The sequence below is a fragment of the Dendrobates tinctorius genome, unplaced genomic scaffold (assembly GCF_039654945.1).
Source record: "Dendrobates tinctorius isolate UK_male_01 unplaced genomic scaffold, ASM3965494v1 ptg000004l, whole genome shotgun sequence".
Lineage (NCBI taxonomy): Eukaryota > Metazoa > Chordata > Amphibia > Anura > Dendrobatidae > Dendrobates > Dendrobates tinctorius.
The window spans coordinates 2295337-2367425 of NW_027361672.1; positions in this window are offsets into that span (position 1 = coordinate 2295337).

Here is a 72089-nt window from a genome sequence, read left to right on the forward strand (position 1 = left end):
TGCATCCTATCCCTACACTAATGAGTGTAGAATGGTGGCGGCAATCATGACCCGGCCTTTATACAGGCTGGGTCACGTGCTGCATCGGTCAATTATAGCCATGCCAATACTTGACATGGCTGTGATGGCTCTGGTGCCCACAGTCTAAAAGCTTGTTGATTGGCTGCGTTGTAGCCTTTCAACAAGCTTTAATAGACTGGCGAATCAAAACAAGAAACTGGATGTACATTAAAAAGTCCATGTTCGGCGGTTCGGTAATGAACACTAGGTGTCCGGTACGGACCCTGAACTTTATCGGTTCGCTCATCCCTATTTGTGAGTTTTTGATGCTGCAGATTTTCTACAGCATTTCTGCACCTGTTAAGTGAAACAGATTGCTTGCATTTTTTCATTGCGTTTGAGGGTTTTTTGTCTTAACGTGTTTTCATTGCATTTTTGATGCTGCAGTTTTTGTGTCTTTTTTCTGTTGTTTTTTATAAAGCAGCTTTGCTTATGATACTTCTTGATATTTAGCTTTTAAAAAACTCTACTGGTGCAGTCATGTACGGATTACATGCGTTTTTCACCTGCGGTATTTCTGCATCTAAAGAAATTCTATGGGAAAAATATCAGTGTACCTGCAAGAAAAATGTACATGTTGCGTATTTGAAACACACTCCATGGGACAGTTTATGAAAAAAAACAAAGCACTGCAGGCATCATCTTTCTATAAATCCCACCTGCTGTGCTGGAGCTATAAGACGCTGCCTTATTTGCACAGCGAAAATATGCACCATCAAATACTCGCTATTAACTCATAACCTAATATAGGTCAAACATCTATTTTCTCTCATCTGAAGGGCTCACTCACACTGCCGTGTTCATCAGACAAGTGCTATTCAGTTTTTTATCAGATAGCTCTCGGACCAATGTTATTCATAAGGCTGTGCTGATGACCGATTTTTTTCACTGATAGAATATGTCAGTGAAAAATATTGCAGCATGCTGCAATTTCACTCTGAAATCGGATGCCACTCACCCATGGAAGTCTATGAGTGCATGGAAAACATTGGACTGCACTCGGGTGGCATCCGAGTGTAGTCTGATTTCAGCAGACTTACACAATGGAAAAGATGTAGAAATTTTGTTCTCCATCTTCTCACAGTGTGCCCCGATTCTCTCATCCAATGAATCTGATCACACACTCAGATTTGCTCAGAGTGTCATTAGCATAATCGACCAGATTTTCTTGAAAGAGAGAATCTACTGTTATGTGAACCTGCCCTTAAAGTGGCTGCAAAAATGGTTGAAATATAGGAATATGGTTTTCTATGCTATACTGGTTGTATAAGCTATCCCTCCAAAACAGCACACCACGGCATTTAGATGATCTGATATGTATAAATCATGACTACCACCATGATCAGCTATAAGGCTAAAACACCCTTTAATTATATGGGCCACAATCATGAATGTCATTATCCAAGGCCATTTTCACGTAGAATTTTATTCCTTTGCCCATTTAATAGACTGGCAAATGTGGCTGCTAATTGCTTATTGCATTTCATTACACTGATGAGCATGGTTTAACTTTTAAAATAATTATTGATTTCCTTCCAGAATTCTTGAATTTTTTAAATGTTATACAATTTTTTAAGTCGAATGATACATTTATTTTTTTTAGTCGAATGGCCAGATTGCAAAAATAAATATTTTTATGCTGAAATAAAGAATTAATATGCAGTGTGTATTTTTTTTTCTATAAATTTTAGTTTAAATCTAATTTTGAGAGATGTCGGCATAGGATGTCAAAGATGCCATCATCAATGTGACTCTATGGAACAGCAAGGTTCCTTCCTTCCTATCAATAATCGGTGCCATTATTTGCATAAAGCATCTTCAGGTCATTTAGGTTTTCATTTGATCTGCATGCTTATAGTTGTCTTTTATTTGGGCAAAAAGGAAGACAAAGCGCCGAGTGTATTAAGATAGGCAGGGATAATTACAAGGTAAGTGCACACAGGCTATAAAGAATGGGTTCATTTTAACAAGAGGTTGCAGGACTGCGTTCTGCCTGGGGCAGCACTAAAACATTCTGTGATAAGTTGCATTGGCTTCTCATGCCATTAGCTCTGCTATTCATGAAAAATAGGTTGTTTCCTTAGCAACCCAGTTACATATTACACATTATCTTAGCTGTAAGAGTTTGTACAGATTTCAAAAGGAAAAAAAAACTACTTGCTAATTTTTTTCAAAATGTGTTTTTCTATTAACAGCCTGCTTAAGAACACTAATGTGCTATGGAAATCATAGCTTCTTTGTGTTCTTTATGAATTTGGACAAAACATTATGAGCAATTGGTTTTTGTCTCATCTGCGTTGGAGTTTGATCCAGAGCACAATAAAAAAAAGGAGAAATTACGTGACAAATCATTTTCCAAGCACGTATTATTAGATTCTAATCAGAAATGAAGGTGTTAAAACATGAAATGAAAAAGAGTTTTTCATAAAAGGTGATAAAGATTAAAAATTATAGTTATTATATCGATGGAAAAGGGAGGTTTTCAGAGTAGACTGTGCTGCTGTATAAAGGAAGCAGTTCCAGAGTGGAATAGCAATTTTGCAGTTTTATATAAAAAAAATTGATTTGTGAGAACCTCACTGGCTGAGGTATGTTGGTACGACTTCTTACTACACAAGTAAAAGAAAAGTCAAAGATGCTATTGGATTTTTACAGGATGAAAATGATGAAATGGTAAGACAGGATGTTGAGAAGGCCGAACTTTTAAATTCCTATTTTGCATCTGTTTTCTCTCAGAAAGGAAATGTAACATCAACTGTTCTTCACTGTCCTATTAAGGGAATAGAAGAATCCAGGATATCTATAAACAGAAAGATAGTGAGGAAACACTTAGCTAACCTAAATGAATTCAAGTCTCCAGGTCCAGATGAATTACACCCCAGAGTACTGAAGGAGATAGCAGAAGAAATTTTTGAACCCCTCTCCATAATCTTTGAAAATTCTTGGAGAACAAGAGAAGTGCCAGAAGACTGGAGAAGAGCAAATGTTGTTCCTATCTTCAAAAAGGGGAAGAAGGTGGACCCAGGCAACTATAGGCCGGTGAGTCTGACTTCTATACCAGGAAAGATCTTTGAACAAATTATTAAACAACATGTATGTCAGTACCTGGATAAGAATGAAGTGATTAAACAGAGTCAGCATGGGTTTGTAACTAATAAGTCATGTCAGACTAGCTTTATTTCCTTCTATGATGGAATCACTGATTGGGTGGATCAAGGAAATGCTGTAGATATAGTATATCTTGACTTCAGCAAAGCATTTGACAAAGTATCTCATACAATCTTTATTGAAAAAATGACTAAGTATGGAATGGACAAGGCAACTGTTAGGTGGATTCATAACTGTCTTAGTGATCGGACCCAAAGAGTTGTCGTAAATGGCTGCACATCCAGTTGGAAGAATGTCTCAAGTGGGGTACCACAGGGCTCTGTCCTGGGCCCTGTATTGTTCAACATCTTTATCAACGATTTAGATGAAGGAATTGAGGGTAAACTGATTAAATTTGCTGATGACACAAAGCTAGGAGGGATAGCTAATACTAGAGAAGGGAGAGAGAGGATTCAAAAAGATATAAATAAACTGGAGAAGTGGGCAGCAACTAACAGAATGGTTTTTAACAGGGAAAAATACAAAGTACTACATCTGGGCAATAAAAATGAAGAAAGCATATACAGAATGGGAGGAATAGGCCTAAGCAACAGCACATGTGAAAAAGACTTGGGTATACTAATAGATCACAGACTGAATATGAGACAACAGTGTGATGCAGCAGCAAAAAAGGCAAATGCAATTCTAGGATGTATTAACAGAAGCATACAGTCTAGATCACGTGAAGTCATTATTTCCCTCTACTCCGCTTTGGTCAGACCTCATCTGGAATATTGTGTCCAGTTTTGGGCACCACATTTTAAAAAAGACATCAACAAACTGGAGCAAGTTCAGAAAAGAGCAACCAGAATGGTGACCGGTCTGCAAACCCTGTCTTATGAGGAAAGGTTGCAGGATTTGGGATTGTTTAGTTTGCAAAAGAGAAGACTGAGAGGAGACTTAATAGCTGTCTACAAATATCTAAAGGGCTGTCACATTGTAGAAGGATCAACTTTATTCTCATTTGCACAAGGAAAGACTAGAAGCAATGGGATGAAACTGAATGGGAGGAGACACAGATTAGATATTAGAAAAAACTTTTTGACAGTTAGAGTGATCAATGAGTGGAACAAGCTGCCACGAGAAGTGGTGAGTTCTCCTTCAATGGAAGTCTTCAAACAGAGGCTGGACAGACATCTGACTGGGATGATTTAGCGAATCCTGCTTTGAGCAGGGGGTTGGACCAGATGGCCCAGGAGGTCCCTTCCAACTCTACGATTCTATGATTCTATGATTCTATGATACTACTCTCAAATTCCAAGAAAAAACAACAAAGATTGAGCTTGGTTTGTGTTGGTACACATGCAGCATATAAATGCATGCCCACATGGCCAAAAAGCATACAAAACCTACAAAAGACAAAATGAAAAAACTCTGCTATAATTAGATAAGTAAAAAGCAAAAGTGCATTTAAATCATACAGAGTTCTTAGTAATACTGTATTTGATCAAACATAGCATAAAAGCCGTCCCACCATCGACAAGGTGACTCTGTGGTCGGGGCGGTCCTACACTGTCTAGTATTAATAACCTTATGATGTGTCAAAGTTGACGTCTGTGTGAATAAGGGCAGACAAGGACCGAGTCCCAACCTACTGGACACCAGTCAGGGGAAGCCTTTAAGGCCGGAGTCACACTACAGCGAGATACGGCCGAGTCTCGCAGGTTAAAACCAAGCTCTGGCACCGGCACTCCGGAGCACAGCGTGCAGCTCCATGTATTGCTGTGCGGCTGCACACTCCGCTCCGGAGTGCCGGCGCCAGAGCTTGGTTTTAACCTGCGAGACTCGGCCGTATCTCGCTGTGTGTGATCCCAGCCTAAATACAATTTCCAGCTCAGGAGAGGGAGGCCACACCCCAGCTTGCACAGAATGCAAAAATACAAAGAAAAAACACAAAGATTGAGCTTGGTTTGATTTGGTACATATGCAGCATATAAATGCATGTTCACATGGCCAAAAAGCATACAAAACCTACAAAAGACAAAATGTAAAAAACCCTGCTATAATTAAATAAGTAAAAAGCAAAAGTGCATTTAAATCATACAGGGTTTTTTTCATTTTACTCTCAAATTCCATTCAATGAGGGACACATGCTCCTTGCTGTGCCACTGCATCTTATCAATAGGAAAACGTGTCCCTTTATGGCTACATTCTAGCTTCTTCTCTAGGATAGATAATTGTTTGCTTAAGACCTGCTTGCCTGAGTTGAGGAATCCTTTCTTCAGCTTTGTCCTTGCTATAGGCCTCCTGGTCTGAGATAATGAACCCATCCTCCTCTTTGTCTTTGCTAGGCTCCCTGCCTGAGATCCAGATTTTGCTTCCTCTTAATCATTGCTTTCCTTCAGAACATACTATCTGTTACATGGTAGTCCCCCTCTTCGCACACAAACACCAGTAACTATGCAGGTCTGCAAGCAACTATATCATAGGTCTATTCACTTCAACAGGAAACTACAACTGCTTGTGCCTAAGTAACTACTCCCATCCTGGATTGGTCCCCAACTATTAACCCTGTCTGCTGCTAACGGACTGTTGCTGGGCATAAAATAGATAACCCATTTTGAACATGGCAATGTCTTATATAATCATAAGGTCTTCAAGGGAGTGAGGGCGGCATTTCCACTTCATTACATTAGCACACCCAACCACTTTGATTGACAGTCAGCTCTGAAGTACATACTGTATATGCAGAGCCAGCTGTCAATCATAGTGCTGGGGCATGCTTACAGCTGCCATTCATATTATAGAGAGCAGTACTGTGAATACTGACTATAGCTGCTGCATACACTGTCCGATGACTACAAGATGATTGCTCAAGGAATCCTGACATCATCATCTCCTCTAGGTCTGTATTTGTGTGGGCTTCTGTGCCGGACTTGAGCAGGACTTAAAGGCCAAAATGTACACATAATGGCCTTTTCTTGTTAATGCTACTCCTGTATAAAGCTGGACTTCCACGCTTAAGTGCCGAGTACATTCCCACCTTTATGATTGCTGGACTTCTACACTTTAGTGCTGTGTGCTCGCTCATTCTTAATATCACCAGACTGCCTCATTAAATGGACTGTCAGAAAGTGGAACACCATCCTCATCACTCTCACAGATAGATGACAAATCATTAATTTTAAGACAAGGGGCATTATCATTGGTTTATATTGTGCAATAGTTGCCTTGCTCAGTGTGATGGCTATAAAAGATATGCAAATCGATCATATTTGTCAAATATTGCAAAGAGTCTTTTGACATTATACATGAAAGCTAACCTGTCACCTGGTAACACTATTTATATGTAGATATAGCATTAATTTAGTTGTTAATTTACAATGCTGCTTGGTCACCTTACTGAAAGTGCAGATACTTGGAGAAAATTATCTTATTTCCTTCTTTACAGGCCACAGCAGTTCTAGGGGCGAATAGCTCCAACTAGAAGTCCAGACAGTAGTTAAGCACAGACAGCATCAGGGAGAGGTATATCACAGTAACGAGCAGCAGCAGCAGGGAGTCCACCAGCAGAACAGCAGGAGCTCAGGAGCCAACAGCAACAAAATACTCAGGCAAAGAGGAGCACATGACCTGGACTTAAATAATCAGGACAGATAGGAAGTTCCATGGCAGGGCGAAATACAAGTCTCCATCTTGGATCAGGGCAAACAGGCACAAAGTAAAGTCTGGAATCCTTACATTACTCCCTCCTCAGAAGCAGCCTCAGGATGATCCAGGGCCAGGCTTTTCAGGATATTTCTGATGGAATAGTGTAATCTTTTGAGGAGCACAGATATTGCTCACCGGCTCCCAAGAGTTTTCCTCAGACGGATATCCATGCCACTTCATGAGGTACTGCAGTTGATTCCTGCAGTTCCTAGAGTCCAGAATCTTCTCCACAACAAACTGTTCTTGTCCGTCCACCAACACAGGCTGAGAAGGAGGCGTAATATGACCCTAAAAAATATTTGGAGACACTGGTTTTAATAGAGAGACATGAAACACAGGATGTACTTTCAAGGTCGTTGGTAACATCAGACCACAGGCAACGGAATTCATGATCCAAGAAATCTTGAACGGGCCAATGAATTTTTGTCCCAGTTTCTGTGACGGAACGTTCAATCTCAAGTTTTTTGTGGATAACCACACAGAGTCCCCTACCTTGAACATAGGTGCAGGCCTCCGAAACCTTTCGGCATATTTTTTATATCTCTCCTGTGCAGTAGATAGTGATTCCTTCAAGGTTTCCAGATTCTGTCTCATTGCCGCCAACCTCTAATGAACTGCAGGCACGGTGCATCAATCGGCGATCTGGGAAGAATACTGGGATGATAACCCAGGTTGGCAAATAAGGGTGTTACCTTAGTAGATGAACTTTGAGAGTTGTTGTAACAAAATTATGCTAGCAGAAGCAAATCCAACTCATCCTGTGAATGGCTGATATAGCATCGAAGACACTGTTCCAGAGTCTGATTAGTCCGCTCCATCTGTCCATTAGTCTGAGCATGATATACAGATGACAGACAAACATTAACATCAAGCGCAGAACAGAATCCCTTCCAGAACCTGGACGTAAGCTGCACTCCCCGATCGGAGATGATTTCGTCTGGAACTCCATGCAGCCAGAACACATTCTGGATGACCAGATTTACTGTCTCCTTGGCAGAGGGAAGACAAGTACAAGGGACGAAGTGGGCAGCTTTAGTAAGGCGATCTATAACCACCAGAATAGGATTATTTCGCCCCAGAGGTGGGAAATTCTACTGTAAAGTCAATTGAAATAGACCCCCAAGGGAGAAAGGGGATGGGTAGTGGTTGTAGCAATACATTAGGTGATATGTGGTGCCCCCAGGAGTATGGTCGCCACAGTGGCATTGCCTTCCTCCTAGAGTGTGATGTCATGCTTGGAAGCAATACAGGATCTCTCTAGCAGTTAACCACAACACACAACACAGTTTCCATTCCAGGTCAGCAGAGGGAGCTCTGAACCAAAACTGGGGGAGGAGCTACTCTCTGGGGGGCCAGGAGGGAAAATTGGAGGGAGTTCGTGTGAGGAGGGCAATGTGTGTGGACGTGGAGGAGTAGAGCTGGGAGATTGAGCAGAGAGTTCAGGCTCATTCCCAGCTATAGCGCATGATCTGGAGCCCAGTCTCCAAGGCTGTACGGACACTGATGGTCCTGCAACAGGAACCGGAGGAATAGGAAGCTGTAAATGCTCTATTCCCACATAACACGGAGGCACAACAGCGACGTGTGAGCCAGAAGAGGAAGGCTACAGCTGTCTGCCATACGAGGGAGTTCTAAAGAGAATAAGCAATTGGAACTTCAGTGAAACACAGTACTGCAAGTACCTAAAAATAAGTGCTAGGAAGAAGACTACACAACCCATTTGCATAGAGAGATTCCCAAGTTGCTTCCAGGCTAGCCAGCTCCTGTGCAATCTGTAATCTGGACCTTGGACTGCATTTGCCAAGCAAAGTAAAGGTAAAGAAAATGCACCCTGTTGTGTCCTTGCCTTCTTCCTGCAACCCCATCAGCACTGCTTCATCCCTGTGCCAGACACTGCACCCTCTTCCTCAACACCTATCCTCACTGCCCTGGGATTACAGCTCTACCTGTGGGGAGCTAATACACCTTGCTACCTTACACCATCTGTCCCAGAGGATCTGCCGACAGCGTCGGCTTAACCCCCTATTTGCTGAGCACCACAGGTGGCGTCACGAATAATTCACGTATAAACTTTATTCCATCGCTTAACCCCTTTTACATGGGCACCCAGGGCCATGGACCGGGTCACCGCTGCTGTGACATTCCCCTTTTAGAGACCGGCCCGGTTCCGAGTACCCCACAGCCCTGGGAGGGCGACCCATTTTCGCATCACAAACAGGATAAACGGAGCCCGGTGTCCCCGGGTCCTGTGTGCCAGAGACTGTGTTGAGTGCTACAGACTGTCGGCGCCATCGACACCATTACCCCGCTGCTTGGCGCATGAGGGAAACCAAAGGGGCAGGCCATCGTGGGCAGAGCCAGCCGAGGAGCACGAAAAAGTGAAGCGCCGTGCGGGAAGAGGCCAGCGTGTGAGAAGTGAGAAGCCAAGGCCTGCAGCCCTGGCGTCCCTCGATCGTCCAGCCGGTGGAGCGGTAACCGGTAAGCCAGCGCAACCCAGGGCCTGGCCAACGTTAACTGGGGGGGAAGAGAATGTCTGAAGCAAGAGCAGACGCAGAGGTGGACGCCACTGCAAACCCCACAGCGCCACAAGATGCAGGGCCCAGCGCAGCTGCGGCTCCCATAACGCCACTTCATCCAGCAGCCAGCGCTGCCTCCACAGCGCCACAAGAATCAACGCCCACCGCAGCAGTCCCCATAATGCCGCTGTCCATGCCCTATGTAGCGGGAGCGGCCTGGCTACCGCAGTACTCAGGTAAGTCACATACCCTGAGTGAATTCAAAGAGAGACTCTGCAGTTTGTTTGAGGTGCATCCTCTGTCTGAAACCAAAAAGTGAACATCCTTATTGGGCAGCTAACTGTTGCAGTGCAGAGGGAGGTAAAAGCCTGGCAGGACAGTGATAAAGAGACTTAAAAAGATTCTGGCCAAGCTAAAAAGCACCTTTGACACCCGCTCTGCAGCTGAAATAAAGATGAGATTCTTTGGGTATAAGCAGAGAGTGCAGGACATTATACGGAACTATGCAGTTAACATGCAGGGGGCGCTGCAAGCCATAAAGCAGATTGACCCAGACAGTGTGAAAGATGGAGACAGACTGTTAAAGGAGCAATTTATTGAGGGACTCCTATCCAGTACCCACAGAGCACAGCTGCGCATCATAGTCCTACAAAACCCTGACCTAGGCTTTGAAGACTTCAAGGACAGGGCTATTCAGGTGCTGCATGAACCAACTGTCAGCCACCCAGCGCCCGCTAGGCGCCCAGTGATCACATACCATCAAGAATCAGCATCTTTCCCTCTCAGCCCTGTGGAGGCTGATGCACAGACTCTGGACAAAGACCCATCTGCCAAACTGCGTCTTCAAGTCCAGGAGCTGACCAAAAATATGGCTGCACTTGCCAAAACTGTGCAGTCACTGCAGGTGTCATCAAAGGAGAAGATCCAGCTGGCCTCCAGTCCAGAGGATGTCCCGTGGCTACGGAAGAAGAGGATCCCGCCACACCGAGGGAGAGACAACGATCGCTATGACCAGAACGGACGTCCCATCTGTCGTCACTGCCACAAGGCAGGCCACATTGCAAGGTTCTGTTATTTAAACAAGCAACCCCTGGGGCAGAGGGCCAACCCCCAGGAGTAGGACCACAAGGCCCAAAGAACTGGCGAGCCAAGTATGTTGGAGAGCGACCGATCCCCATGAACGCTTTGCTGGACACTGGCTCTCAGGTGACAACTATGCCATATATCCTTTACAAGCGGTATTGGGCTGACTCTGAACTTACCCTTGGCGCAAGTGATGAACTGACAGTAGTTGAATAATAGAGAAATAAGATAATAATTGTCATCTGTATTATCTGTTAAACTGTTCTGGCAATATACTAATATACTAACTGGTTGTGTACTGTGTAGCACAGAGTCTGGGATAGACTCTGTGCAGTTGTTGTTGTTTTGGATTGGCAGTTTTGTATGAGGCTGTGGTTTTTGGTTGCTCTGGTTTTCAATGTTTCTTGTTGTTTAAGAAGTTGGCTTTGGTGTTCTCGGAGTGTCAGTGGACACTGCTGTAGGTTAAAGCGTCAATCAAATCCAAAGTGCAAGATAGGCAGGCTGTGTGAATCCTTGTATATATGTCTATGAGAACCTCTGAATAAGATGAGAGATGAGTAATTGAGTATAAAAAAAAATCCGTGAATGAGCACGTATGAATGAATCATCACACATCATTTTTGTGTCAAGAGATTTGTGACCTTTCTAGTTGTGGTGGAATCCCGGACAGATGCGTTATAGATATTTCAAATCTACATCTGAGACTGAATGAATTGAGTAATGATATAGCTCGTGTTATATGTGGCATTACATTGTAAAGTTTCCTGAATGCATTTGGCCAGAAAAAGGGCAAGGCATGGTTAATCTCATTATACAGTTATCTGCCCTTACAGTGAAATCCCGTGATTTCGAGTTTTCTTTGTAGAAATTGATTTTGATAAGTCTAAAGAACTACGGAACTCTGTGAAGGACGCTCTGATGGGAGGGGGTAATGATACCGCTGCGCAGTTTTTCTTCTCCCTTCGCTCTTATCTCTGCTGAGTGTGAGCTGTGCTCAAAATTCTCTGTAATTCTATCCATAAAGTACGCGCTGAAAGATTTGTGCATTTTAAAGCAACAGTACTTAATTGAAGTTGGAAGTTAAAAGTAAAATATGGTGCCTAATTTAGAAGGAAATTGCAAGTGATTGATGGTCATTGTAAGTGATTGTTCGGTCATTAATGTGTTTGAACCTGCTTCTAGTTGTGTGATTGATTTGTATAGCAAATTGTGTATCAACAGAGGAGGTAGCCGACTGTACGGCTGATAAAGTGGGTTAGAGTCCTATCACACCTGGGACTTCTTACTTTAGTCAGCAGGTTTTATTGTTGTGGGTGAGAGGCGAGGGTGAGGGGCCCTCTGGATATACCTTGGCAGGCTCACTCTGACTTGCTAAGTGTGGCCTGTAAGACAGAGGTCCAGGCACACTGGGAGGGCATTTCAGAAGAAAGGTGAGCTGTCTAAGGTTGAAATAGCCTTCCCACAACAATCCATGGAGCTGGGCTGGAAGGATGCAGGCCTGATCCTATTCTAGCCAGCTGATCTAGCGGGTGAGAGGCAGAGAGCCTTCCCGCTACATCCTGTAGGTCTACCGGGTGAGAGGCAAGGAGCCTTCCCGCTACACCTTGGCAGGCTCTCTCTGACTTGCTAAGTGTGGCCTGTAAGACAGAAGTCCAGGCACACTGGGAGGGCATTTCAGAAGAAAAGTGAGCTGTCGGCAGAAAAAGGTTGAAGCCATGGCAACTTTTTCTGTGTACCGTCGGTGCCCCCAATGAGATCCAAGAGAGCTATGCAAATTGAAAAAGACAGAGAAGAAAGGAAGCAGTAATACAGGTTGGACCAATTTAAAAAAAAAAAAAAAAAAAAAGGCAAAAATACCACAGTGTGAATGTTTGGATGTACAAAAAAGCACAGACAAGGGAAGAAAATAGCAAGGGAATAAATGATGCTTGAGAATGAATGTGCAGCAGTGTGGAAGGTGTATTATGAATGTTTTGATTGACAAAGAGTAACCAGAGACTCAGACAAAACAGATGGACTTGTAAACACTGTGATCAAACTCAGACAAACCCAGACTGAATAGCTACTTGTGTGACCTGTGCTACTGACCTAAGCGAGTTGCACTAAATCCTGTCCAGACAAGATCATATGTAGTGACATAAGAAGCTGACATAATAGAGTGGGTAGTGGGGACATTGACCTTTGAGGAGTAAGCTGACAGTAGACATCAGACGACCAACCCCATCAGTGCGACTAGAATAAGAAAGATGCAGGTGTATTATCCCTGGAGCCCCTCTGACCAGCTAGCTTTGTTGAAACAGTTGCCTGACCCTGAAGACCAACCATTCCCATTTTACAGACACATACAGGAAATACAGCAGACATATAAGTGTACCTGGGCAGACCTAGAGAGGTTGGTGAGTTTAAAGGCAGGTGACGCACTAGGACATATAATTAAGACACACACAGATGTGACAAAGAATCAGGCTTGGGGCATGGATGATAAATCTGCACTGTCTGGGGAGACATACTGTGAGTCACTAAGACAATGGGCTACAGTGGAACAATCAGAGCAGTCCATACTCCTGATTAACGTGACACAGCAAAGAGGAGAGAGAGTAGAGATGTACTTTGGACGGTTACAGCTGAAATGGGCAGACATGGGGTACATTTGCATAAACCCACTTGATGTTAGAATACTGGTGAATGCATTCATTGACGGTATGAACAAAGACTTGCGAGACGCAGTACAGACAGCCAGACCTGAATGGAGACATGTAGATCCGAAAGACCTCCTTAAGGTAGCTAAAGAAATTGAGCAAACAAGGACAATAAGACGACCTGTCATGTATGCTGGAGCACAAGGAAAACAGTGGAGACGTAGTAAGGTACCAAGGGACCTAGAAACAGTGAGGTGCTGGAATTGTGGTACTTACAAAAGTTATTGTTAGTGACAATACCCCTATGAATTTACTGGGAGCAGATGTGCTGAGTGCGATCCAGGCCACCATACAGTACTCTCCTGAGGGTATTACAGTCACAAGTCCCCTCTCAGATAAACATTTGTGTAAGATTGCGGCAATGGTGTATATGACAAAAGCGGTGAAACTAACACCTGACACCAAAATGCCTGAGGATGAGGAAATGGGACAGGTGCCAGACACTGTTTGGGCAAGGGGAAAAACGGATGTGGGTCAGTTGCCCATTCCCCCTGTCATGATTAAAATGAAAGAAGGAACCACTCCCCCTTGTTTAAAGCAATACCCCTTGAGCCTAGCAATATCAATAGCCAAATCAATTGCCCCGAGCAGAGATATTAGAGAGTATGTTAAGGCAGGGGTTCTGGTGCAAAGAAACCCCCCCTTTGGACTGCAAAGATCTTCCCCCTGTGACACCACTTTGTATCCCATTAGGAAAAAAGAGGAAAAAAAAAAAAAGGAACTCCAGGGTTTGCTGACACTTACAGAAAGGTTCATGACTTAAGGGCTATTAATGATGATACAGTGAGTGTGACCTCAATCGTCCCTAACACACACACACAATATTGTCACAGATCCCAGTAATGTCAGAATGTTTCACAGTCATTGATTTAGCAGGTGCATTTTTCTCTGTACCCCTGCACACAGACTGTCAGTATCTTTCTCCTTTACTCATAGAGGTGAACAATATTGTTGGACAGTCCTCCCACAAGGGGGGAAAGAAACCCCCTGCCATCTATTCAGCAGCGATGGCAGGGATCCTTGAGTAGTGGCCATCACCTCATCCGCTGATTGTACTATTACAGTACGTTGATGACCCTAAGGGTTGCAAGGTCTCACGTGACAAATTACAGTATTACAAACAAAAGGTGACATTTGTTGGGACATTATATTGCCGAAGGTACCAGACACCTGACAGGAAACAGGCAATTCAAGATCTCCCTCTACCCAGGTCACCTAAGCATCTATGCATCTTCCTAGGTTTAGTGACCCGGGACCTCACACAAAATTGATTGTGTCTGTGCGGTAGGAGCAGCCGCACTACTAGGAAAGGCATGTGAGATGACACTGACGTTTCTTTTGACAATCTATTCCCCACATGACATCCATGCCATACTCCTACAAGTTCAACCAAAACATCTGTCTATGGCCAGACAGCTCCGACTTGAGTGTGCTCTACTAATTCCTGAGTATGTCACCCTCAAAAGATGTAACGTTCTGAATCCAGCCACCCTCCTGCCTGTGGATTCAGAAAAGGGGGAATTGGTGACCGTATTAGTGAGTGAGGAAGGATACTTTGACATGACGCATGAACATGTCTGCATAGAACTGATGAGTCAGGAAACAGTTGGGTTTGCACACGTTCATGAAAAACCTGTTCCTAATGCAGACTTTGAGTTTCTTTTTTGTAGATGGCCCCAGATACCACCAGGATGGACGATTCTACACTGGATATGCAGTAGTATCCTCACATGAGGTAATCCGAGCGGAACCACTCTCTCCTCACATGTCGGCGCAGGAGGCAGAGTTGAAGGCACTCACTGAGGCGTGTAGAGCCGCTGCAGGTAAAGTCGCTAATATTTTCACAGATTCGAAGCCCATTAAAAATGCAGAGCTGGTGAAACAATTGATGGAGGCATTGATGTTACCAGTCCAGGTTGGCATTGTCAAGGTAAAAGCACACACAAAGGTGACTCCGTGGAGGTAGAGGGCAATAGAAGGGCGAACAAGGCTGCTAAAATAGCACAAGGTGGCCTAGAGAGAGCAGTGGATGGTGGCGGGGAGTCAGCGTATTCCAGCCACATTGGGTCTAGATGTCCTGAAATCCCTCCGGCAAAAGGCTGCCCAAACAGAGAAGGTACACCGGGGGAGACTGGGAGCTGAGCTGAACTCAAATGGAGTATGGGAGAATAAGGATAAATTGTGCCCACCAAAGTCCCTGTTCCCAATCATGGCGCAAGCAGCTCATGGCCCCACTCACATCTCAAAAAGTCACATGTGTGCCATGGTAGATGCCTTCTGGATAGCTCCTGGTTTCAGTTACGCAGCGAAACTTGTACAATCATGCCTCATCTGTGCACAGCACAACCCAGGTAAAACAGTAAAAGTTTCCTAAGAAAGCGACACCTAGGCCTCTCTACCCGTTTCAGAGACGGCAGATTGACGACATACAGCTACCAAGGTAGGAGTGTATGCAAATATCCCAGTATGTGTAGATCTCTTCTCTGGTTGGCCGGAAGCCTATCCGGTAGAACGTGCAAATGCTAAAATGACTACAGACAAACTGATGAAAGAACTGATCTGCAGGTATGGTGTCCCAGAAACCACAGAAACAGATAGGGGTGCACACTTCACGTGAGAAAAAATGAGGGAAGTCATGCAGGCCCTAGGTGTACAGCAAGCATTTCATACACCATATAGGCCACAAGGTAGTGGGAAAGTGGAAAGACTAAATGGGACACAAACTGAAAATTCAAAAGGCCATGGCAGACACAGGAAAGAGCTGGGTGGAGTGCTTGCCTCTTGCACTCTTTTCAGTCAGACACACTCCAAATAGAAACACAGGCTTGTCTCCTTCTGAAGTCCTGTTGGTAGTGCACCAAAGACTGGTCTGTACTTCCCACAGGTGCTACAAATGCAACACGGTGCTATGACAGCCTACGTCCAGGCCTTGCAGGAAAGACTTAATGTGGTGCATAAACATGTGTTCTCATACATTCCAGATCCTAATGCCAGTGCAGATGTGCATCAGCTGAATCCAGGTGATTGGGTGGTTATACGAGAGACACGTGAGAAGGATCCGGGACCCACGATTTGACGGCCCCTTCCAAGTCCAGCTGACCACATCCACTTCAGTAAAACTTGAGGGAAAGTCCACCTGGATCCACGCCTTTCACTGCAAGAAGGTCCTGTCAACAGCAGAATGACTGTACTCCTCATCACCTTGCTGGCAGTGACAGGGTTACTGCACTCTACAGAGACACAGGACAAACTCTTAAATGCTGATTGGGACAACAAACTTGTTCGGCATCATGCTCTTCTTATAAAGGACATGGAAGGACAGAAACCGAAAGACTGTTGGATCTGTACACACAGCCCTGTATCCGTGAGGACTATGCCGTTCTTAGCCTTACCTCTGGAGACATGGGAGGTATTAACCCCACACTGCATACACAATGAGACTTGGACTCAACCTAGGTGTGCCCCGTGATATATCTGCCTCATTGGCTATAATCGGATGGGCAGCTAATCCCTGGTTTCAGTTTAATATAACGCGGCCTAAAGGTACAAATGTGGTGGCGGGAATATGATTCAGATGTCGGAAATATGGTCGCCAGGAGGAGGACTGAAATCCCTCACTCAGACCCCATTCCCAATGATGGACGGTGGTTCAGTCTTCAACACACTGGAGCAGACACCTGTGGTGAGGACAATAATTGCTTCCGCATATACACTCATGATCAAACACAGGTTAATAAGACGATGTACCAGGATGGTATTGAAGGCTGTAGAGCTTCTATGGGTAAAATAATAAGGAAAGAAAGGGGTAAATGTACATCTGGTATAAGGGGAAAACCAATGAATAATACTTGGTGTGCCCATAAGCCTGCAGTAGGTCAGGACTTTTGAGTTTATACCAATGTATACAGACCCCTGGTCACGTTTGTGTTCTCCCTGAAGGAGTATTCTTGGTTTGCGGACATCGTGCCTACAGGTGGGTGAGCCCAGACATAAGAGGGGTCTGCACTCTTGCTAAACTGACACCAGCCACTTTCATAGTTCCTCATAGTAAAATAGACACAGCAGCAGTCCCAATTCACACTTTATATAGAAGGGCTGCAGACAATAAGCCCCAGCCAAATGGTAGGCCGCATCTAGTAGAGATGGGGATAACAAAATATTCAGTAGTATGCTAATATACCCCTTCATAACACAACTGTGGGATAAATTAGTGGAAGGTACCGACTACCTGGACGATCAGATTTTCCAGATTCTTGAAGTTCTAAATGAGACTAATACAATACAGAGACAATTAATGACAGTTACTAACCAGCATTCTATAGTACTAGATTACCTGACAGCAAAAGGAGGAGGAATGTGTCAAATAATTGGTCCCACCTGTTGTGACTATATTGACCCTGCTGGCAATCTCCAGATCGGGGCCAGTATAGACAGAATAGGTGAACTTAGAGACCAATGGTTAAAACAACACAGCGCAAAGAGAGACTCCTGGTGGGGTAACACATTCTCTTTCCTAAATCCAGCAAATTGGTTTAATGGCTTAGTAGGATGGATTTTTGGCATTATATAGACTTGTATGCAAATTTTGTTGGTTTGCTTATTGCTTTATGTAGCCGTAAAAGCGCTAATATATGTATTACTTAAGCTACTGAATAATGTATGCATAAAAAAAGAATCTAAGGCTGAACCTTCTGTAGTGTACCATAGACCCCAGGTGGCCATTGCTGATGGGGAAAGTGAGTGTCCACACTGAGGGTGGATGGGCGAAGCAGGTAGGAAGCCCCCTTATGGGTACTAGACCCCTGAGAGAGTAGCTCCTTTGTGGACATCACCTGACCCTGTGGCAAAGGTTATACCATTTACAAAAGGGGGAAATTGATATAGAAGAGTTAATGGTTTGCTTTTATATCCCTTTAAATGCCTTTAAGACTTCAATTGCCTTTTGCCTTATTATTGCTAGAATTATTCTTATGTAGACTAGTAGTCTCTGTCTTCAAGGAAACTATACTTGTTATCATATTTGTTCTCAACAACATGTTCTGGGTATATTGTAAACAAGGTACGTACGACCCTGAGGTGATGGTGGGGGCCAAATGAGCTCCAGAGTCACATATTGTTGTAAATGGTATAAAAACATGTCTTATATTTCATTACGTCAGATAAAGTGATTTGACCACGACCCGTGTGTGTTGAGTCCTTTGTCTCCAAGCGCTTGTCATCAGAAGGGCGACAAAACCTCTCAATCTGGCCTCACTGGTGATCTGGAAAGATCTGACGCTTGGTCAGAACAAAAACAGCTACGACACCAGCAATGGTCAGTCCTTGCCGCAAGTAGGATGTAAAGAGATTACTATTAAAGTGGGGCGAGTAGAGTTAAAATCTCAAGGCCTGATAGTTGTAGACATTGATCGACGAGAATGTAACCCAATGATGACCCTAGGTACTAATGTGATTGAAAATTGTCTTGCCGAGGTTATTGTTTTGTTGCAATAGGTGGCTGAGACTGCTGGTTCCAGTGAACAACGAGTCCTGCAGAAGGAGATCAAGGCCCTGATGCAAAGACAGCAGGTAGAACTCTCTGGAGGAGAAATTGGCAGCATCAAAGTGAGTTATTCTTTCCCCATTGCGATACCCCCCAGATGTGAAATGTTGATTTGGTGTCGAGCAGCCATAGGCCTCAGAGGAAAAGATTACCAAGCATTGGTAGAGCCAGTGTACTCTGATAGCAGGCTCACTGTGCTGACAGCCAGAGGGGTAGTTGATGTTCGCAAAGAGAGAGTACCTGCACGCCTCTTGAATTGTGGGGAGGAGGAGGCCACAATACCTCGGTATGCCACAGTTGCTAAGCTGCTTACTGTCAGTAACAATGCAATACGGGCAGCAGAGCCCTTGGTCTCATCCAACCAGGTGGAGGACAATGGCTCTGTAAAGCAGCTGGAGGAGTGGTGTCAGCAGCTGCATGTGGGAACTGACTCCACCCCTACATACCAAAAGAGTGGGGTTTACCGAGTGACACAGGAGTATGAGCGGGTATTCAGTAAACACCCTCTAGACTTTGGGAAGGCAAAAGGGTTCAACACCATATCCCCACTGGAGATCATCCCCCTATTAAAGAAAGGTACCGGCCTATACCCCCAACACAATACCAATGTGCCAAAAGTATGTTGCGGGAAATGAAGGAGGCTGGGGTGATCAGAGACAGTTGTAGCCCCTGGGCAGCCCCAATAGTCTTTGTGAAAAAGAAAGATGGTACCATGAGAATGTGTGTTGATTACAGAAAAATTAACAGCATTACACATAAGGATGCCTACCCATTACCCAGAATTAAGGAGTCATTAGCCGCACTTAAAACTGCTAACTATTTTTCCACCTTAGATCTCACTAGTGGGTATTGGCAGGTTCCCGTGGCAGAGGCAGACAAGGAGAAAACAGCGTTTACCACCCCAATGGGTCACTGTGAGTTCAACTACATGCCGTTCGGGCTCTGCACCGCCCCAGGGACATTTCAATGGCTAATGGAGTGCTGTCTTGGACACAAGAACTTCGAGACAGTTCTGTTATACTTTGACAATGTCATTGTTTTCTCCAAGACTTATGAAGACCATCTGGAGCACCTGGCTGAGGTGTTAGAAGCCTTGTCTAACTTTGGCCTGAAAGTGAAGCCTTCCAAATGCCACCTCCTGAAGCCCAAGATACAGTACCTCGGTCATGTAGTGAGTGCAGAGGTGTGGCACCGGATTTTGACAAAGTCACTGTCATCCGGGACTATCAAAAACCCAGCAACCTCCATGAGGTACGTCAATTCCTCGGGTAGGTAGGCTACTACCGAAGGTTTATCAAAGGCTTCACTGAGATAGCCACCCCTATGCAAAATCTTCTGGTGGGCCAGCCCAAGAAAGCCAGGAAGAAGAGTCCTACATTTGAATGGAATGAGGAACTGGAGAGGTCCTTCACTCAACTGAAGATGGCTCTCACAGGAGATGAAGTTCTGGCCTACCCAGATTATGACTAACCATTTGTGTTGCATACTGATGCCAGCAACGTGGAACTGGCAGCAGTACTGTCACAGGTACAGAATGGCAAAGAAAGAGTGATCTCCTACGCCAGCAGGAAGCTTCGTCCCACTGAAAGGAACCCTGACAACTACAGTTCCTTCAAACTGGAGTTCCTCGCCATAGTCTGGGCTGTGACTGAACGATTCAAGCATTACCTAGCTTCAGCCAAGTTTACCATCTTCACGGACAACAACCCGTTGACTCACTTGGAAACTGCCAAACTAGGTGCACTGGAGCAGCGATGGATGGGCCGGCTGCCTAACTACGAATTCACAATCAAGTACCGAGCAGGGAACAAGAATGCCAATGCTGATGCACTGTCCAGAATGCCTAATCTGCCAGATGCAGGAGAAGACCCTGAGGCACTCGAAGAAATAGAGTTACCTGCCTGCCCAACGTGCCCAAGGAGTGAGAAACAGATGGTCTATCATGAAAGAGGCCACCCTAAATCCATTGCCTCATCATGACTGGGCTGAAACGCAGGATAGCGATCCCGCAGTCCGCCTGGTAAAGGAGCTACTGTCACAAGCTGACTCATGCCCAGATCCAGATGCTCCTGAAGAAACCCAGCAGTTGTGGAAGGAAAGAGGTCAGCTGTTCATCTATGAGGGAAAGCTGTGTTGGAGCAGTATCAATTCCCACACTCATGAGTTGGTCTGGCAGGTGGTAGTCCCAAAGAGGGAGGCATCAATGGTCGTAGAAGCCTATCACAATGGAGCTGGACACTTTGGATGGAAGAAGTTGGAAGCCTTGCTCTGGGAGAGATTCTACTGGGCTGGATTGAGGAAGGCCATTGAAATTTGGTGCCGGGAGTGTGGACAATGCAACCTGTGCAGAAAGGACCATAACAGCCAGCGAGCTCCTTTGCAGCCAATAATAACCAAACAGCCACTCGAGTTGGTCGCCCTGGACCATGTGAAGCTGGTCCCAAGCCGTTCAGGCTACATTCATGCTCTTACCATTGTTGACCACTACTCGAGATTCCTGGTAGTCGTGCCTGTCAAGGATCAAACAGCCAGGACAGCAGCCAGAGCATTCCAACAGCACTTTTGTCGACCACACGGATATCCCGAGCGAGTGCTTACAGATCAAGGTCCAGCCTTTGAGGCAGAAGTGTTCCAGGAATTCTGTAACTTGTATGGTTGCAAGAAGATCAGGACAACACCGTACCATCCACAGACCAATGGCATGTGTGAAACGATTAATCAGGTGGTGATCGATCTACTGAAGACCTTGCCTTTAGAAGAGAGGAATCTGTGGCCAGAGAAGTTGCCAGATCTGGTCGACCTCTACAATCACATTCCTGTGAATTCCACCAACTGCACTCCAGCCTACCTAATGAGAGCGAGGCCTGGCAAGTTGCCTATTGATTTGGATATGGGAGTCATTACACCTGAGGTAACATCACCAGATGCTGACTGGGATACAGAGCGGCAGCAGCAATACCGAAGAGTACAAGAGTGCGTAGAAAAGAGTCTAGCTCAGGCGAGACAAAAGCAGGAGAAGAACTACAATCAACATGCACCAGCAGTTCCCTTGTCACCAGGAGAACAAGTCCTAAAGAGGAAAAGGAGGATGCATAAATTGAATGACCAATGGGAAGCTGAACCCTACACCGTCTTACCATCAAACTTCGACAACACCAAAGTGTGCCTTATCAGTAAGGATGGAGGAGAAACATCATTAGCAGTATCGAGGGATCATCTGAAACTGTGCCCTGACCAGCTAAAGGAAAGGATGGGAGAACAAAACAACCTTCAACCCCTAGAAGAAGAAGAAAAGGTCAGCACTGTACTCGGAGAATTTCCTGCAAACTGGACAAGAATGGATCAAGCCATCATAGTTCCTGTCCTAATCTTTCCACAGCCTACTGCAACAGAAGTAGCAGAGACTCAAGAGAACTCTGAAAATCAGGAAGTTCAGGCAGTGGATGCTACACAAGCAGTGGAGTCAGAGAATCGTCGCCCTGCCAGTGGTGAATTTGTCATGCCCACAGTGAGTCTAGGAGTTTGCAGATGGCTACTACCCAGTTTACCCATACCAGTGCTACGTAGGTCTGTACGTAGTACCCAAGGTATTCCACCGCTAAGGTTCCGCATATAGATAAGTTTTGTAAATGTTAATCTGTAAATATGCAACGTTTCAAGTTTTGTGCCTACAGAGACTCTGTAAGACTTTTTGGATATTTTATTTTGTTTCAATGGACAATTGGACCACAGGACTATGTGTGGTCAAAACTCTACTTGTAAATAGTTTACCAACTTGCTCAGGAATTGGACCATGGACATTGACGCTTGGACTGATCGTCATCAGGACTATTTTTGAGCTTTGGATTTTTCTTCTTGTGTTTTTTTTGTATTTTTCACTTTTGGAAATCTTGTTATATTTATAATTGTTTATAAGTTTACATGTTTTCTCTTCAGTCCGGGAGTACTGAATTGCACTAGGGGGAATGTGGTGCCCCCAGGAGTATGGTCGCCACAGTGGCATTGCCTTCCCCCTAGGGAGTGTGATGTCATGCTTGGAAGCAATACAGGATCTCTCTAGCAGTTAACCACAATACGCAACACAGTTTCCATTCCAGGTCAGCAGTGGGAGCTCTGAACCAAAACTGGGGGAGGAGCTACTCCCTGGGGGCCAGGAGGGAAAATTGGAGGGAGTTTGTCTGAGGAGGGCAACGTGTGTGGACATGGAGGAGAAGAGCTGGGAGATTGAGCAGAGAGTTCAGGCTCATTCCCAGCTATAGCGCATGATCTGGAGCCCAGTCTCCAAGGCTGTACGGACACTGATGGTCCTGCAACAGAAACCGGAGGAATAGGAAGCTGTAAATGCTCTATTCCCACATAACATGGAGGCACAACAGCGACATGTGAGCCAGAAGAGGAAGGCTACAGCTGTCTGCCATACGAGGGAGTTCTAAAGAGAATAAGCAAGTGGAACTTTAGTGTAACACAGTGCTGCAAGTACCTAAAAATAAGTGCTAGGAAGGAGACTACACAACCCATCTGCATAGAGAGATTCCTAAGTTGCTTCCAGGCTAGCCAGCTCCTGTGCCATCTGTAATCTGGACCCTGGACTGCATTTGCCAAGCAAAGTAAAGGTATATAAACTGCACCCTGTTGTGTCCTTGCCTTCTTCCTGCAACCCCATCAGCACTGTTTCATCCCTGTGCCAGACACTGCACCCTCTTCCTCAACACCTATCCTCACTGCCCTGGAATTACAGCTCTACCTGTGGGGAGCTAATACACCTTGCTGCCTTACACCATCTGTCCCAGAGGATCTGCCGACAGCGTCGGCTTAACGCCCTATTTGCCGAGCACCACAGGTGGTGTCACGAATCATTCACCCATAAACTTTATTCCATCGCTTAACCCCTTTTACATGGGCACCCAGGGCCATGGACCGGGTCACCACTGCTGTCACATTCCCCTATGAGAGACCGGCCCGGTACCGAGTACCCCACAGCCCTGGGAGGGCGACCCAGATACAGGAGGTGTCTTAAAGCGTGTACATACCTCACAAGAGAGAACGTAGCTCTTCATGTCTTTCAAACAGGTAGGCCACAAAAAAAATGGCTGAGGAACTCCTGTGTCTTCTGTACCACATGATGACCAGCCAATTTGGAGTCATGGACAAACTTGAGGACCTGCAGCTTTACAGCCTCTGGAACGTATAAATGTTGATCCCGGACCCACATACCGTTTTTGAGAACTAAGTTCACATCAGCAGTCAGGTTGGCGAGAAATCGGTCTGTGTCATAGGCCTCCTTAATGGTCTTCCATAAGTCTTTATTCTGAATGACTCTAGCAAAGTTGGCATCAGACAAGATGGTCTTGGACGGGGTCCCAGGCACGGAATCCGTGGCATAGATTCGGGGCAAAGCATCTGCTTTCCCATTACGTGATCCTGGGTGGCATGAAATGACAAAATTAAATTAGTTCAAAAATTGACTCCAACGAGCCTGCCATGGAGAAAGACTTCTAGCAGATCTAAGAAATTCCAGATTGCGATGAACCGTGTTGTGCTGCCCCCTGCAGATGGTGCTTCCATTCCTTAAATGCAGCGATAATGGCTAGAAGCTCTTTATCTCCCACATCATAGTTCTTCTCTGCAGTGGATATTCTGCAAGAAAGAAAAGCCCATGTAACAGACCCTTGTCTCCTGTTCTTTGTGAGAGGCTGGCCCCCAAAGCACAGACCGAAGCGTCCACTTCCAGGATGAAAGGATGTGCTGGGTAAGGGTGAATCAGTACAGGTGGAGAAGTAACTGGGACTTAAGACAATTAAAGGCTTCTTGAGCCTGTGAAGACCACAAGAAAGTCTTTTCCTTCTTGGTTAGCTGTGTAATGAGTCAAATAATTTCAGAGAAATTATGAATAAATCGTCTATAACAATTTGCGAATCCAACGAAACGCTGTACCTCCTTGACATTTTTAGGTGCGGGCCAATCAAGAATAGTCGGGATCTTACTTGCCTCCATGCTAAGCCCATGTGGCGAGATGACATACCCCAGAAATTGAATCTCTATGTTTTGGAATTCACATTTCTTAGGCTTAATGTAGAGATGATTCTCTTTCAGACGTCTTAGGACGATTTTAACATGCTCCTGAGGTTCCTGCAATGAATCAGAAAAAATCAAAATATCGTCCAGATAGATCATGACAAAATAGTCAAACAGATCTCTAAAAATATAATTAGCCAGATGTTGGAAGGTTGCTGGTGCATTGCAGAGACTGAAAAGCATCACCAGATATTTGAAATGCCCATACCAACATCTAAATGCGGTCTTCCATTCATCTCTAGAGCAGATCCTAATCAAATTATATGCTCCCGAAGATCCAACTTAAAGAAGACGTTAGCATGTCGTACTCTTTCCAGCAGTTCAGGAATCAACAGTAAAGGGTAGCGATTCCGGATGGTTACCTTATTGAGCTCCCGATTATCAATATAAGGTCTAAGAGTTCCATCCTTCTTTTTAACAAAAAAGATGGGAGGGTGCTCCTGCCGGTGATGAGGAGGGGCGAATGAAACCCTTAGCCAAATTCTCATCAATGTATTCCTTCAAAGCCTGCAGCTCTGGAGCTGCTAGTGGGTAGACATTCTTGAATGGAATAACTGCCCTTGGAAGCAGTTCAATGGGACAATCATAAGGTATGTGAGGAAGAAGCTAATCTGCCATTTTCTTCTCACAAATATCCGAAAATTCATTATAAATAGATGGTAATAAAGATACCTCAGTGGTACTTTCCGTGTCCCGAGGAGTTGCCTGGCTTGTTACTGGTGTTTCTCTTGATGGGAAAGTGATCTCCTTGGTCTCCCAGTTGATGATAGGATTTTGTGACTGCAGCCATGGAATTCCTAAAATTAAAGGGAAATGTGGTGAGGAGATCAACAAAAAGGATAGCATTTCCTGATGATCGGGTTCAATGGAGACTTCCAGAGGTACAGTTTGCTGATCTACTGGTCCAGAAACTAGAGGGGAACTATCCACCGCTTCCAAAGTTACCGGGGTAGCTTTCTGCTGAGTCTGAATGCCATGTTCCTTGGCAAAGGTTAAATCCATAAAATTACCTCCTGCCCCTGAATCCACTATAGCTGCACAGGGAATCTATTGTCCCAAAAACAATCTTAATGGGAAGGGAGCAATGTGCTTCTTTATCCCTCTGTGTTTTAGGAGAGGTGGTCACAGGCAGAGAATGAAAGATGGCATTCACAGAAAAACTAGACTCCGACATAACAGATTCGGCATCCTGACTCTCAAATTCCCCTTCTGTGGCCAATACCTTGCGAGACTGCTTGGGACAGTTGACAAAGAAGTGATCTGACTGACTGCAGTAAAAACACAGACTTTCCCGAAAGTGATGATCTCTGCGCTCATTACTCTCATGCTGCTGTAAAGCATCCACCTGCATGGGAACTGGTACAGCCTCCCAAGAGGATTTGCCTGTACGTTCTTAAGGAGAAAAGGAAGAGTTAGAGACTCGATTGGAGGCTGCAAATCTCTCCTCTCTACACTCAGTAATTCGTATATCAGTGCATACACTGTAACACGTAAAAAAGCATCTTCCTCTTGCGGAGCATCTGCATGAGCTAACTCGTTTTTCATCGCACTAGACAATCCCCTCTTAAAAATGGGTAATTGAGCGTAACAGTCCCCACTGCCAGCCGCCTAAACTCATTAGCATATTCAAAGACAGAATGTTATCCCTGACGTAAAGATAACAAGGCGGTCTCAGCTGTAGCGCAAAGATTAGGGTCATCAAACGTCATAGACATTGCAGGAAGAAAATTGTCAAGGTTATTCAAACGAAGGTCATGAGTCTCCATAAGCGGATTTGCCCACGCGAGAGGTTGGGAAGTAAGTAACATGAATATACATAAAACCTTGGATTGATCAGTAAGGAAGTGGGTGGCATGCACATCAAAATACAAAAGGCATTGATTCACAAACCCATGAAACTTGTAGCGGTCTCCACTGAACCTAAATGGTGGTAACTTGGAAGTACTAGTTGGCAGTAGCTGCCCCGGGGTGGAGGCGCCTGTGCTGTTATGTGATTACTTAAATCCTGAAGCACTTGTCCAAAATGGGCCTCCCAGTTAGCATCCTTGTTTTACAGAGCCTTTATATCTCCCTGTAAAGGGTGTATCATAGAGAACAACTGATCCAACTTTGTCTCAATCGACATTATCCCAGCAGATTCCTTATTTGGCCTGAGTATCCTGTAGCAATTATATCGGTACTACAGAATCTGATTGCATGGAATAATGTGACACTGAGACCAAAGTTGATGCAGATAAGTATATTTAACAAGTGTAACAAAACTAACAGGGTACTTCCTGCAAAAGTAACGAAAACACAGCACAATATGGAATGATGCAAGTAAAGCAAAACTAATAGAGCACTTCCTGCAGTTTTAACCAAAAAAAACACAGAACAATTTGGAATGATGCAAGTAAAGCAAAAGCTAACAGAGCACTTCCTGCCATTGTAATGAAAAGACAGCTCAATATAGAAATGTCCAGAGTAACTGAAAGTGGGGCATGACCGCTAGTATAACCAGTCCAACAGTAATATAACGTAGGTGTGTACAAGGCACTAAACATAGGAGTTCAGCAGAAAGCGTGTAAGCACACAGCATTTAATGAGGCAGTCCAGCGAAATTAAGAATGAGCACGCACACAGCACTAAAGTGTAGAAGTCCAGCAATCATAAAGGTGGGAATGCACTTGGCACTTAAACATGGAAGTCCAGCTTTATACAGGAGTGGCATTAACAAGAGAAGGTCACTATGTGTACCTTTTGAGCTGTAAGTCCTGCACAGCAGCCCACACAAACACAGACCTAGAAGAGAAGATGATGTCAGGGTACCTTACAGGCCACAGCAGTTCCAGGGGCGAATAGCCCCAATAGATGTCCAGACAGTAGTTAAGCACAGACAGCATCAGGGAGATGCCCAGAGGACTGTAGGCAGAAGAGCGAGGAAAAGCAGAGCACAGAGTAATGAGCAGCAGCAGGGAGTCCACCAGCAGAACAGCAGGAGCTCAGGAGCCAAAAACAACATAATACTCAGACAAAGAGGAGCACATGACCTGGACTTAAATAATCAGGACAGATAGGACGTTCCATGGCAGGGCGAGATACAAGACTCCATCTTGGATCAGGGCAAACAGGCACAAAGGAAAGTCCGGAATCCTTACACATTGAAAGTCAATGACCCCGTTGGCCCATGCACCCGAATCTCATATTGCGGTGGGTTTGGACTTAAGTCCTAACATAGCCACTTAACGTAGGAACAAAACGCAGTGAGAAGGACTAGTCCATTTGCTTTTTCTATTAAAGGGTTTGTATGTGCCATAGTCAAATGAATGTTGCTGAGCTGAAAAACAGAGAAATTTCATCCATAAGAGTTTTCTGGAGAAAAGCAGCAATATCTTCTTTATCTCATTAAAAACATTTCAGAGCATCCTTTTTAGCACTCTGCATGAGCATAATGCATAGTGCAACCTGAAATGATGAAATTCTTTACCCTTATGAGAATATGACTAAAAGATTGATCATTCACACACGCTTTAAACATTGTATCACATGAAAGTTTATAAAAAATAACACACATAAAAGCCAAACAAAACCCACACAACTCATAATGCTGGTCGATATGTCTGCCATACTGAATGCTTTATTACAATATCTATTGAATATAACAGGAATTTGGCTATATGGTAAACTATGTGTATATATATTTTCTTTATTCTGCGTTTAGTAATAACAATAGCCATTAACAGCAGTATGGATTTGCATAAAGGTCTCAGTGGTCTAACAGAATTACATGACATTTACTAGTGTTTCACCACAGGGCCCGATATTGGCATTTACATGTACAGTATTCATAAAGACTCAGATAATAAAATTCCTGTATGAAATAATAAACTAAATAAGGTAACACTGACATGAGTATCACACTTCTGCAGCAGTTAGAGAAAAGTTAAGGCAGAGAATTTGCAAATTAAAACTTATGCTGAAAAGGACTTAAAAATATTAGTAGGCTATAAATGAAATTGTAACAACTAGAGCCAGGCAGCTGCTGCCAAAGCAACGAAAATTCTGGGATGCATGCCAAAGGGCATCAGGGGCATAGGTACACATGAAAGAGCTTAGACTTACTTTTGTACAGTATAATTAGTCAGGCTGCCTTTGGCAAATGATGTATGATTTACAGCTCTCAAGTATTAGTAAGGTAAAAATGGGTTCCCTAAGTGCAGAGAAGTGCAACAACATTATTATAGATGGGTAAATTCTATTGAGAATAGTTATTTAGGTAAGAAATTATGTCCTAGGGTGACTTCAAAGTGTATCTGTGATTAAAAGGACAGCATAAAGTATTGTTATTCTGCTATTAGAAAAACTAGACAAAAAGGCAATTCAACCCCTATTTTAGCTACTAGTACTCTCAAGAACAAAGAAGAAGTCCATTTGTATATTAAAAACATAAATCTTTAAAACCAAAGATTACAATTAGGGAATACCTCATGAAGGGTACACTAAAGACTCCTGACAATATGCAATGTGCTGAAAGATATTATATGAAGTATTCAATAGATCTGGGACTTAAAATATATGAGATTCAAATTGATAATGTCAAGTGACTCCACGATGTAGTAGATTACTATACAACACAGCCAAAAAATTCCTGTTACCCTGGGAATTTGTACAAAAATATCTAGATTGTGGCTGAAATAGTCAAAATGAACATAAAAAATAGAATATTGCAATGGTACTACACGTGGTCAAAATTGTTGGTACCCCTCGTTTGATGACAGAAAAACCCACAATGGTCGCAGAAATAACTTGAATCTAACAAAAGTAATAATAAATCAGAAATCTATGAAAATGAACAAATGAAAGTCAGACATTACTTTTCAACCATGCTTCCACAGAATATACAAAAAAAGCAAAACTCATTAAATAGGCCTGGACAGAAATTATGGTACCCTTAACTTAATATTTTGTTGCACAACTTTTTGAGGCAATCACTGCAATAAAACGATTCCTATAACTGTCAATGGGACTTCTGCACCTCTCGACAGGTATTTTGGCCCACTCCTCAAGAACAAACTGCTCCAGTTGTCTCGTATTTGAAGGTTGCCTTTTCCAGATGGCATGTTTTCAGCTCTTTCCAAAGATGCTCAATAGGATTTAGGTCAGTGCTCTTGGAAGGCCACTTCAGAATAGTCCAATGTTTTCCTCTTAGCCATTCTTGGGTGTTTTTAGTTGTGTGTTTTGGATCATTATCCTGTTGCAAGACCCATGAACTGCAACTGAGACCAAGCTTTCTGACACTGGGCAGCACATATCTCTCTAAAATCCCTTGATAGTTTTGAGATTTCACTGTAGCCTGCACAGATTCTAGACACCCTGTGCCAGATACAGCAAAGCAGTCCCTGAACATAACAGAGCCTCCTCCATGTTTCACAGTAGGGACAATATTCTTTTCTTGATATGCTTGATTTTTCCGTCTGTGAACATAGAGCTTATACGCCATGCCAAAAATTTCCAATTTTGTCTCATCTGTCCATAGGACCTTCTCCCAGAAGCTTTTGGGCTTGTCAACATGTAGTTTGCAAATTCCAGTCTGGCTTTTTTATGATTTTATTTCAACAATGCTGTCCTCCTTGGTCGTCTCCCATGAATTCCACTTTGGCTCATACAACGATTGATGGTGCGATCTGACACTGATGTACCTTGAGCTTGAAGTTCACCTTTAATCTGTTTAAATGTTTTTCTGAGGCTTTTTGCTACCATTCATATTATTCATCTCTTTGATTTGTCATCAATTTTCCTCCTGCCGCCACATTCAGTGAGGTTGGCTACAGTCCCATGGAGCTTAAATTTTTTAATAATATGTGCAACTGTAGTCACAGGAAGCTGCTTGGAGATGGTCTTATAACTTTTACCTTTAACATGTTTGTCTATAATTTTCTTTCAAATCACGTGAGACAACTCTTTTGTTCGCTTCCTCTGGTCCATGTTGAGTGTGATACACACCATGTCACCAAACAGCACATTGGGTATCTGTAGCACTCTCTACAGGCCCACTCACTGATTCCAAGATTGTAGACACCTGTGATGCTAATTAGTGGACACACCTTGATTTAACATGTCCCTTTTGTCACATTATTTTAAGGGGTATCATCATTTCTTTCCAGGCCTATTTCATGAGTTTTATTTATTTATTTTTTTTAAATTCTGTGGAAGCATGTTTGAAAAGCAATGTCCGGCTTTCATTTGTTCATTTTCATAGATTTTTTATTTATAATTACTTTTGTCAGATTCAAGTTATTTCTGTAACAATTGTGGGTTTTTCTGTCATTAAATGAGGGGAACCAACAATTTTGACCACATGTGTATATACTGCTTCGAATAATATACAATGCTGAAAAATGTAAGGTAAATACATATAGCGTAATGTGGGTCATAAAGGTTGAGCTCAGTAAGAGCTACCATATAACAAAGGTACTGTTCGGTGACATACGTGACATATCCTCATATAGAGTTAAATGCTAATGAGAACACAACCAGTATATATAGATAAAAGATGTAACTGCATATACAACATAATGTGGTAACTAGAGTTGAGCGAAACGGGTCGAAAAAATTCAAAAGTCGCAGACTTTTGGCAAAGTCGGGTTTCATGAAACGAAACCCGACCCTAGGATGAGGTCGGCCACGAGGTCGGCGACTTACGCCCCAAAGTCGCGTTTCAAAAGTTTGTTTTGCGCTCTTTTTCAGCCAATCAGGATCCACGGACACTGTGGGCAACGTGATGACATAGGCACGGGTCACCACCATCTTTCAGAAGGGCATGCAAGTGATTGGCTTGCTTTGGTGGGCGTCACAGGGGGTATAAAAGGGAGTGCACGCCGACCGCCATCTTACTTCTGCCGATCTTAGTATAGGGAGAGGTTGCTGCTGATTCTGTAGGGAGAGCGTTAGGCAGGGAAGAAGACAAAAAAACTGCTTCTGCTGCTAGCGATTTGGCCTGCACAACACACAAGTCACTGTGTGTGCAGTGCAAGGGGAGGCTATATTGTGGTGTATCAGTGGTGTTGGTTGTTGGGCTGCCTTCTAAGGCTTCCTGACACGCTGGCATTGCTGTTTACCCACTGCTCCGCAAACTGCTTTTTTAAAAGCAATCCAATCTCCCTTATCCTCTCGTCACTTTGGTCACAGGCAGCTGTGCCATCGAGCGTGTCACATACCGCTCAGATATCAGTGGGCCGCACACAATCCACAAGTGTCCAGTGTCCAAAAGTGTACGCAGAGATTCAAAATCTCCATTATCCTCTCGTCACTTTGGTCACAGGCAGCTGTGCCATCGAGCATGTCACATAGCGCTCAGATATCAGTGGGCCGCACACAATCCACAAGTGTCCAGTGTCCAAAAGTGTACGCAGAGATTCAAAATCTCCATTATCCTCTCGTCACTTTGGTCACAGGCAGCTGTGCCATCGAGCGTGTCACATAGCGCTCAGATATCAGTGGGCCGCACACAATCCACAAGTGTCCACTGTCCACAAGTGTACGCAGAGATTCAAAATCTCCATTATCCTCTCGTCACTTTGGTCACAGGCAGCTGTGCCATCGAGCGTGTCACATAGCGCTCAGATATCAGTGGGCCGCACACAATCCACAAGTGTCCACTGTCCACAAGTGTACGCAGAGATTCAAAATCTCCATTATCCTCTCGTCACTTTGGTCACAGGCAGCTGTGCCATCGAGCGTGTCACATAGCGCTCAGATATCAGTGGGCCGCACACAATCCACAAGTGTCCAGTGTCCAAAAGTGTACGCAGAGATTCAAAATCTCCATTATCCTCTTGTCACTTTGGTCACAGGCAGCTGTGCCATCGAGCGTGTCACATAGCGCTCAGATATCAGTGGGCCGCACACAATCCACAAGTGTCCACTGTCCACAAGTGTACGCAGAGATTCAAAATCTCCATTATCCTCTCGTCACTTTGGTCACAGGCAGCTGTGCCATCGAGCGTGTCACATAGCGCTCAGATATCAGTGGGCCGCACACAATCCACAAGTGTCCACTGTCCACAAGTGTACGCAGAGATTCAAAATCTCCATTATCCTCTCGTCACTTTGGTCACAGGCAGCTGTGCCATCGAGCGTGTCACATAGCGCTCAGATATCAGTGGGCCGCACACAATCCACAAGTGTCCACTGTCCACAAGTGTACGCAGAGATTCAAAATCTCCATTATCCTCTCGTCACTTTGGTCACAGGCAGCTGTGCCATCGAGCGTGTCACATAGCGCTCAGATATCAGTGGGCCGCACACAATCCACAAGTGTCCAGTGTCCAAAAGTGTACGCAGAGATTCAAAATCTCCATTATCCTCTCGTCACTTTGGTCACAGGCAGCTGTGCCATCGAGCGTGTCACATAGCGCTCAGATATCAGTGGGCCGCACACAATCCACAAGTGTCCACTGTCCACAAGTGAACGCAGAGATGCAAAATCTCCATTATCCTCTCGTCACTTTGGTCACAGGCAGCTGTGCCATCGAGCGTGTCACATAGCGCTCAGATATCAGTGGGCCGCACACAATCCACAAGTGTCCAGTGTCCAAAAGTGTACGCAGAGATTCAAAATCTCCATTATCCTCTCGTCACTTTGGTCACAGGCAGCTGTGCTATCGAGCGTGTCACATAGCGCTCAGATATCAGTGGGCAGCACACAATCCACAAGTGTCCACTGTCCACAAGTGTACGCAGAGATTCAAAATCTCCATTATCCTCTCGTCACTTTGGTCACAGGCAGCTGTGCCATCGAGCGTGTCACATAGCGCTCAGATATCAGTGGGCCGCACACAATCCACAAGTGTCCACTGTCCACAAGTGTACGCAGAGATTCAAAATCTCCATTATCCTCTCGTCACTTTGGTCACAGGCAGCTGTGCCATCGAGCGTGTCACATAGCGCTCAGATATCAGTGGGCCGCACACAATCCACAAGTGTCCACTGTCCACAAGTGTACGCAGAGATTCAAAATCTCCATTATCCTCTCGTCACTTTGGTCACAGGCAGCTGTGCCATCGAGCGTGTCACATAGCGCTCAGATATCAGTGGGCCGCACACAATCCACAAGTGTCCACTGTCCACAAGTGTACGCAGAGATTCAAAATCTCCATTATCCTCTCGTCACTTTGGTCACAGGCAGCTGTGCTATCGAGCGTGTCACATAGCGCTCAGATATCAGTGGGCCGCACACAATCCACAAGTGTCCACTGTCCACAAGTGTGTGCAGAAATTCTAAAACTCCCCTGTCCTATAGACACCTTGTACCTTGTTTTACATTACTATATAGTTTGTTGGATTTTGTCTACATTTCTACCAAAAATGAGGAAGGCTGGTGGAAGAGGCCGTGGAATTGGGCGGGGGTTGGCAGCTGGTAATGATGGTGTTGGTGGTGGATCTGATGGTAGTGGCAAGAGCAAAATAGGACCAAATGCAGGAGGTGCTGACCCTGCGTCATTGTCTGTCTACATAAGGCCTTGAACGCTTAGTTTTCTAGGAGTTGGCAAACCGCTTTTAAAGGCAGAGCATCAGGAAAAAGTTTTGTCTTACATTGCTGACTCAGCCTCCAGCTCTATCGCCTCCTCTTCTTCAGTTGTAAAAAGTAAAAGCACTGAGTCGTCATTGGAGGCTCATGTTCATGAACCACACCTTTCCTTGTGTCCTTCACCCCAACCAAGATTGAAGGATGACGCAGGCCATACTACTGATTACTCCATGGAGCTGTTTTCACATACCATGCCTGGATTATCAAGTCAAATGGTGAATTACCCAGGCCAAGATGAATCTGACATGGAGTGCACTGATGCACAGCCGCTGATGGATGATTCTGCTGGTACATTCACTCAGAGCACTACATTGTCCTCGCAGTGTACAGAGCCAGATTTTGACCCTGATGAGACTCAGGTGCCCCTTCCCGCACACTATACCACCATACACGGTGACACAGAGAAAGGTGCACATGACAGAGAAGAGGAGGTGATGGATGACCCAGTTGTTGACCCAGATTGGCATCCATTGGGGGAAGAGGGTGCTGCTTCCAATAGCTCAGATGAGGAGCATCCACAGCAGACATCGACATCGCAACAGCTGTTATCTGGCAGGCCCGGAGCACTCCAAAGACAGGTTCCAAACATCAAAAGAGTTGCTGGACAGCTTGTCCAGAGGGTCAAAAGATCACAGCGTGCTAGGCCGCAAAATGTCTGCCAAAGTAGGAAGAGTGCAGTGTGGCAGTTTTTTGAACAAAATCCTCATGATCAGGCCAAGGTTATCTGTAAGAAGTGCGCAAAGACCTTTAGCCGAGGGAAAAATCTGAAAAATTTGAATACCAGTTGCATGCTTAGACATTTAACCAGCATGCACTTGCAAGCGTGGACACAACACCAAACCTCAAGTGCCACATGTGCAACTGATCACAACGAAGGTAGTCAGCAATGCTACATTGTTTCCCCCACTGTAAGCCCACCGGTTAGCACAGCAGCAAATGTTGAGGTGTCGTTGCAAGGCCACAGCAGTCAGGGAATCCCACTGTTATATCAACGAAAGACTGATTCTAGGCCATCAGAAAGAACACCAACTCCATCACCATCATCAACCCTCTCTCAGTCCGCCCTGTCCACCGCTACTTCCACCATATGCAGCTCTCAAGTCCAGCTCACCCTCCCAGACACTATGAGTAGGTCAAGAAAGTACTCAGTCTCTCATCCGCGTACACTGGGTTTGAACGCCCACATTGCCAAACTAATCTCGTTTGAGATGATTCCCTTTCGGTTGGTGGAAAGCACAGCTTTCCGCGAACTCATGGCCTATGCAGTACCACGCTATGACCTACCCAGTCGCCACTTCTTCTCTCGCAAAGCCATCCCAGCCCTCCACCATCATGTGAAAGACCGCATTGTCCATGCACTCAAGCAGTCAGTGAGCGGAAAGGTGCACCTCACAACTGATGCATGGTCCAGTCGGCATGGCCAGGGCCGTTACGTGTCCATCACTGCGCACTGGGTTAATGTGGTGGATGCAGGGTCCACAGGGGACAGCGGTGGTGGGACAGTGCTGCCTAGCCCACGGTCTAGGAAACAGTTGGCTGTAGGCGTTCGACCCTCCTCCTCCTCCTCCAGAAGCGACAGCTCGTCCACAGAGCGCAGTCGTACGAGCACTCCATCTGCAGCTGCCACTGTTGCACACGATGTGTCCCCCTATCGAGCAGCTAGTGGAAAGCGTCAGCAGGCTGTGTTGCAGATGATATGTTTGGGCGACAGACACACCGCCGAGGTGCTGGCCGAGTACTTGAAGCGACAAACTGAGTCATGGCTGGGCAGTGTACATCTTGAGGCAGGCAAGGTAGTTAGTGATAACGGCCGTAATTTTGTGGCAGCCATAGCCCTTTCAAAACTCAGCCACATACCTTGCTTGGCTCACACCTTGAACCTGGTGGTGCAGTGCTTCCTCAAAAATTATCCGGAGTTAACAGCCCTGCTCCAGAAGGTGCGAAGACTGTGCGCGCACATCCGCCGGTCGCCTGTACACTCCGTTCGTATGCAGAAGCTGCATCGATTGCTCCACCTTCCCAACCACCGCCTCATTATCGACATTGCAACAAGGTGGAACTCCACCCTGCACATGGTGGAGCGGCTGTGCGAGCAGAGGCAGGCCATAATGCATTTGTGGGAGGATACACGGCCAGGCACTTTGAGAGCAGACATGGAGTTGACAGGCGTGCAGTGGTCGAAGCTGAAAGACCTTTGTAAAGTCCTTCAGTGTTTTGAGGAATGCACACGGCTGGTAAGCGCAGACGACGCCATCCTAAGCATGAGCATCCCACTTATGCGTCTGCTCATGCAAACTTTGACGCACCTTAAGGAGCAGTCGTCTGCAGCCAATGTTGATGAGGAGGAAGAGGAGGAGGGAATCCTTGATGACATTCAGCCATTGTCTGCTCAGGGACCTCTCCTGGACGAGGTGGAGGAAGAAGAGGAGGAGGAGGAGGAGGATGATGGGGATGATTACTTAGGGGAGGAGGATGCATCTCGTGGGGCAAGTGAAAATGTTGGCGTGGCAAGGTCTGTTACAGGGTTTGTGCGTGACTGGAGGGATGTGGATTTGCCAGAAAGTGCTCCTCCACCCAGCACTCGCAGTGCATCATTGACACCGGGAACATTGGCCCACATGTCAGATTATGCCTTGCGGATCCTAAAAAGGGACCCCCGCATTGCCAAAATGATGAACGATGACGACTACTGGTTTACTGGTTGGCCAGCATCCTGGATCCACGCTATAAAGGCAAATTACAAAACATCATGCCACAGGAGAACCTTGACCTAATATTGGCTAATAAACAAGCAACTCTGGTAAATCGGTTGCTTGAGGCATTCCCAGCACACAGCAGCGGTGATGGTTCTCACATGAGCCGTACGGGCCGGGGGCAGCTTGGCAGAGGTGTTCGTGGTGCACACAGCAGAAGTGGCGTTGGAGACAGGGGTTTCATGACAATGTTGTGGACTGATTTTTCAAATACCGCTCACACAACTGGTAATACTGCATCGATGGAAAGTGACAGGAGACAGCAGTTGTCAACTATGGTTACAAACTACTTTTCCTCCCATATCGATGTTCTCCCACACAGGTCATTCCCCTTTGACTATTGGGCCGCTAAACTGGACACCTGGCCTGAATTGGCCCAATATGCCTTACAGGAGCTCGCTTGCCCAGCTGCAAGTGTGCTATTGGAAAGAGTCTTCAGTGCAGCTGGATCAATCCTGACAGAAAAAAGGCCCCGTCTGTCAACCCAAAATGTGGATGATCTAACCTTCATTAAAATGAACCACGCATGGGTTTCCAAGGATTTTGTCCCACCTTCCCCTGATGACACATAGGGTGACAGAAAAATGGCTTGCTTTGGTCCACCTCTTCCTGGTACTTCACCTATTTCGCCTTTTGCATCAGTTGAATGTCCAACATCAACATATGCCACTTTCTAAAACTCCCTAACTGTGCTGCCTCCCCCCCCATGGCCGGGGTCACCACCTAGCGCACGACACCGTGCGAGTGCCGTTGCCCTGGACAGGTGGGTAGGCCGACTCTTGGGCGCGGGCACTGGCACAGGGTCCCTCATAGTGCAATCAAGTGTCTCTGACGGTGGTGGTGCACACCCGCCGTCAGACACACCGCTGTACTATGAGGGGCCCAGTGCCAGTACCGACGCCCACGAGTGGGCCCCCCTTGCTTGGGCAGGGCCCCAGCATTTGCAATCTTTACCTCTCCCTGCTCCTCCGCTGTGTAATCTGGGCCGTCAAATCCATACTGTGCCTGACACCGTCTGAGCCTGCCTCCTCATGTATAGACATATATTTTGAATGTGTACGCTATCAATACATGTTATCCGGGGATACGTTACCCCTTCTAAACTTTGTGCAATGGCGTGCAATCCATACTGGGCCTAACACCGTCTGAGCCTGCCTCATGCTGTATAGACATATATTTTGAATGTGTACGCTATCCATACATGTTATCCGGGGATACGGTACCCCTTCTAACCTTTGTGCAATGACGTGCAATCCATACTGGGCCTAACACCGTCTGAGCCTGCCTCATGCTGTATAGACATATATTTTGAATGTGTACGCTATCCATACATGTTATCCAGGGATACGGTACCCTTTCTAACCTTTGTGCAATGACGTGCAATCCATACTGGGCCTAACACCGTCTGAGCCTGCCTCATGCTGTATAGACATATATTTTGAATGTGTACGCTATCCATACATGTTATCCAGGGATACGGTACCCTTTCTAACCTTTGTGCAATGACGTGCAATCCATACTGGGCCTAACACCGTCTGAGCCTGCCTCATGCTGTATAGACATATATTTAGAATGTGTACGCTATCCATACATGTTATCCAGGGATACGGTACCCTTTCTAACCTTTGTGCAATGACGTGCAATCCATACTGGGCCTAACACCGTCTGAGCCTGCCTCATGCTGTATAGACATATATTTTGAATGTGTACGCTATCCATACATGTTATCCGGGGATACGGTACCCCTTCTAACCTTTGTGCAATGACGTGCAATCCATACTGGGCCTAACACCGTCTGAGCCTGCCTCATGCTGTATAGACATATATTTTGAATGTGTACGCTATCCATACATGTTATCCGGGGATACGGTACCCTTTCTAACCTTTGTGCAATGACGTGCAATCCATACTGGGCCTAACACCGTCTGAGCCTGCCTCATGCTGTATAGACATATATTTTGAATGTGTACGCTATCCATACATGTTATCCGGGGATACGGTACCCCTTCTAACCTTTGTGCAATGACGTGCAATCCATACTGGGCCTAACACCGTCTGAGCCTGCCTCATGCTGTATAGACATATATTTTGAATGTGTACGCTATCCATACATGTTATCTGGGGATACGGTACCCTTTCTAACCTTTGTGCAATGACGTGCAATCCATACTGGGCCTAACACCGTCTGAGCCTGCCTCATGCTGTATAGACATATATTTTGAATGTGTACGCTATCCATACATGTTATCCGGGGATACGGTACCCCTTCTAACCTTTGTGCAATGACGTGCAATCCATACTGGGCCTAACACCGTCTGAGCCTGCCTCATGCTGTATAGACATATATTTTGAATGTGTACGCTATCCATACATGTTATCCGGGGATACGGTACCCCTTCTAACCTTTGTGCAATGACGTGCAATCCATACTGGGCCTAACACCGTCTGAGCCTGCCTCATGCTGTATAGACATATATTTTGAATGTGTACGCTATCCATACATGTTATCCGGGGATACGGTACCCCTTCTAACCTTTGTGCAATGACGTGCAATCCATACTGGGCCTAACACCGTCTGAGCCTGCCTCATGCTGTATAGACATATATTTTGAATGTGTACGCTATCCATACATGTTATCCGGGGATACGGCACCCCTTCTAACCTTTGTACAATGACGTGCAATCCATACTGGGCCTAACACCGTCTGAGCCTGCCTCATGCTGTATAGACATATATTTTGAATGTGTACGCTATCCATACATGTTATCCGGGGATACGGTACCCTTTCTAACCTTTGTGCAATGACGTGCAATCCATACTGGGCCTAACACCGTCTGAGCCTGCCTCATGCTGTATAGACATATATTTTGAATGTGTACGCTATCCATACATGTTATCCGGGGATACGGTACCCCTTCTAACCTTTGTGCAATGACGTGCAATCCATACTGGGCCTAACACCGTCTGAGCCTGCCTCATGCTGTATAGACATATATTTTGAATGTGTACGCTATCCATACATGTTATCCAGGGATACGGTACCCTTTCTAACCTTTGTGCAATGACGTGCAATCCATACTGGGCCTAACACCGTCTGAGCCTGCCTCATGCTGTATAGACATATATTTTGAATGTGTACGCTATCCATACATGTTATCCAGGGATACGGTACCCTTTCTAACCTTTGTGCAATGACGTGCAATCCATACTGGGCCTAACACTGTCTGAGCCTGCCTCATGCTGTATAGACATATATTTTGAATGTGTACGCTATCCATACATGTTATCCGGGGATACGGTACCCCTTCTAACCTTTGTGCAATGACGTGCAATCCATACTGGGCCTAACACCGTCTGAGCCTGCCTCATGCTGTATAGACATATATTTTGAATGTGTACGCTATCCATACATGTTATCCGGGGATACGGTACCCCTTCTAACCTTTGTGCAATGACGTGCAATCCATACTGGGCCTAACACCGTCTGAGCCTGCCTCATGCTGTATAGACATATATTTTGAATGTGTACGCTATCCATACATGTTATCCGGGGATACGGTACCCCTTCTAACCTTTGTGCAATGACGTGCAATCCATACTGGGCCTAACACCGTCTGAGCCTGCCTCATGCTGTATAGACATATATTTTGAATGTGTACGCTATCCATACATGTTATCCGGGGATACGGTACCCCTTCTAACCTTTGTGCAATGACGTGCAATCCATACTGGGCCTAACACCGTCTGAGCCTGCCTCATGCTGTATAGACATATATTTTGAATGTGTACGCTATCCATACATGTTATCCGGGGATACGGTACCCCTTCTAACCTTTGTGCAATGACGTGCAATCCATACTGGGCCTAACACCGTCTGAGCCTGCCTCATGCTGTATAGACATTTATTTTGAATGTGTACGCTATCCATACATGTTATCCGGGGATACGGTACCCCTTCTAACCTTTGTGCAATGACGTGCAATCCATACTGGGCCTAACACCGTCTGAGCCTGCCTCATGCTGTATAGACATATATTTTGAATGTGTACGCTATCCATACATGTTATCCGGGGATACGGTACCCCTTCTAACCTTTGTGCAATGACGTGCAATCCATACTGGGCCTAACACCGTCTGAGCCTGCCTCATGCTGTATAGACATATATTTTGAATGTGTACGCTATCCATACATGTTATCCGGGGATACGGTACCCCTTCTAACCTTTGTGCAATGACGTGCAATCCATACTGGGCCTAACACCGTCTGAGCCTGCCTCATGCTGTATAGACATATATTTTGAATGTGTACGCTATCCATACATGTTATCCAGGGATACGGTACCCTTTCTAACCTTTGTGCAATGATGTGCAATCCATACTGGGCCTAACACCGTCTGAGCCTGCCTCATGCTGTATAGACATATATTTTGAATGTGTACGCTATCTATACATGTTATCCAGGGATACGGTACCCTTTCTAACCTTTGTGCAATGACGTGCAATCCATACTGGGCCTAACACCGTCTGAGCCTGCCTCATGCTGTATAGACATATATTTTGAATGTGTACGCTATCCATACATGTTATCCGGGGATACGGTACCCATTCTAACCTTTGTGCAATGACGTGCAATCCATACTGGGCCTAACACCGTCTGAGCCTGCCTCATGCTGTATAGACATATATTTTGAATGTGTACGCTATCCATACATGTTATCCGGGGATACGGTACCCCTTCTAACCTTTGTGCAATGACGTGCAATCCATACTGGGCCTAACACCGTCTGAGCCTGCCTCATGCTGTATAGACATATATTTTGAATGTGTACGCTATCCATACATGTTATCCGGGGATACGGTACCCCTTCTAACCTTTGTGCAATGACGTGCAATCCATACTGGGCCTAACACCGTCTGAGCCTTCCTCATGCTGTATAGACATATATTTTGAATGTGTACGCTATCCATACATGTTATCCAGGGATACGGTACCCTTTCTAACCTTTGTGCAATCACGTGCAATCCATACTGGGCGTGAGAACGGCTGGCGAGTTGTTAAGCAAGCTACAGCACCTGTCCAGACAAGTACAGGGATTCCCTAGCGACGAGACTTATTTGATTGTTTTCTATGTTGGGACAGCAATTTTTGGGGAGCACTATACTCTGGAGAATGATAGATGGGGCCCACCATACACTGGAACATTCCAAAGGTGGACATCAGACACTGGAGCAGCATTTACAGGGCCCATTATACACTAGAGCATTAGAAATGGGGCCCATTATGTTTGGAGCATTATTTGGGCCCATAAGACAGTGGAGCTTCATCCATGGGGACCAACATATACTGTAGCATTATGTGGAGCTCATCATATACTGTTTCAAACATTATATGGGACCAATGATTTTGTATGGAGAAATAGATGGGCCTCGTCATGAGATGTAAAAAGTGAAGTATTTTTCATTGTACTATACCGCTATTTCTCTGCCGTATCGGAGCATGATGAGTTGTGTTATGTGTTAAAGGGGCGCTCTTTCGCCCAGGGCACATGAAAACCTGCAGCCAGGCCTCCCCCCCCACAAATTTAGCCAAATAACCCCCATTTTTCAGTGCGTAACTTGTATTATGAAGTTAATTAAGGTTGACAAGCTTAAGTAAGAAGAATTGATGCTTTTGGCATTCAAATGGGCACTGTAGGTGTGTTTCCTGTCCTCCTCTCACTGCCGACTTTTATTCCCCATTGACTTACATTGGGTTTCGTGTTTCGGGACGACCCCGACTTTTCCCTATAATCGGACGATCTTGCTCGACCCGACTTTTGGAAAAGTCGGGTTTCACGAAACGAAACGCGACCCTAAAAAAGCAAAAGTCGCTCAACTCTAGTGGTAACATATAGTCACATGAACGTATGTAGAGGTTCTAAACAGCCATCATATTTACTTGAAGATAATATAAAAGCAGGGTAGAAAGAAACAGCCAGGTGTAACCTCCTCTCACTGACGCACGTTTCACCACTAGCTTCTTCCGGGCCAAAAAGGGCATAGAAAAATGTTATCTTATTTGGCTAATATGCGCTATTAGAAGATATACCAGATGCATGCATTTATTATATTCATGAGGGAAGTGTTTTCTTCTCTTCTTCCTGATTTTCTCCCTCCTTTAGATATGTATGTATGCTAATTTAAAAAGCACTCCCATCAAAGTTTTTATCCTCTTAATATATTGCAATCAGCATATTGCACTATGTTCTTACAATTGCTCATTTTGCCCTTCTACCCAGTTAATTCTTGTCTTCTCCATTATGTCTATGACATCATGTGACTAAAAACAAACTAGCTGAATCCTTTTAACCCCTTAACGACCAGGGGTATTTTTGGTTTTACATTTTCATTTTTCCCTCCCCTTCTTTCCAGAGCCATAACTTTTTTATTTTTCCGTTTATATGGCCATGTGAGGGCTTATTTTTTGCGGGACGAGTTGTACTTTTAAATGACATCATTTGTTTTACCATATTGTGTATTCGAAAACGGGAAAAAATTCCAAGTGCGGTGAAATTGCAAAAAAAGAGCAATCCCACACTTGTTTTTTGCTTGGCTTTTTTGTTAGGTTCACTAGATGCTAAATCTGACCTGCCATTATGATTCTCCATGTCACTACGAGTTCATAGACACCAAACATGTCTATGTCCTCTTTTATCTAAGTGGTGAAAAAAATTCCAAAGTTTGCTAAAAAAAAAAAAAAAAAAAAAAATTTGAGCAATTTTCCGAGACCCGTAGCGTCTCCATTTTTCATGATCTGGGGTCGGGTGAGGGCTTATTTTTTCCGTGCCGGACTGACGTTTTTAATGATACCACAGTTGTGCAGATATGTTCTTTTGATCGCCCGTTATTGCATTTTAATGCAATGTCTTGGTGACCAAAAAAAGGTAATTCTGGGGTTTTTAATTTTTTCCTCGCTACACCGTTTAGCGATCGGGTTAATGCTTTTTTTTTATTGATAGATCGGGCGATTCTGAACGCGGCGATACCTAATATGTGTATGTGGGATTTTTTTTTTACTGTTTTATTTTGATTGGGGCGAAAGGGGGGTGATTTGAACTTTTAGGTTTTTTAATTTTTTTTATTTTTAAACATTTTTTTTTTTTAACTTTTGGCATGCTTCAATAGCCTCCATAGGAGGCTAGAAGCTTGTGCAACCCGATCGGCTCTGCTACATATGGGCGATGAGCAGATCGCTCATATGTAGCAGATTTACTCCTGTGCTTTCAGCGCCGACCACCGGGTGGCGCTGAAAGCCATATGCCTGGAACAACCATAGAGGTCTCATAGAGACCTCTGGTTGTCCAGGCAACATGACGCCGACCCCCGATCACGTGACGGGGGTCGGCGATGAAGTCATATCCGGCCCGGCGGCCGGAAATGCTATTTAAATGCCCGCTGTCAGCTTTGACAGCGGCATTTAACTAGTTAATAGGCGCGGGCGGACGGCGATTCCGCTCGCGCCTATTGCGGGCACATGTCAGCTGTTCATAACAGCTGACATGTCCCGGCTTTGATGCGGGCTCAGCGCCGGAGCCCTCATCAAAGCAGGGGAAATGTCTGATGACGGACTGTGTCCGTCATTGGACATCAAGGGGTTAAGCTCTATATAGAAACAGGAAGTCTCTTTTCGGTCATGAGTCATAACAAAATTCCCTGGCAGCGGGAGAAGCAGAGCAGCTGGTTAAAGAATTGAAGAGGGGAATGATTTATGAAGGGAAAAAGGACTTCCTATTTCTACATAGAGCAGAGAAACGAAAAGATTTAACTGGGTAGAAAGGCAAAATGAGCAATTATAAGACTACAGCGAAATATAATATGATGACTGGAATATAATAGGAGGATAAAAAATTTGATGAGCGTGCTTCTTTTAGGCACGTGTAGCCATCTGAGATAACTCCCTCTTGTCCACAGTTTTAACATCAACTGATCTTAAACTCGTATACTGCTTGTTTCAGGTGAATGGTAGTTGAGTTGAAGTCATGATGTCAATACTGAAGAAATGCCAAAGCTGTGCCGATGACTGCTGTGGTCATTTGATTTTACAATGGACATCACATCAGCTCAAACCAAGGAACAAAAGAAGTGATGATTTGCATACAAAATTGTATTTTATGGTAATGGACTGGAATTGAAAAGAATTAAATATTGCAAGGTTTTCATTTTTCTATGTTGAGTCCAAAACTTGAAAACCCTTTTAAGGTCACTTAAAGTGAGAGGTACGCTTTTAATTATATTGTCTTTTTCTTTTTATCGGAAAGCGCAGAATGAGTTTTAGCTTGATAACATTCCTGTTATTTAGTAACTGGAGAGGAAGCATACAGTGATATAATTATTAGAAGTTAATTAGAACTTAATCCCAATGGTTTGTACTTATGATTATGTTTGCAGAAAGCATCCAACTGTGACGGGTGGCATGGTACATCTCAAAACTCAGATGATTGTTCTTGAGCCTCACTGTAACGACTCTGTATTGATTTCTGATGCAAACAACGTATTTCTCTTATTCTTTCCTGCACTGATTCATAGAGTTGGTCTTTGTTGATTCGAGACTTTATATGAAAAATGAATTACTTGTACATAATAATATTTGGATGATTAAACATACTTCATAATTTTATATAGCAAAAGAAGGAGAAAAAACTTCCCACACTAGGCGTCTCTTCAATAAAATCTTCAATATTTTATTTTCATTGTCAAGAAAAAAAAACATCTTGCGGGGACGCAGCCCCTAAAAACCAGCAGCAGATCGAACAAAGTTCTTAGCGTATGACTTTGTTGGAGTCATAATTTTATCTTTTGGTCTACAAAAGGTTAATAGGTTGCCCTCTTTCAGGAAGCTTTTCCCTATATGCAGTTTGTTTAAAACAATCAAAATATTCTTTTGTTACCCTCCCTGAGTCCAGTGCTGTTTCAGTGAACTGGTTGCTTACTGAAGACCCATGTATTTTATAAACAAACTATGGTTTTCCATGAAATCCATGTTATTGGATGTCTAAGATGTTAGTAAATTTAGATTAGAATGTAGATGCTTGAAAAAGGGGGGAGGTTGTTCCCGAAATGTTGCGCATGTGAGCAGACATCTGTCAGACTGTCTAGCAACCACAAATCATGCAGCTGCGTCAACAAAAACTAAATCTCCGAGCACTCCAAAATACTCAGAGGTCACCCGAGCATGCTTGGGAAAACCAGAGCAAAGAGTATACTCGCTCATCACTAGGGCAAACAAGTATGCGATATGCATACTTCCAGCCACAGTCTGACTAGACATGTGAAGCCTTGCTCAATCCAAGTGAATTGAGCAAGGCCACAAACATCTAGTTGGAATGTGGCCAGAAGTATGCATGTAGCATCTAGAGAACAAAAAACAATATTTTGTCAAGGATGAACTGATGTCACCAGTACTTCCTCCTCCTACATTTCAAAAAGAAAAGGCATAGTTTTTTATCATGTTTAGTAGATGTTTGGGAAAAAGTCAAGAGCTGCTGGAGAATTATTCTAAAGACAGGCATAATTTACCATAAATTTGTCAATTTTTTTTAATAACATTTTAATTTATACAGCTGCAATATGTTCCGAGGCCTTTTACAATTTAGAAGTACACATGCAAACAATATCAGGCCTTACAGAGTAATGAATAAATAAGCAATTGAAATTAGAGCAATGTGAGCAATGCTCTTAAGAGATTATAATCTGTGAGGAAATAGGGCTGACTAAAAAGCTAAAAAGTGCTTGTATTGTAGGATCCTGTCATTTTTATAGTAAATAAGTGTATTCATGTAAAGCTGCAAGACTAAGCAATCATGGGACCACAAGAATGCAATATGCATACTGTGGAGACACCAGGGTCAGTTGATACTCTTCTCTGCTGGCCTGGCTGTCTTTATAAGACCACATAAAACGGGGAAGCGGCAAGCTTAGGAAGCTGACAGTCCATTGAGGTATGTGGCAAGATCACTTGATTGTCCCAACCTGAGCTCTCCAAATGTTTCCATCAGCTCAGTTCTGGGCAGAGGATCAAATAGGTATTCCTCCGGTTGAAGCCATGGTGTCTGGGCTGCTGTCCTCCAGCATCTCCTTGTAGAAAGAATAATATTGCTTTTTATTCCCACAGCTGTTCTTCAGGGAATTAGCCACTGGTTTAAGAGGAGGTAAGAGGAGGTAATCTCTCATTGTTCAAGTGTTCAATTAACCTGCATATTTTGTCCTTTAATGTTTGCAGAACAACAAACTGCATGGACTGATATAATGAGTAATTAATATATTGACAAACATTGATTGTTAAATTAACCTGTGTCTTTGTCCTCCAAGGTTATTTATAAAAATAAATTGTAGGGATGATACAATGGGTAATCAGCAGGCATTCATCAATATTAACAAACATTGATTGTTCAATTAAGCTGCATCTTTGCCCTCCAAGGTTATTTAGAAAAATAAGTTGTAAGGGCAAATACAATAGATAATCAGCAGGCCTTCAACAAATCAATAACAAGTCAATATACAAGAAGAGTCAATGTGGAGCTTCATATGAACAATGGCTTATGTCTCTTCACCTGCTGAATAATGTGCCTGGCATAATTAAGAATAAATGCTGTGTTGTCACACATACTTCTCGCAACACATTCCGACTACAAACATGCAGCATTGCTCAATACAATAGGTAGTATCTATGTATGAATGAAAAAATTTAGGAAAGGAGAACAGAGAAAATTTAAATTAGTGATGGAATATAATAGACTTGCACAAAAAAATGTGCTTTTTTATCATACTTAAACTTGGACATTGGGAACTAACCTTATTGTCTTGAGGAGTGCATTCCAAAAAACTGAAGCAGCACAAGAAAAGCCTTGAAGATTCAGACTATAGAAAAAGAAGAGATGTAGGTTGTTACTGTACACTGGAGAGCTTTATGTCATATGTTAAATTAATATTGTTTTCTAAAGCAGATGGCTAACCAGTGCAATGACTGGCATAGAATGTTGGTATCGGTGTAGCAGCTGGAAAAAATATAGGCCTGGCTGCTGGGATAGATTGAAAAAGAAAGAGTTTAGTGAAAGGAGGCCAAATACTTTCTGTAAGAAAAGTAAAAATAAATCATTAAAACCAAGGTGCAGACAAAATGTGGCAAGTTGGACTGCAGTTTCCGTGCTAACGTTTCAAACAATCAGATACTTAGTCAATACCTATTTTTTTAAGGGTGAAAGCCCTACCTATGTGATTATTAAAAAATATAGTCTTAAATAATTCAGTGTTAGCATAAATAACAGTTATAGGGTTTTAAGTTTAGTCATTCTGAATTAAATTTGTAAAAAAAACCTTATGATCTACCCTACAGAATGACCTGATTTTTTTTAAATCTGTTATCCTTTATAGCATTTGTGTGATTATTTACATTTAATTTCCTACACACAGCTTACAAAGATACAGTGAAATTTTTGCTTTTAAAATAAAACTATCCAATAATTAGTAATAAATTAAGTTTTCTATTAAATTCAATTTGGCAGTAATTAAAATTGGTAATTAAACTCTCAAAGTAATTTTTTACTTTATGTTTTAATTACTCGGTTGATTTTTTCCCTTTTCAAATCTGCTTGATGTCTCTAACATAATTACAATATATCAGAATCAAAAGCTACACAGACTCTTTAATACATTTTACAAAATGCAAATACAAGCTAAATAATTGTTTCAGATAGTATAATATGTATGCTATTTAGAACATAAGGCAGAAAAAAATCATTATTACAATATTAGTCAAATAGATTTAAATTCCTATAATCCCTAACATCCTTGGGACATATTCTCCCATGTAAGTTTAGTGGCACTTTTTGTTGCCGTTATGCACAATTTACAGTACAGTATAATCAAAGAAATTGAAGAAAAAAGAGGACAGGTGCAGTTTACAGAACTAACACATCAACCTTCTCTGGCAAGGGTAACTCATCTGTGCTCCATACCCAGCACTGTCTAGTCATGCTAGAGGTGAGAGAAGAAGCACAGTTATGTTTCACCAGCTAATTTTACAATATAGTGAGCATGGTAAATAATAAAACATAAACGCAATTGTGGAATTGGACTTTTTTTGCATTTTCAACACACTTTGAATTTTGTTCCCACTTTTCAGTGCATCGCATGATAAAATGAATATTGTCATTCAAAAGTACAACTTGTGCCCCAAAAACAAACCCTCATATACAGTAGCTATGTGGAAAGAAAAATAAAAAAGTTAAGGCTCATGGAAGAAGGGAAGGTAAAAAACAAAAACGGATACTTGCAAGGTCATAAAGAGTTTAAAATTGTAGTTCTGCTCCCAGGTTTTCAGCCGTCTTCTCACCATGTAGGATTCTGATTGTGGGAGAGTTTTTAAAGAGATCTTTCACTGGATTTAATTTATTCATACTAAGTATTTACTCCAATTGCCTCTGCTCCACTGATTCTAGAACAGCTTTTCTTTTTTCTCTGTGCTGCTCTGTTCAAAAGTTATACCCCCTAATATTAAAGATGCACAATTTCCCTTCAAGCAATTGAGCATATACCTTAAAACTTTCTTTTGGATGTTTTTGCTTTTCCTCCTCTATAACGCTTTCCAATCAAAACATGGCTGTTTCATACAGGGGAAAAAGCACATGCCTACAGAGGACACAGCTGCAGCCTGGTTCAGTAGACCCTTCAGAGATGATATTTGTTTTACATGGCCATTCTGAGAATTCTGCAGTTGCCGAAGCACAGAAGAGCAGCAGCTCTGGAGAGCCAGAGCACTGCTCTAGATGATGCCATACTGCTATCCTGTGCTCTGGTGCTTCAACAGCAGGAAGAACATGGCAATTGCAATGATTTTAACATGCTCAAATGAGTCAAAACTCATCTCAGAAGAAAATGGTGAGCCAGGCTACAACTGTGTCCTCTATGGGCATATGCTTTTTTGCCTTTATAGCGTGACTGTGTTTTGATTGGCCAGCTTCATAGACAAGAAAAAGCAAACAACCACAGTATATGGCCAGTTGAATGAAGGGAAAATTTGCCTATTGCCTAATACCTGGTACATTGTTTTGGAACAGATGAACACAGGCAAAAATGAAAAAAATTCCAGAATCAGTGGAGGAATTGCAATGAGAGAAGTCACTCATCTTAAATAAAAACAGAATATTGAGTATAACACTTGACGGAACTGATCATTTGCATACCACACATACTGTATATACAGTATATGGCTCAAATGTATTAATATCATTGTTTACACACGTCTTTTTGATGAGGTGGCATGCTGAAATCAGAAGCACATGCTTCCTAATAAAATCAGGCATGTCCTATAAGTGGGGTGCACTTCCTTGTGTCATGTAGAGTTGAGCGAAATGGGTCGGTCAAATTCTAAAGTCGCCGACTTTAGCTAAAGTCGGGTTTTGCTGATCGAAACCCGACCATAGCATGAGGTCAGCCATGATGTCGCTGATCAGAGCGCCAAAGTCGCGTTTCAAATAATGCTTCCAGTGCCTTTTCTTAGCCAATGATGGAGGACGCACACTGTGGGCAAAGCGATGACATGAGCAGCGGCCACCACCATCTTAGAGAAGGGCATTGAAGTGATTGGCTGGCTTTGTGTGGCGTCACAGTGGCTATAAAGGCCGTGACCGCCGACCGCCATCTTAATTCTGCCGATCTTAGAATAGGGAGAGGTGCTGCTGCTGATTCTGAATAGGGAGAGCGTTAGGCATGGAAGAAGAAAAAAAAATAGCTTCTGCTGATAGCTCTTTTCACTGTACAGTTAGTGTGCAGTGACAGGGGAGGATTTTTGTTGTGTGCAGCAGCGCTGGTGGTGATTAGGCTGCCTTTTAAGGCTACCTGATAGCTGCATTGCGGTGTGCACACTGTTGTTCAAACTGCTTTTTTCAAAGCACTCCAACTTTTATTATTTTGTTCTGGTCAGTTAACAAGCGTTCATTTTTTCACACACCGTATAGCGGTGTAAGCTCCTCACACACTACCGTGTACCGGCTGGTATCACGGACAAATACAAGCTATCTGTGTGTGACTCTGGAAAAACAAACCGAGGAGATTTTCCATTTTTCCAGACCTACACCATATAGAGCTGTCTGCTTTTCAAACAGTTTTGTATATCTGCTGTTTGCTTACGGTTACAACTATACAGAGACAGCGTGGTTCACTCCGTATAAAAATAGATGGAGATTTACAATTTTCCATACAGACACCGTATAGCGGTGTACGCTCCTCATACACTACCGTGTACCGGCTGGTATCACGGACAAATACAAGCTATCTGTGTGTGTCTCTGGAAAAACAAACAGAGGAAATTTTCCATTTTTCCAGACCTACACCGTATAGAGTTTTCCGCTTTTCAAACAGTTTCGTATATCTGCTGTTTGATAACGGTCAAAACTAGACAGACAGAGTGTGTCACTCCGTATAAAATTAGGCAGAGATTTACAATTTTCCATACAGACACTGTATAGAGCTGCCTGATTCTCAAACAGTATTGCATATCTGACATCCGCATTATGGTCACATCTATACAGAGTCAGCTTGTGTGTGACACTCCGTAAATACATATATGGACATTTCCACTTCTCCATACACCGTAGTGAGCTGTCCGATTCTCAAACAGTATTGTATCTCTACTGTTCGCATTAAAGTCATATCTATACAGAGTCAGCGTGTGTGTGTGACACTCCGTAAATACATATATGGAGATTGTTAGTTACACAAAAAACATATACAGCTGAATACTTCTGATACAGTACCGTATATCTGCTTGTTGAATTACGGTCAAATACATACTGGGTGAGCATCTGTGACTAACAAAATATATACGTAGATTTAATTTTTGTAATACACCTTACACAGCTGGGCGGTCCTCATACAGTACCATCTCTCTGCTGGTATTTTTGGTACATTTTCCCAAACATGAGGAAGTATGGTGGAAGAGGCCGTGGACATGGGCAGGGTGGCGCAGCTGGTACTGATGGTGGTGGTGCATTGGCTGGTTCTGGCAAAAGCACAATAGTGGCTAAGGCAGGAGGTGTTGAGCCTGCGTCATCCTCTGGCCCAAGAAGGCCTGTAAGGTTCCCTTTTCTTGGAGTAGGAAAACCGCTTTTAAAGCCGGAGCATCAGGAACAGGTTTTGGCGTACATTGCCGAAACAGCCACCAGCTCTATTGCCTCCTCTTCTGAACATTCGAAACCTGCAAGCACGGAGTCGTCAGTGCAGGGTTCTGGTTAGGAAAAATAAATTCCTTGTGTCCTTCACCCCCACCAAAAGTTAAGGATGCGGCAGCCCACACTTCAGATTACTCTATGGAGCTCTTTTCACATACCATGCCTGGGTTATCCAGTCAAATCCTGAATACCCCAGTCCAAGATGAATCTGACATGGAATGCACTGATGCACAGCCACTGCTAGATGATTCTGCTGGCACATTGATCCAGAGCACTACATTGCCCTCGTAGTCTACTGAGCCAGAATCTGACCCTGATGAAACTCATGTGCCCCTTTCCGCATACTATACCACCTTACACGGTGACACAGAGGAAGGTAAAGAGGAAGGTGCAGATCACTTTGAAGAGGAGGTGATGGATGACCCAGTTCTTGACCTGGATTGGCATCAATTGAGGGAGGAGGGTGGCGCTGGCAATAGTTCAGATAAGGAGAAGGATCCGCAGCAGGCATTGACATCGCAGCAGCGGTTATCTGGCAGGCCCGTAGCTGTCCAAAAACGTGGACCAAAAACTAAAAGAGTTGGAGGACAGCTTGGCCAGACAGTCAACTTAGCACAGCGTGCATGGCCAGAAAATGTATATCATAGTAGGAAGAGTGCAGTGTGGCACTTCTTTGTCCAAAATCCTACTGATGAGGCAAAGGTTACCTGTAAGAAGTGCGGAAGGACTTTTAGCCGAGGTAAACAACTCAGAAATTTGAATACCAGCTGCATGCTTAGACATTTAATCAACATGCACTTGCAAGCGTGGATGGACTACAAAACCTCAGGTAGCACATGTGCACCTGCTCCGACTGAAGGTAGCCAGCAATGCTCCATCGCTTCCCCCACTGTAAGACCACCGCCACCGTTAAGCACACCACCAGCACTAAATGTTGAGTTGTCGTCGCAAGGCCAAAGCACTCAGGGAATCACAATGGTTTTGCAACACAACACTGAATCTAGGCCATCACCACCAATACCATCACCAACCCCCTCTCACTCCGTCCGGTCCACCGCTACTTCCCCCATATGCAGCTCTCCAGTCCAGCTCATCCTACCAGACACTCTGAGTAGGACAAGAAAGTACTCATCCTCTCATCCGCGTACACTGTGTTTGAACGCCTACATTGGCAAACTAATCTCATTAGAGATGATGCACTACCATTTGGTTGAAAGCAAAGCTTTCCACGAGCTCATGGCCTACGCGGTCCCACGCTAAGACCTACCCAGGCGGCACTTCTTTTCTCGAAAAGCCATCCCATCCCTCCACCTGCAAGTGACCATGCACTCAAGCAATCAGTGAGTGGAAAAGTGCACCTCACAACAGATGCATGGTCCAGTAGGTATGGCCAGGGCTGTTACGTGTCCATCACTGCGCACTGGGTTAATGTGGTGGATGCAGGCTCCACAGGGGACAGCGGCAGTGGAACAGTGCTGCCTAACCCACGGTATAGGAAACAGTTGGCTGTAGGCTTTCGACCCTCTTCCTCCTCCTTCTCCTCCTCCTTAAGCGAAAGCCCGTCCACAGAGCACAGTCCCATGAGCACTCCATCCGCAGCTGGCAGTGTTGCACACGAGGTGTCCCACTATCAAATAGATAGTGGTAAGCGTCAGCAGGCTGTGTTAAAGATGATGTCTTTGGGTGACAACAGATACACCGTGGAGGTACTGGCCGACTACTTGCAGAGACAAACTGAGTCATGGCTGGGCAGTTTACATCTTGAGCCAGGCAAGGTAGTCAGTGATAGCGGCCGTAATTTTGTTGCAGCCATAGCCCTTGCAAAACTCACACACATACATTGCCTGGCACACACTTTGAACCTGGTGGTGAAGTGCTTCCTTAATAATTATCCGGAGTTAACATCCCTGTTCCATAAGGTGTGAAGACTGTGCTCGCACATCCATCGCTTGGCCGTACACTACAGTCGTATGCAGAAGCTGCAGCGATTGCTCCACCTCCCCAAGCACCGCCTAATCATAGACGTTGCAACAAGGTGGAGCTCCACCCTGCACATGGGTGAGAGGCTGTGCGAACAGAGGCAGGCTGTAATGCATTTGTGGGAGGATACACGGGCAGGCAGTTTGAGGGAAAACATGGAATTGTTGGGTGTGCAGTGGTCAAAGCTAAAAGACCTCTGTAAAGTCCTTCAGTGTTTTGAGGAATGCACATGGCTGGTAAACGCAGACGATGCCATCATAAGCATGAGCATCCCACTTATGCATCTGCTCATGCAAAATTTGACGCACATTAAGGATCTGGCATCTGCAGCAGAGGAGGAGGAACAGGAGGAGGATAAAGGAAGCCTTGCTGACAGTCAGCCATTGTCTGGTCAGGAAACTGACATGGATGAGGTGGAGGAAGAAGAGGAAGAGGAGGAGGAGGATGAGGGGGATGGTTATTTTGGGCAGGAGGATGCTTCTCCGGGGGCATGAGAAAATGTTGGCGTTCCAAGGTCAGGTACAGGGTTTGTGCGTGACTGTAGGGATGTGGATTTGCCAGAAAGTGCTCGTCCACCCAGCAGTGGCAGTGCATTATTGACACCTGGAAAATTGGCCCACATGTGCGATTATGCTTTGCGGACCCTGAAAAAGGGACCCCCGCATTGCCAAAATGATGAAGGATGATGATTACTGGCTGGCCAGCATCCTTGATCCAAGCTACAAAGGCAAATTACACAACATCATGCCACAGGAGAACTTAGAGATAATATTGGCTAACAAACAAGCAACTCTGGAAAACCGTTTGTTTGAGGCTTTCCCAGCACAGAGACGGTGCTGGTTCTCCCACGAGCTGTAGTGGGCACAATGGAAGAGGTGTTCGTGGTGCACGCAGCTGAAGTGGTGTTGGAGACGGGTTTCATGACCATGTTGTGGAATGATTTCTCAAGTACCGCTCACACGACTGCTAATACTGCATTGATTAAAAGTGACTGGAGACAGAAGTTGTCAACTATTGTTACAAACTACTTCTCCTCCCATATCGATGTTCTCCCTCACAGGTCATTCCCCTTTGACTATTGTGCCTCTAAACTGGACACCTGGCCTGAATTGGCACAATATGCCTTACTGGAGCTCACTTGCCCTGCTGCTAGTGTGTTATCTGAAAGAGTCTTCATGCTGCTGGATCAAGCCTGACAGAAAAAGGACCCGTCTGTCGACCCAAAATGTTGATGATCTAACCTTCATTAAAATGAACCATGCATGAGTTCCAAAGGATTTTGTCCCTCCTTCCCCTGATGACACATAGGTTGCCAGAAAACTGCTTAGCTTTTGTCTTCCTCTTCCTTGGACATGCCCAATTCCACCATTTGCAGCTGCTGAATGTCCAACCTACACATCAACATATGCCATTTTTTAAACCTCCCTAACTGGGCTGCCCCCCCAAGGGCTGGGGTCAACACCTGGCGCACCCGGGCAAGTGCTGTTGCTCTGAACAGGTGGGTGGGCCCACTGATGGCCGACGGCACTGGCACAGGGCCCCTCATAGGACAATACAGTGTCTCTGATGGTGGGGGGGCCCACTCGCGGTCAGACACACCAGCGTACTATGAGAGGCCCTGTGCCAGTACCGACGCCCACGAGTGTGCCCCCCCTGCTTGGTCATGGCCACAGCACTTGCAAGTTGGAATGCTTACCTCTCCCTGCTCCACCGCTGTATAGCGGGGCAGTTAAATCAGTCACAGGGACGGCCACTAGAAATTTTGTGTATTGATCGATGATGGTTAAGATGTAGCTATGGCCTGTCCTGCTGGCCTCTACTTTCAGATGATCAATGGCTACCATTTGTAGTGGACGTCAACTTACAAGCGGATGCAGTGGTGCTTTATGATCACCTTTCACAGTTGTGATAGTCACAGACGTGTGACATTCCTGCCACCATTTTTCAATGTCTCCTCTCATGCCAATCCAATAGAATCGCCTACGGCCTGTGGCTTCTGTCTTTTGCACTCCAAAATGACCAGACACATCATGATAGGCAGTGAGGACCATGTCTACATCTCTCCCTGTGATCACAATTTGATGGAGACGAGTAACGGTGATGTGATCCACGCTACTGCGATAAAGCAATCCTTTCTTCACAACGAACCGTTTTCGCTGTCTCCACAGACACAGTAATTGAGGGTCTGCATCGCCTCTGCAACATCTACCAGGAGGTTTTCCCACTATGAGCAATTCCCAAATTTCTGCAAACACTCGACTTTCCGTCTGTACTTGTATCCATGTAGTTTCCAGTAGCGGAGAGTCTGGACTGGCTTACTGAGATTGAAATATATACGAAGATTTAAAAGTACCACAACACTGTATACTGGTGTACGCTTCGAATACCTTTCCCTTTTTCTACTTTTTAAATTCTGGTGTAATACATACTGAGTCTGTGAGTGTCTGTGTCTGACTCCAGAAGTATAGACGGAAATTTACAATTACCCGTAGACTGAATACACCTGGTATGTGCTGATACAGTACCTTTGTTCAAAATTTTTATAACGGTGTCATCCATAGTGAGTGAGCATGTGTGGTTTACGCCTTCTATATATATGGTGAATCGGAGATACCAATTTTTACCCTATACTCGATACAGCTTGTATCTTGTTATACAGTAACTTTGTTCGACATTTAGTATTACAGTCAAATCCATACTGAGTAAGCGTCTGAGAGTGACTATGGGACTATGTATACAGAGATTTCAATTGTACCCTATAATATATATACTTGCTATCTTGTTATCCTGTACCTTTTTTACAACATCTTGTATTATGGTCAAACCCAGACTGAGTGAGCGTCTGAGGGTGACTCCGGAAGTATATACCGAGATTTCAAATTTGGCCAACACTGTATACAGCTGTATGCTTCTGATACAGTAACCTTTTTGGCTATTTAGATTCTGGTGTAATCCATAATGAGCCTGTGAACGTCTGTCTGTTACTCCGGAAATATATTTGGAGATTTAAGTTTACCCCAACACTGTATACAGCTGTACGCTAGTGTTACATTACCCATTTACAGCTTTTCATATTCTTGTGTAATCCATACTGGGCCAGAGAGCGTTTGTGTCTGCCTCCTGAAACATATACGGAGATTCAGAATGTTTACACTATACTATATATACCTTGTATCTGGTGATACTGTACCCTTTTTCAACTTGTTATTCTATTGTGTAATCCATATTGAGCCTGTGAGCATCTGTGTATGACTCATGAAACATATACGGAGATTTACTGTTATCCCTAGACTGTATAGAGCTGTACGCTTCTGATACAGTACCATATATCTGCTGGTATTTTGGGTCCATTTTCCAAAACATGAGGAAGCATGGTGGAAGAGGACGTGGACGTGGGCATGGGGGGCCACCTGGTACTGATGGTGGTGGTTGTGCATCTGCTGGTAGTGCCAAAAACACAATAGCAGCTAAGGCAGGAGGTGTTGAGCCTGCGCCATGGTGTAGCTCTGAAAGGCCTGTAAGGCTCCCTTTTCTGGGAGTAGGTAGACTGCTTTTAACCCCTTCACGACCAATGACGCCACATAGGCGTCATGAAAACTGGTACCAATCTGACCAGTGACGCCTATGTGGCGTCATGACTTTAAAGCCCCCCTGCGGGTCGGGTGACCTAGGTCACTAAGGTCACCCAACCTGCAGATACAGGGGGCTTTGTACTTCACCACGGGGGGTGTGGCTTCACCCCATGTGGCTACGATCGCTCTGATTGGCTGTTAAAAGTGAAACGGCCAATCAGAGCTATAGTAATATTTCATCAATGAAAATTGATGAAATATTACAATCCAGCAATGTCCGACGCTGTTGTAGCATCGGACATGACTGATTACACTGATCCGATGCCCCCACGGTTAACGGGGGCGATCTGCCCCCACCACTGAATGACAGCGGCGATGTGCCGCCACTGTCATCATCCGCCCCCCGCCTTCCCTCCTTCTGATCGCCCCCCCTCCCACCCTCAGGTACTCACCGAGTGCCGCTATGACTCCCGGTGTCCCGCGGTCCCAGACCATGGGCGCCACCATATTGGAAAATGGCGGGCGCATGCGCAGTGCGCCCGCCGGCTGCAATTTCCTTTCATTCATTCTGATCACTGTGATAAACTCTCACAGTGATCAAAATAGAATGAAAAGTAAATAAACCCCCCGTTTATCACCCCCATAGGCAGGAACAACTAATAAAATAAAGAAATTATTTTTATTTTTCCACTAGGATTAGGGTTGGAAAGAGGGTTAGGGTTGGAAATAGGGTTAGGGTTGAAATTAGGGTTAGGGTTGAAATTAGGGTTAGGGTTGGAATTAGGGTTAGGGTGGAATTAGGGTTAGGGTTGGAATTAGGGTTAGGATTGGAATTAGGGTTAGGGTTGGAATTAGGGTTAGGGTTGGAATTAGGATTAGGCTTGTGGTTAGGGTTATGGTTAGGGTTGGGATTAGGGTTAGGGGTGTGTTGGGGTTAGGGTTATGGTTAGGGTTGGGATTAGGGTTAGGGATGTGTTGGGGTTAGGGCTGTGGTTAGGGGTGTGTTGGGGTTAGGATTGAAGTTAGAATTGAGGGGATTCGACTGTTTAGGCACATCACGGGGGTCTCCAAATGCGACATGGTGCAACCATTGATTCCAGCCAATTTTGCGTTCAAAAAGTCAAACGGTGCACCCACCCTTCCAAGCCCCGACGTGTGCCCAAACAGTGGTTTACCCCAACATATGGGGTTTCAGCGTACTCAGGAAAAATTGCACAACAACTTTGGGGTCTAATTTCTCCTGGTACCCTTGGGAAAATAAAAAAATTGGGGGCTAAATTATTTTTGTGGAATTTTTTTTTTTTTTTAATTTTCACATCTCTGCATTATAAACTCCTGTGAAGCACTTGGGGGTTCAAAGTGCTCACCAGGCATCTAGATAAGTTCCTTGGGGGGTCTAGTTTCCAAAATGGGGTCACTTGTGGGGGGTTTCTATTGTTTAGGCACATCAGGGGCTCTGCAAATGTAATGACGACCGCAGACCATTCCATCAAAGTCTGCATTTCAAAACGTCACTACTTCCTTTCCAAGCCCCGACGTGTACCCAAACAGTGGTCCCCACCCACATATGGGGTACCAGCGTACTCAGGACAAACTGGACAACAACTTTTGGTGTCCAATTTATCCTGTCACTGGGGAAAAAAAATTGCTGGCTAAAAATAATTTTTGAGGAAAATTTTTTTTTTATTTTCACGGCTCTGCGTTATAAACTTCTGTGAAGCACTTGGGGGTTCAAGGTGCTCACCACACATCTAGATAAGTTCCTTGGGGGGTCTAGTTTCCAAAATGGGGTCACTTGTGGGGGGTTCCACAGTTTAGGTACATGAGGGACTCTGCAAATGTAACATGATGCCCGCAGACCATTCCACCAAAGTCAGGATTTCATAATGTCACTACTTCCCTTCCGAGCTCCGATGTGTACCCAAGCAGAGGTCCCCACCCACATATGGGGTACCAGCGTACTCAGGACAAACTGGACAACAACTTTTGGGGTCAAATTTATCCTGGTACCCTTGCGAAAATAAAAATTGCGCACTAAAAAATAATTTTTTGAGGAAAAAAAAATATTTTTTATTTTCACGGCTCTGCGTTATAAACTTTTGTGAAGCACTTGGGGGTTCAAAGTGCTCACTACCATCTAGATAAGTTCCTTAGGGGGTCTAGTTTCCAAAATGGGGTTATTTGTGGGGGAGCTCCAATGTTTAGGTACACAGGGGCTCTCCAAACACGACATGGTGTCCGCTAACTATTAGAAGTAATTTGCATTTCAAAAAGTCAAATGGCGCTCCTTCCCTTCTGAGCCATGCCGTGCACCCAAACAGTGGTTCCCCCCACATATGGGGTACCAGCGTACTCAGGACAAACTGGACAACAACTATTGTGGTCCAATTTCTCCTGTTAACCTTGTGAAAATGAAAAATAGCGTGCTAAATAATCATTTTTTGAGGAAAAAAATTATTTTTTATTTTCACTGCTCTGTGTTAAAAACTTTTGTGAAGCACTTGGGGGTTCAAAGTGCTCACTACACATCTAGATAAGTTCCATAAGGGGTCTAGTTTCCAAAATGGGGTCACTTGTGGGGGAGCTCCTATGTTTAGGTGCACAGGGGCTCTCCAAACGCGATATGGTGTCCGATAACATTTGGAGCTAATTTTCCATTCAAAAAGTCAAATGGTGCTCCTTCCCTTCCGGACCCTGCCGTATGCCCAAACAGTGGTTTATGACCACATATGAGGTATCGGTGTACTCAGGAGAAATTGCTCAACAAAGTTTAGGATCCATTTTATCCTGTTGCCCATGTGAAAATGAAAAAACTGAGGCTAAAAGAAATTTTTTGTGAAAAAAAGTACTTTTTTTTTTACAGATCAATTTGTGAAGCACCTGGGGGTTAAATGTGATCATTCTGCATCTAGATAAGTTCCTTGGGGGGCCTAGTTTCCAAAATGGGGTCACTTGTGGGGGAGCTCCAATGTTTAGGCACACAGGGGCTCTCCAAACGCGACGTGGCAACCTCTAAATATTCCAGCATATTTTCCATTCAAAAAGTCAAATGGCGCTCCTTCCCTTCTGAGCCCTGCCGTACGCCCAAACAGTGGTTTATGGCCACATATGAGGTATCGGTGTACTCAGGAGAAATTACCCAACTAATTTTAGGATCCATTTTATCCTTTTGCTCATGTGAAAATGAAAAAATTGATGCTAAATGAAAATTTTTGTTGGAAAAATTAAAATATCCATTTTTTCTTTCCACGTTGCTTTAGTTCCTGTGAAACACCTGAAGGGTTAATAATCTTCTTGAATGTAGTTTTGAGTAGCTTGAGGGGCGCAGTTTTTAGAATGGTGTCACTTTTCGGTATTTTCTGCCATATAGACCCCTCAAAGTGACTTGAAATGTGAGGTGGTCCCTAAAAAAATGGTTTTGTAAATTTTGTTGTAAAAATGAGAAATCGCTGGTCAACTTTTAACCCTTATAACTTCCTAACAAAAAATATTTTGTTTCCAAAATTGTGCTTATGTAAAGTAGACATGTGGGAAATGTTATTTAGTAACTATTTTGTGTCACATAACTCTCTGGTTTAACAGAATAAAAATTCAAAATTTGAAAATTGCTAAATTTTCAAAATTTTCGCCAAATTTCTGATTTTTTCACAAATAAACGCAAACATTATCGACCTACATTTACCACTAACATGAAGCCCAATATGTCACAAAAAACACTCTCAGAAACGCTAGGATCCGTTAAAGCGTTCCTGAGTTATTACCTCATAAAGGGACACTGGTCAGAATTGCAAAAAATGGCCTGGTCATTAAGGTCAAAATTGACTTGGTCATGAAGGGGTTAAAGCCGGAGCATCAGGAACTGTTTTTGGCTTACATTGCTGAAACAGCCTCCAGCTCTATCGCCTCCTCTTCTGAAGTTTCAAAAAATGCAAGCACTGAGTCGTCAGTGCAGGCTTCTGGTCAGGAGCAACCCCTGTCCTTGTGTCCTTCACCCACACGAAAAGTGAAGGATGCGGCAGCAAACACTTCAGATTACTCCATGGAGCTCTTTTCACATACCATGCCTAGGTTAATTAAAAATGGGGCCCATCATATACTGGAGCATTCCAAATGGGGGACATCAGACACTGGAGCAGCATTTATGGGGCCCATTATACACTGGAGAATTAGAAATGGAGCCCATTATATATGGATCATTATTAGGGCCCATCATACACTGGAGCATCATCCATGAGGCCCATCATATACTGGAGTATTCCAAATGGGGGACATCAGACACTGGAGCAGCATTTACGGGGCCCATTATACACTGGAGCATTAGAAATGGAGCCCATTATATATGGAGCATTATTTGGGCCCATACGACCCTGGAGCATCATTCATGGGGCCCATAATATACTGGAGCATTCTAAATGGGACAGATCAGACAATGGAGCGGCATCTATGGGGCCCATTATACACTGGAGCATTAGAAATGGGGCCCATTATATATGGAGCATTATGTGGAGGTCATCATTGTGATACATATGTGATATGTATGGTGTATGTATGAAGAAGATAGGTGCTCAGGTGATCATGGGTCTTATTGTTCCTTTTTGCAGTAATTCAGCACAAGTTTAGAAGAACTGAACTTGACCGATACATGACCTGTTAAGAGATATGATGAGAACACGGTAGGTTGAGTGATAAACAACCGCAATGCGCCTGCGTAACACGAGCTGGCCACGAGCTCAAGGATTAACCACGCAGGCGCCAAGCGTGAACATGTTATATAAGCATTGCTTGTAGAAAGTGTACTGCGCATGGTTGAACTGATATCTGATTATAAACAACATAAAACAAAGGGGACTTTCACTGGTAGGGAGGGACGTTTCCAGAAGGCTTTATGGACGCATAACTTCTGTGATGTTCTGTTAACTGGATGTTTCCTTCTTACCCGTCGAGTCCCCCGAGGGAGAAGTGATGCTACAATATCCGGTAAACGTATTGATGCTTACTTTTCTCTATTTTATAGATGATGATAATGATCAATGTAATGTTAGACTAGTGCTGCTATAATTCATGTGCCTATAACACACACATATCAAAGTGTTACCTAAGTCATTCTGTAATCTCATTATTAATAAAATATAAATTGTTTTACCGAAATAAAGACCTAGTAGTCTTTTTACCTAATTAGTATATTAGTGAGCGATGTAAGTAAGGGGCTTGCCCCTCCAAAGTGAAAATTCGGTAAGACATAAATTGGCGTAGTCGGCAGGATATTTCTTTTTTTTTTTTTTTTTTCCAATATGTTTAAGAAGCGAAAGGAAAAGCAGGAGGATGTTGTGGATGTGCCCGGTTGGACTGAGGCACCGTATAATATATTGGCACATGAGTTGAGCAGTTCTGGACTAGCGGAACAGTGGTCTAGTAAGCTTAAAGGTAGTGAACCCGCTGATGTTGTTAATGTACTCAGGGGTGTCCCCGCCTAGGCAGGTGATGTTGTGTCGCTAGGGCGACGAACTTGGATTCTGCTCAGTGCATATCGCGCGATGCATGAGCGGAATCAACAAATGCAGAGGAAGTGCTCTCAATTGGAACAAAAAGTTGCAGAGCTAGGAGGGCAGAAAGTGGTGCTGGATTGCAATACCCGTCTGCTCAAAGATAAGTTGGAACATTACCAGAGTGTAGCAGAGAAAGCTGCTATCAAAGTTGCTCAAAATAAATATCGCAAGAGAAGAGGAAAAATTAATAAAGAAAAAGTATATAAAAGTATAGCCACTGCATCTGTAAATTGGGACCCAGATAAGTGGGACGGAGATGTATGGGATACTTCCTCATCAGATGATTGGGAGGATCCACCTGATCCCGTTATTGATCCCCCAAAAGGATCTAAGGTAAAAGCCAATCCAATTCAGAGACGGATGGAACGGACAGAAAATGAAATTATTCGAGAGCAGGTCCGTGATGCAGGTGGCCGGCTCCAAATAGACGAGCACGGACAGCCTATTATGGTGGAGCGAACAGTTCCCCATACTCGTACTAGAGTTTCTGTGGAAGATTATACCCAAAATGAAATAGATAGCATTTTGACGCAATTTAAACAGCGGTCGGGAGAATCTGAACTCTCCTGGCTGGTCAGGATGCATGATTATGGAGTAGTAGGAATAAATGTAGACCCACAGGATATTTCTAAATTTGTTACATTGTCTCGGGATCCAGTGATCCAAAGATATTTCAAAAAAAAAATTTCTTTCGAGAAAATGCACAGGATAACATGCAGAATTTAGTGATCATTTTGGCTCGAGCAATTATGGATAAATATCCTACTGAAGCTGATATCCCAGCTAATGATAAACCATGGTATACTTTACGAGATGGAATTGACAGACTAAAGGAGGAAGCGATGCGAGGTGTAGTGGCTGTACTTAATGTGGATGATGATTACTTGGAATTTCCAATGACAGCTAGTATGAGGAGTAGGTTAGTGAAAACCGCTCCTCCTGCTTATAAAGCCATTATATTGACTTTAACTGTGGCTATGACAGGGAATCCAGTGAGTCAAGTAATCACACGTATAAGGGAATTGCAGGATATGGGTGATTGGAAGGAAACAGATCGTTTAGCCTCCTCTCAGAGTTCCTCTCAAAAACATCCAGGTAACAGTAAACCATATAACCCTGAGAGGAAAAAAGATGGAAATACTACAAATCAAACAGATAGAGTGTCCAGGAGAGAGATGTTTCAGGCACTCTTAAAGGCTGGAATGAGCAGAGAATCTATAGATGGAAAACAGACAGGTGAATTATGGAGGTTGTATAAACAAAAGGTGCTGTCGGCAAAGAAAGTTGATGCTGAAAAAGGCACTACTACAATAGGTAAAGCTGAAGATCAGGGTAAGACCCCCACAGCACCTGAGAAAGTGTCTTGGGAGGACTTTAAAAATGTTTATCCGTGGGAAGAATTAGCTGCAGCAGTAGCCACTCGAGTAAGTGATGGATGGGGTAGGAATGCCTATGAGGCAGCTACCGGGAAGAATGTGGACTCAGACGAAGAAATCCCATAGGTAGCCAGCCAAGCCCCCGTATGGATTAAAGCTGATCAGCGTCCATACGTAAATTTAAGTATCCATTGGAAAGGGGGCAATGTGCAGAGGGTCCCTGCTTTGATTGATACTGGGGCGGAGGCTACCCTAATATATGGAAATCCCACGAAATTCAAAGGTCCAAAAATTAAAATTGCCGGACTAGGAGGACAGGTAATCACCGGAGTACAAACACAAGTTGCTTTGAAAATAGGAAACCTACCGATAAGAAATTACCGTGTTTTAGTAGTACCCATTCCGGAATATATATTGGGAATTGATGTTTTAAAAGGAATTAATTTAAATTTATCGGCTGGCAAATTCTCCTTTGGAGTAAAAAGGGCAGAAATACAAATGAGACCTGTAACGGTAGGAAAAGTAAAAATGCCCCCTGTACATATCCCTCCTGCTACCAAAATGGTGGCAATGAAACAGTATCGAATACCAGGGGGACACAAAGAGATTACTGAAACAATTAAAGATCTGGTGGACGCAGGAGTCATGCGTACCACTACTACTGCATGGAATAATCCAGTCTGGCCAGTTAAAAAGAGTGATGGCTCCTGGCGTATGACAGTGGATTACAGGGAACTGAACAAATGTACCCCTCCATTAACAGCTGCAGTGCCAGATACTATCACTATAATAGAAAATATACAGAGTCATAATGGAACTTGGTATGCAGTGATTGATTTGGCTAATGCCTTCTTTACAATTCCAATAGAGGAAAAGGCGCAGGATCAATTTGCTTTTACCTGGTTAGGTCGACAGTATACAATGACCAGATTGCCTCAAGGATGGCTTCATAGCCCTACTATTTGTCACCGGACAGTGGCAGAACATCTAGATCAGTTCTCCTTGCCCTCAGATATGCAAATTTCACATTATATTGATGATATAATGATACAAGGAAATGAGGAGCAGGTAGTGAAATCACAATTGGAAAAACTTTTGGTGCATATGAGGAGCAAAGGATGGGAAATAAATGAAGCAAAGGTCCAAGGACCGGCTCAAGTTGTAAAATTTCTTGGAATACAATGGAATAAAGGACATAGGGAAATTTTACCAAAAGCAAAACAGAAGATTATTAATTTCCCTACTCCCAAGTCTAAGCAAGAGACTCAATCTTATATTGGGCTATTTGGATTTTGGAGACAGCATATACCTCATTTAGGACAGATGCTGTCCCCTTTGTATAAAGTTACGAGGAAGAAATATGAATTTCATTGGGAGGAAGAACAACAAACCGCCTTTGAAATGGTAAAAGAGGCCATACAGCAAGCTGTAGATTTATGGCCAATGACAGCGGGGAGTGTAGAATTGCATGTATCAGTACAAAATATGTATGCAAATTGGTCATTATGGCAAAAACAAGGGGGAAAAAGAGTCCCCTTAGGATTTTGGAATCGAAAACTCCCTGATGCTGGAGAAAAGTATACTCCATTCGAACAACAATTGCTAGCTTGTTATTGGGCATTGGTAGAAACAGAACAGCTAACTTTAGGACATGAAGTCTTATTAAGACCAGCAATACCTATAATGCAATGGGTATTGTCCAACCCTAAAACCAATAGGGTAGGACATGCACAGGAACAAAGTATCATAAAATGGAAATGGTACATTTCTGAAAGAGCAAAGAAAGGAGAAGGCGGGATCGCCTCCCTCCATGAGAAAATAGCTGAAATAGGGGAAGAAATCAAATCCCCTGTCCTGGAAGAGTCCCCTGTAAAATGGGGAAAATCTTATGAAGATTTAACAGAACAACAACAGCAACATGCTTGGTTCACTGATGGGTCAGCCCGATATGTCAATGGAAAGCGACACTGGAAGAGTGTGGCTTATAACCCGAAACTAGAAAAACATTTGGTTATGGAAGGTCACGGTAAAAGTAGCCAATATGCAGAATTATATGCTATCTTTCTGGCATTGAGTTTTGAACAAGGGAAGGAGTGTCACCTTTTCACAGACTCGTGGTCTGTGGCTAATGGTCTTGCAACTTGGATGATGGGATGGAAGAAATATGGTTGGTTAATACATGGTAAGGAAGTGTGGGGAAAAGAGGTGTGGGAATTTATAGAAGAAATGGTTCAAATCACACTTACTACTGTTTTTCATGTTGATGCACATATGCCTGCTGACTCACTTGATCGTCTGTTTAATTCTGAAGCAGATAAAGCCGCCGCCATTAGACAGACTTCTGAGGTTGATCAAGAAAAAGAAAAATGGCTGCAAGGTACAGCTGTTTGGGCACACAACAAGAGTGGACACCTTGGAGAAAAAGCCACTTACAGGTGGGCCCAAGAAAGAGGTGTTCCACTAACCATGAACATTATAAAACAAGTCATTGCACAGTGTCCAGTATGCCAGCATTCACAAAAAAGGGAAGTTCCACACACAGTAATGGGACACATAGCTCGAGGACAATTACCAGCTCAAATTTGGCAGATGGATTTCATTGGTCCACTCACTGAGAGTAGGGGATGTAAATATGTCTGCACAGCAGTAGATACCTACTCAGGACTTATGATAGGATTCCCTTGCAAAGCAGCTACACAATGGAGCACATTACGTACATTAGAGATTATCACACAATACCATGGTGTTCCACTGCAGATACAGACTGACAATGGGTCACACTTCTCTGGTCAACAGATAAAGGATTATGCTAATGAGCATAATGTCCAATGGGTATATCATATGCCTTACTATCCCCAAGCTGCAGGGTTAGTGGAAAGGATGAATGGACTCTTGAAGTCTACTCTGAAAAAGATACACAATACGGAAGGAGGATATGGCCAGTGGAGAGATAATCTAAGTGAGGCTTTACAAATTATCAACAATAGGCCAATTACTGATTCCATGACACCATTGATGAGAATGCTGACACCCAACCTTACCATACACGAAACTCATATTGTACATACAATTACTTGGTGGAAGATGAATCAAGAGGCTAAAATTCCTGAAAGAGCAACTCCCCTATCTGCGGGATTGGATCTCAGTGCAATAGAAGTGACTATTGTACCTCCAGGTAAGACCGTTCCTATACTAACAGGATTGGGATGTCAAATGCCTAAAGGACATTATGGTCAGTTGGCAACTCGGTCTAGTTTTGCTTTAAGAGGGGCCATAGTGGTGGGAGGAGTAATTGATGCTGATTATCAAGGAAAAATCAAAGTTATTATGTCCAATTTAGGACAAGAGCCGCTAGTTATCTCTAAAGGACAGAAGATGGCTCAAATGTTGGTAATACCTATTAGTTTAGATCAAGCCATCGAAGGACAAGCTCCACTAGAACTCTCCTTACGGGGGGGATAAAGCATTTGGGTCATCAGATGTGACCAATGTAGGAGCTAGAATTTGGGTACAGAGTCCTCAAGGACCGCCATCGGCGGCTGAAGTCATTGCTGTGGGCAAGGATCGTACTTTGCTAATCATGAGACCAGGAGTGAAAAAATGGGAATATGTTCCCCAAGAAAAATGTTATTTGCGTGAATAAAATCATGCTTTGTTTTTTTTTCCCTCCCTCAACAGATATTTCTGGGAATATGTGGAATTATTGGAATCCTTGGAAGCGAGTGTTTGGTGAAAGTTGAAGGATGGACACCAGGTACTCAAATCCAAAGTCAAAACACCAGTCGGATAAGGTGGTTGTGGAAGGAAAGCACAAAAGAACGAAAACAAGATGATTTTATTTGCCCAAAAGGACAGAGCTGTAACATAGCTAATATAACAGTGGAAGGATATGTATGGATAGGCCCCCGTGGGGCCACCTCATTTCAAGTAGCATATATGTTACACAATATGCACGGAACTGCGAATATTACCTCTAAGGTGAATTTAACATGTTGTAACGCCGGTGAGGGTTTTGAGTCTTTGTCTCCAACTCAACAAATACGGATCTATAAGAATTGCACCCCCACCATTGGAAGTGGAACAGAATTAGTATTCAATATTAATGTCCTACAGACTTTACTTTGTCATAATGCTACTAGTATAACAGATAGAAGTACTTGGGCACAAAGTATAACGTTTGTTAATATGAATTCGTCAAAAACGGATCCGGGACATATGAAGAGGATCCCCTCGTCCTGTGTAAAGACTGGAACTGAATCACAAAAGACTGTAGTAACAGCTATAGTGATATTTCCGTCTAACGTTCTCTGCCCTATAAGACAAAAAAGGGCATGGTATGATACGTTGCTGGGGGGAGTGGGAACTGTTACTGGGACTTTGAATTCTTTTGATATTGAAACTCTAGCAAATCGCATGAGTAAAGCAGGTGCAGGAATACAAGATGTTTTAACTTTACAAGGTAAATGGATGCCTACAATATGGCACCCACTGACACAAGCTTGGCAAGCAGATACATTTTTACTAGATATGCAGAATATTTCAAATTCTTTTGTATTCAAGGAAGGATCAAATATTAGTGCGATTCTTAATTGGACTATGTGTACAATGCAGGCTATTTATCAAATTCAGCAGAAGGCAACAATGCAGACTCGTCTTATGACAGGAAAGGAATGGGTATGGAGGACTATGTTTAATAACACAATCCCTGGAGTTTCATGGCTTAAAATTGAAGCTCCCAAAATGGTTTGCAATGACACAGTATGTCAAGGGATATTGAATATATATAATGTAACCAACCAGCAAGTAATGTGTAGATATGTAGTTTTACCACTATTATTGGGACCCCTAGGGGATCAATGGTTGTGGATGCCTAAAATGAATGGCTTATATATTGATGACAATAATCGCACGCATGACTTAAGCTTATGAGAAGACACATTAGAAGGTAAAATTTGTAGGTTGCATTCTACTGTATATGAACCATGTTTGCTACAAGAGACTGTGAATATTTGTGAGTTCACCATTCTACCAGTATCCTACAAGATGTTGGTGGAGATAGGTTCACAAGAAATTTGTGTAATAACTGATGTCCCTATCCCTATGTTCCTGGGATGAAAGTTCCTTATGTGGGGTGTTTACAGAATGTTTCCGCTTTACAGTGGGAGGGCCAAACCATCCTTATCACTCATGACCAGGAGGTGCAGAAAACAATGCGGTGGCAACCGACCAAGTTGCAGGTAAACAACTGGGAATTGAATATGACCCGGCTCAGGAATATTATGGAGACATTTGAAGAAGGGAATAGAATAATTCAAATGTTAAATAAAACAATACAATATCATGTTGTTAGTACCACCATAGTGGCAGGGAAAATTGTTAAAATGGGTTCGGCAATTGCTGATGCCACTTCTCATCATTGGTATGATATTTTCATGGGTCATTCTCCTTTGGCTCAAAGGATGTTAAATTGGATCATTCACCAAGTGTTGGTGCTTGTCCTTGTAGTAATTCTTCTATCTATATGGAATTGCTACATGGCATACAAAATCTTCTGTAGGCGACCAAATGTGCTGATGGTAACCTATAGAAGTGGAAAATAATTCCCGCGATCAAGGACCGATTGTGATACATATGTGATATGTATGGTGTATGTATGAAGAAGATAGGTGCTCAGGTGATCATGGGTCTTATTGTTCCTTTTTGCAGTAATTCAGCACAAGTTTAGAAGAACTGAACTTGACCGATACATGACCTGTTAAGAGATATGATGAGAACACGGTAGGTTGAGTGATAAACAACCGCAATGCGCCTGCGTAACACGAGCTGGCCACGAGCTCAAGGATTAACCACGCAGGCGCCAAGCGTGAACATGTTATATAAGCATTGCTTGCAGAAAGTGTACTGCGCATGGTTGAACTGATATCTGATTATAAACAACATAAAACAAAGGGGACTTTCACTGGTAGGGAGGGACGTTTCCAGAAGGCTTTATGGACGCATAACTTCTGTGATGTTGTGTTAACTGGATGCTTCCTTCTTACCCGTCGAGTCCCCCGAGGGAGAAGTGATGCTACAATATCCGGTAAACGTATTGATGCTTACTTTTCTCTATTTTATAGATGATGATAATGATCAATGTAATGTTAGACTAGTGCTGCTATAATTCATGTGCCTATAACACACACATATCAAAGTGTTACCTAAGTCATTCTGTAATCTCATTATTAATAAAATATAAATTGTTTTACCGAAATAAAGACCTAGTAGTCTTTTTGCCTAATTAGTATATTAGTGAGCGATGTAAGTAAGGGGCTTGCCCCTCTCAAAGTGAAAATTCGGTAAGACAATCATATACTGTATGGAACATTACATGTGACCAATTATTCAGTATGGAGAAATATATGGGGCTAATTATTCTGTATGGTGCACAATGTGGTAGCCACAATACTGTATGGAGTAATATACTGTTTTTTTTTTAGCTATTGTACAATTTAAAATAGATCAGTTATGTCATGTAAGCAGTGAAGTATTTGTCATTGTACTATACCTATATTTCTGTGCCGTATCGGAGCATCATGAGTTGTGGTATCTGGTATGTGTTAAAGGGGCGCACTGACACTTTTTGGCCCAGGGCACACGAAAACCTGGAGCCAGCCCTACCCCCCCACAACTTTAGCCAAATAACCCCAAGTTTACAATGCGTACCTATTATTATGAAGTAAATTAAGGTTGACAAGCTTTAGTAATAAGAATTGATGTTTTTGGCATTGAAATGGGCACGGTAGGTGTGTTTACTGTCCTCCACTCCCTGCCGACTTTGCTTCCCCATTGACTTGCATTGGGTTTTGTGTTTCAGTCGGCCTCCGACTTTTCCCTAGAGTCAACTGATTTCGTTCGACCCGACTTTTGCGAAAATCGGGTTTTCCCATCTGCCTCCCAACTTTCATTGCTAACTTCATCATTTCTCCTTTCCAAGCATATTAATTCTCTTACACATGAAGATAGAAATACCCTGGACCTGGTTTTCTCCCAGCTCTGCTCATTGTATGCCTTTACCAATTCCACTCTTCCACTCTTTGACCACAACCTTCATTCATTCTCTTCCTTGCTCAGGATGCCCCACTTTCCACACATATATATGTGCCATTGATGATGAAATTGCAGTCATCTTTGACTCCAATATCCTCCCTCTCATTTCCTTACTCTGCACTGAAACATTATAATGAAAGACTGCAATGTGTCCTGGATGAAGATGTCCCACCTACATTTAGAATACAACTCTGGCACACGCTGCAAACACATTTTCTCCAGTGG